The sequence below is a fragment of the Maylandia zebra genome, linkage group LG8 (genome assembly GCF_041146795.1).
Source record: "Maylandia zebra isolate NMK-2024a linkage group LG8, Mzebra_GT3a, whole genome shotgun sequence".
NCBI lineage: Eukaryota > Metazoa > Chordata > Actinopteri > Cichliformes > Cichlidae > Maylandia > Maylandia zebra.
Genome location: NC_135174.1, coordinates 20,409,431 through 20,476,589, shown reverse-complemented (window position 1 = coordinate 20,476,589; position 67,159 = coordinate 20,409,431). Strand labels below are relative to the sequence as shown.

At 39.4% G+C, this 67,159-nt stretch overlaps 2 protein-coding genes and 1 long non-coding RNA gene across 3 annotated transcripts; 2 read left to right on the top strand and 1 right to left on the bottom strand.

Annotated features, from left to right (window-relative positions):
• Positions 1 to 7,625: 7,625 nt before the first annotated feature.
• On the top strand, positions 7,626 to 36,193 carry cpxm2 (carboxypeptidase X (M14 family), member 2). The gene is made up of 14 exons (XM_004561194.4): positions 7,626 to 8,128; positions 10,690 to 10,791; positions 15,144 to 15,253; positions 17,740 to 17,879; positions 22,700 to 22,784; positions 24,316 to 24,466; positions 24,759 to 24,847; positions 27,862 to 27,985; positions 28,160 to 28,356; positions 30,027 to 30,206; positions 30,920 to 31,217; positions 31,477 to 31,616; positions 31,944 to 32,043; positions 35,342 to 36,193. Exons 1-14 carry the CDS (start codon positions 7,846 to 7,848, stop codon positions 35,596 to 35,598), a joined length of 2,256 nt encoding a protein of 751 aa, XP_004561251.1. The 5' UTR covers positions 7,626 to 7,845; the 3' UTR covers positions 35,599 to 36,193.
• Positions 36,194 to 46,027: 9,834 nt separating this feature from the next.
• LOC101470639 (G-protein coupled receptor 26-like) lies at positions 46,028 to 53,118 on the bottom strand. Its single transcript, XM_004561196.4, has 3 exons — positions 51,860 to 53,118; positions 51,121 to 51,234; positions 46,028 to 49,071 (listed from the first exon to the last, which is right to left on the bottom strand). Exons 1-3 carry the CDS (start codon positions 52,525 to 52,527, stop codon positions 48,843 to 48,845), a joined length of 1,011 nt encoding a protein of 336 aa, XP_004561253.1. The 5' UTR covers positions 52,528 to 53,118; the 3' UTR covers positions 46,028 to 48,842.
• Positions 53,119 to 66,019: 12,901 nt separating this feature from the next.
• LOC143420006 (uncharacterized) lies at positions 66,020 to 66,834 on the top strand. The gene is made up of 3 exons (XR_013100015.1): positions 66,020 to 66,148; positions 66,439 to 66,477; positions 66,745 to 66,834. It is a non-coding gene; the product is annotated as an uncharacterized LOC143420006 (long non-coding RNA).
• Positions 66,835 to 67,159: the final 325 nt, after the last annotated feature.

Sequence of the window (67,159 nt, the reverse complement as noted above, 5' to 3'; positions counted from 1 at the left end):
TTGTTCTGTCTGAACAGTTCTAAGTCCTGCACTTGAGTCCAGCCTAGTCACCATGACAGGGTGCCACTTCTGTTAGCTAAGAACAGGAAACTGAGGCTACAGTTTGCATGGGTTGACCAAAATTGGACCCCATAGAAGATTGGAAGATTGGTCTAATGAGTCTCAAGTTCTGCTGTGACATTGGGATTATGAGCAGTGTACCCATCAGGTTGAATATGAATTGACTGTACTCAAATGACCTCTACATTCACCAGATCTCAATCTAACAGAGCAACTTTTGCATAATGGATGTGTAGCCTACAAATTTGCAGAAACTTCTCATGTCAATATGGACCAAAATCTCTGAGGAATGTTTCCAGCACCTTGTTGAGTCTATGAATCCTGGTACTAGAAAGGTGTAACAAATAAAACAGATATCCTCATGTCCTGTGAGTGAATATATAGCTCTGGTATAGTAGCAGCATCAAAATACGATTTTTCAATTTTATGATGAGACCTGTTGTCAAAAAACATGTGAATGAGACAAGTTGCTACACTGTTTTTTTTATGCTTTTTGTCTTTTACTATAAACGCGTCCACTCTCTTATTTTCAGTCAGTCTGCACACATGTTAGATCCCCACTGCCACTTTGTGTTAGAAGCAAAGGTTTGTGTATAAATCAGTGGGCTGGTGTCTAAGTTTTCCAGACAGGCTAGGAAGGTTGGAAGATAATGAGAAGTTAAAACATTCTTTTATATGATTTGTTGACTAAAAGGAAAACATGAAAAAAGAGGAGTTGGGGGTGTATGCCAGCAGCATGACGATGCAGACATCGTGTTTCAGGTCACATTTATGATATTCACTACAGGACCTTAGATGTGTTTGGGAGACCTTTTCTCCCCAGGTCCATTTCTTCTCTGTCAGTTTGGATAAGCTTCGAAGCAGGGCTTTAGCAGCGAGGGCTCCCTGTTTTACACCATCGTTTTTTCGTTTCTTCTCATCAAATATCTCTTAACTCTTTTGCTGTCCTCCAAGTTGTCTGCTGTCCTTCTCAGCTCTCTTTAGTCTTCTGTCAAATTAAACTGTCCCGGATCTTCCGGGATTCTTAATGCTATAGTGGTCCTTTAAGTTAATGTTAGACCTTCAGACTTTTGACCAACTGGGTATAAAATTATATTAGGAACCTTACTGCTGCTATTCTTGCTCATAACCATCCTTCATACCCTGAAATGAGCTGAGAAAAAAAAGAAAAAGTATATTCTTTTGAATCGCAGTTCTGTGTGTCTCTATTGTCTGTAAGAGAGCGTGCCACAGAGAGTTTCTTGTGACAACAAGAAAGAAAGACTGGATAAACAAGTTTATGCAACAAACATTTGCAATCCATCATGCTAATTAAGTGCTCTGATAGCCTGCCAGTTGTATCTGAAGAGGCTGTGTGAGGCCCAGTTATGCCCACTGACGTTAGAGAGACTGAGGAACGCAATCTGTAAAATAAAACCATTGCCTCAGTTAGGTAAAATATAGCAATATTAATCAGTTAACTTTTTTAATAGTATACACAAGAATGCAAAAGTAAGCTGATAATATTAAACAGAACAGTCCTGTGAGATCTGTTCAGCTTTCTGATTTTGTTGGAAGGGCTGAAAACATCTGCTTGTGATATACAGTGCTATGCAGTTTTATCTGTTTTGGACACACATAGAAATAGAAATGGTCCTTGGCAGAGATTGTTATTACTGATTGGCCTGGTTATGTTTTTTTCTCCACATAGTCTAAACTAAGCTAAGACACGATGGCACTGTTAGAAAGCCGTTTCTCCACAAATAAGGGAAGCCACTGCTTGTTTACCTCCTTGTCCTTATATTGTTCTGTTTAGTGTTGACAAGTCTCCATATGGCATATTTGTCACTTCAGCTATTTTTAATCAGGGCAAATTCTTAAAAGTGGAGAATGTGTTAAACCAGATGTTACTTCTTTGCTTCTTCTGAGCCTCTTGTGCCCTTGAAATTGTGTCATTGTTCAACAAGGTTCACTGGATCTATGGTCGTTGCTCTGCATTAGCTTTCACATCAGACTCTAGCCAAGCATCTGAGAACAGCACAGAATTCTAATGTGGTTACATCTGTGTCTGGGCGGATCCTCGTCTTGAAGCAAAACTGACACATGTCCTTAGAGGTGCCCACTCTTGAACAGTGCTTTAGTATCAGTTCACTGGATGCAGCTGCAATATTAAACCAGTTTGTTTCAGTCATTCATTCATTCAAAAAACTCTCTCTTTATATCACTGACATTAGATGTGAACATCTGGCCTTATTTTGGTCACATCCAGCTGGAATCTGCCCCAGTCATAGCCAGGGCAGATTTAGACAAAGAATTAGAAACACAGGTGTTCAGGAAGGGAATCTTTTCTGGGAGGAAACTGAGGGCGGCTGTGCTGAAACACATCAGCACAGCAACAGGCTCCAGGCCACTGTGTTATAAAACTGACATTGTTGAAGAACAGCTTGAGGTCTGAGTATGTGATAAATAGATAAAAATGCTTTACAGGTCCCCAGTGGGGCGACATTCTGAGCTTAACAAACCAAAAACAGAAATAAATTTCACGTAATTGCAGAAATAAAATAAATGTAATAGTTTCTACAGTAACCACGCAGTGCTGTTGTATGAAAACACAGTCAATGCGAAAGTAGAAAACCAAAAGACTGGTTTGTACCCAGTGTGAAAGACAGATGTCCAAGTATATTTAGCTGGCCTGAATAAACCAGACACTACACACAGTGACAAACCACTATTCACTTCCAGTTTAAACATTTGCTTTGAGGATTTAGAAGAAGTAACTTTAACAGATTTTTTAATTGAGGTCAGTAATATTTAGCCCTGAAAGTATTGTAGTTAGTTAACCATGGTAGAAATAAGCTATAAACAATGTATAATTGCATATAATACTAATATTATATTATGAATTATGAGTATTCACTTTTCTTTGCACCAACTAACTGCTAATTTTAAGAAATGGGGTGTATTTTTACGGGTAGAATTAACTGCTGACAGCTTCTAGAAATAATCCAGATGAAAAAGCAATCAAAGCAATGTTCAAAGTTGTTGAAATGCTGTGTATAGAAACTGCAGGACGTTTCATGCTCCAGTCCAGACGGGGCAGTTCTCCTTTAGCAATATTCTCATTATAAAGATTAGGAAAAGATGCCACTATGCTGCACTAAATATAATTTGATTTAATATATAAATAAAAACAAAACTGAAAGAAATGAATCATTTGAATGTCATCACATCAGTCCATCCATCCATTTTCTTAATCACCTCATCATAAACAAACATATAATACATTGTGGAGTTATTTTTTAAAGAAAGGCAGATATGAAATGGTAAAGTGAGATCCGAGGAACCCACATATATAATTCCCTATATGCCCATATATTGGCAGTACAAACAATACCAGTAAGAAACTTTGTTTTAAATAGCTCTGTGTAGCATTATTATGAATTTGACCTTCAGATCAAACTATTGACCTTAAAAAAGGGGTCAGAGGTCAAATGTGACATGACATTTTAACTCTTTCGATTAGTTTACAATATACACTACTCTTGTAAGAAGCATAGTTTCTAAGTTATAAGGCTTTCCGTCAATTTTCAACCAGTAAATCATTAAGGTGACCTTAGTTGAGGGCCTTGGTGGATGTAAGTCAAATTTTAGTGGATTATTAACATGATCCCACTCTATACCCCAACAAAGATGTAACAGAATTCAATAAAAACCTTTGGTGCTACCTTGTTTTCAAACAGACAGTGTGACACACATGCAGACACGCATACAAATGGTACCAAAAACATAACCTCCTTGGTGGAGGTAATTAGGAAATTGCTTACCGAGGTCACAAATCAGTTGAGAAGTAGGTTCATTTTGTCACTGACTTATCTTTGCAACCACATAAGTCATCTTCTACATGCCATTAAAATATTAAGATAATTCTAAAGTATTTCTATACTGTCTTTATATCCAGAGGCTAAAGCCATCTGTTCAAATCAAATAAAAGTGAAAAATAGAGAGGAGTGTTATTTCATTTCATTCATTCATTATAGCATTACACAACAGCAAAGAAATCTCACCATCTTTTGTGATCCCACTACCTAAAGCAAGATTAAGCATTGGATCTATTGGCTATAATCAGACCAGTAAAAATTTGCTGGCATCTTGAGTGGTGAAACAAGCTGAGTTCCATGAAGGACACCATGAAAACATAAGCTGACACAGACCTCCAGTCTCAAAACAGACTGCTCTGCATGTGTGCTGGTCGAGCAAATTGACCATTGCCACATTTCTCACAGTTTCCATGGACACAGAAGAAATATTGCTAAGACCCAGCACTGGGCTGTTACCTTCTTGTCACACTATGCTGTGATGAGAGATGTTCACCACTTAATTTCGCCAATTTTAGTGATACAGACACAGTTTTTTAAACTTTTTTATGTGGCAGACATTCCTTTTTTTATGGATTGTTAAATATGATCATTCTAATATGCATTCCAAGCCTTAAGTGTGTCAAAGCTCTACTGCACTTATCGTATTCCTGCGTCATTTGGGTTAATATAGCACCGCTTTTACATTCAAACTCTGACAGCACCAGCCTCATCCTTGTGTGGAACACATTTACCTTTCAGTGATTTAGCTTTCAGCTTTAGCTTGCCGCTTGTCAGACGTAGTGCCAAGATTTGAGAGTCGTTCCTAATGAAATGTACATACTTTAAAGCAGTAAATCCCAAGGTTGCAATATGCCCTGTTTTGGATCTATAAATGTGTCATATCACATTTTGTTTTACATGTAAATAAATAAATAGGTCAAGGTGGGTTTGTCCCGCTCAGGCAGGATAAACTCTTTGGATGTGAATTTAGTAGAAATATAGGGCACAAGCCAGTGTGGCACATCCAAGGTTGTTTTTGATGGATGATCACTGAAGGTGTTTGCATGCATACATTTCAGCCTCTTTGTGTGAGACTTTAAAACATTAATGAGGTTCTCTCCTTGCATGAAAAGCAAAGCACTCTCCATTTTAAGCACTCATTACAATTACCACTGTCCACCAAACTTGGCCTTACCATGCCCTACTGTACCATTGGATTCACAGTCTCAAGTCAGTGTCCCCTTTTTCATCAGTTACATAGTGACAAAGCAGCAGCAGGGAGAAATTTGCCATTGAGTTTCTAACCTGTCACTCTAGGCACTGACGCCCAGTTAATGAGAATTCAGCCAGGGGATTTTCTCCCTGTGAGAGATTATGGAGAGAGGCAGAGGCCATCACTCCTACCTTGGGTGTTCTTCACTGAGAAAGACAGCTATTGTCACAACATTCCTGCCTCAAGCTGCTCTATACTTCACAGCCTGATAAGCAGCTGTTTGATAAGCCGGCACCAGATCAGGTATATTAAACTCTGACGTCGAGTTTAGGAAATCATTTCATGCTTTAATAAATGTTAACCAAGATTAAATAGCGTCTACGCTCTAATATATCCGTTCTGTAGGTCACATTTCTACTAACAAATGAAGTGGAAGATTACATAAGGGTTGTTGGGCCTTTTTGCTATCCGCATTTCATTTTGAAAGCTGCACAGCAACAACAGCGAAAACTAATTTTCAAAGCAAACAACAGGAGCTTGAAAATAAAACACAAAGACAAGTGGAGTAGTACCTAGATAATTCTGCAGACTCCAAACACCTTCATTTTAGTCCACATACACACACTCTCTTCTCATAATATTAAATTATTATTACTTAATCAAACCTCATCCTAAAAGCTGCCATTTCCCCCAAAATGTTTCTAATGCTTCTTATATGAAACTTTGCAAGGTGAACCTGTTGAAACTGCCAAAATGATCTGTCCACTGATGTCACAAATATTATAATGCACTGACGCCTGTGGTAAATATTTGAAGAGCGTGTTTTGTGCACCATGTTAAAATAAAAAGAAAGATGTGCCTGAGAATAAAGATAAAGAGTCAGCTGATGTGCAGAGGGCTAAAGGGGGTTGTTTAATTCTTGCGTGCCTATTTTGCGTTTAGTAAAACAAAATATAGCTTCCTTTTAGTTAGATTCAGTTACAAAAAAAATAACTGGGCAACACAACTTGTTGAGAATCAAAGCTGAAATCCTAGAGGCTGTTTCAAAGAAGCGATCTGTCATGTTACCAGCTTTTAATACAAGACATTCTTGTCTGCAGAGGCATCACAGCCACGGTGCGGTCCTGCATTTGAGAAACTCACTGACAGTTGTGGTTGCTTTAGCAGAAAGGGCTGACATTTGTCTCAAAGCCTGTTCAGTAAAGTTTTATAGTCCTTTTTGGATGCCTTCTTCTCATCCCTCCTTCCTTTCCTCCCATACGGCTCAGGATGGGTGTAGTCTAGATGAGAAGTGGGCGAGCAGTGAATGGCTGCCTAGCTGGCGAAGGATTATGCCAGCTGAACAGAGTCTTCCAGCCCTGAGCTGTCCACCCACTCCAGATCCTGTTCTTCTGTGATTAGCCTGCAGCCTCTGCCCACTTTAGCCTCCGTTCAGAGGCTGTCTCAGTCTCAGGTGTGAGTGATTTCCAGGCAACCTTTGCAGTTTTCTGTCCATCTACATGAGTTATGTGTAATGAACCAGCACATTTAAATTGGGCAGCATTCAGGCAGGCCACCAGGCTTGTTAAGGGATTATTATATCTGCCTTAGTTTGTCTTGCCTCAGCTTGATGAAATGTCAGAAGCTGTAGCTATTAGTTGTGCGAATGCTTGGTGGAATCCCCGCTCCTTATGACTACATCTTTTAAGCCCAAGGCTAGACATTTCTTTTCTTAGCATTAACACAAAAAGCACACACTCAAGAGAAAACCTTTCTCTCTATCTCTTTTTCCCCTCTAATTTTACCTAAAGAAAACTCTCTTCAGCGGACAAATTATGGTTTAATAAAGAATCTGCCAGTTTGACTCTCGCTTTAGGCTTTGTTATCATCTTGTTATGAAAGTGAGGCTCCATCAGCTGCTGCAGTCATGGCTGTATGAAAGCGAGGGAGAGAGAGGGGAAGAAAAAAAAAGAGGAAAAGCTTCATGATGTGATAAGCAGTGACACACAGGGCAGCGCTCCATCCCTGTGTTGGAACATGCCTGAATGCTCCACAGAGACTGTGTTTTGTTAATTTCCACTGCTTGTTAACGTGCAGACTACTGAAGAGTCCACACGTCTTGGCTGAAGCAAAGGATGTATAATGGTCGCTGATTAAATACACTTTTACTATCGGATGCACACACATTTGTAACCGACTCGTCAAACTAAAAAAAGGTGGATCACGGTGCCTGTTTGCTTGGTGATACATGTGTTGTGCCAATTTAGACCTCATGTGGGCACAAGAAGGATACTTAGTGCTGCTTTTCCTTTGAAGATCCAGAATTGAAAACTGTTTAAGGGTTGCTTAGGTCTCCCAGTTGCTTCCCCCGCACATGATAGAGTAAACTTTTCTCTGATCAGAGAAGGTAGGAGGAGATGAATATGACAGCTGATCCCAAATGTGTCAGTTTCTGTCTCTACCATGCCTCGTGGCATCCTAAACAGAACTGTATTGTCTGTCTTCCTGCCTCTTCCCTTTCTGCTTCCTCATCTCCTGCTCTCTGTTTCTCCCTCCCTCGCTGCATTTTTCTCAGGCAGAGGCGTCCATGGACCCTCTGGCTCCCAGCTTTCGTCAGTGACTAGGAGTGCTTTGAAAACTTTGTGAACTCTTCCTGTTGGAGTGGGAAGGGAGAGAAAGGCAAGCAGTTGATGGCAGCAGCAGCAGGCTCCTCTGGAGACAGCATCAGGACTCTCAACTGGAGGTAATCCCCAGAAAATGATAAGAAAACACCTCAGGCTCTTAACCCCCCTGGCCCTGCTGGGACTCCTTGTGGGGTTGGCAGACCTTAGCCACGGCTCTGTCGGTGAGGATGAGGATTACTACATGCAGGGGCTGCTGATAAGAGAACAATACAACCAGGTCCAGGTGTTGGAGAAGCAAAATTCCTTTATACCCGATGGTGAGGAAGACCCAAAGGAGCATTCTGCCAAGAAGACTGCCAAGGCGAAGTCAGACAGCAGTAAGAAGACAGATAAAACCCCAGCAGATGCAAAAACGGGTAAAAACACTGCTGTGACTTAGAGAGCAACTTAAGCAACTTTTAAAGAAAAACAATATCAGTGAGTTTTTATCAGTTTTTTGTGTATTGCTGTACATTTTCTTTTAGAAATCCTCTACAAAAGCATGATCATTAGCAATCAATGAGCATTAGTGATCTTTAAGATTGGATAACAGACAATTCTAACAGTATCTTGTGCTGCTGCAACCTCTTTTTCTGTTAAATCCATAGGAAAGGTAAACTTATGAGATAGTGTTGAGACAGGTTTCAGTTTTTAAAACAGTCATTCTAGCATTTTATTTTTCATAGTCAATATTATTTGGAATTAAATAACATCACAAATGTCATATTATTTGGCATTTTGCATCATTGGGTGCTTTCTGTGTGGAAAAAGGGAAACATCACTCATAATCACCTTTTCTCAGAGTCACCAGAGTCAGCCGACGCTCATGCTAATCGATGAATAGAGATGAAAAATTTGGAGGCATCATATTCAACCCTGATGTGCTCACTGACTCATAAAAATAATGATCTCATGATGTAGTCGTCCTCCTCACTACTCAGTATGCATACAGACCCATGTTTCTGTTTGGCTGCAGCACAACAGCAGGATTTAAAGCTTCATGCATGGTTGAGATTAGGATTGCACTGTGTGGTGGTGTGCAGTGCACATGTGAAACTTGTGCTATCCCAAAAAGTAACAAGCACCAGCAGTGCGGTCTTCCTGTAGTCCATGTTGAAATGGACAGCTTGAATCTCATTCTCAAAGAGTTTCTGCTCATGCAGGAGCAGGTTTGTAGGTGTGTTTGAAATGCTGCCAGGTGATTGGGAGACAGTAACAGGCTGTGAGGGTTTGTGTTGGTTGGTGGCTGATGGCGTAGTGCAGCTGTGTAGAAAGTGACCTCATGTTTCAGGCATCTGACTTCACGCGTCTCAGCAGAGATACCTGCTGCAGGTGAGACTGGAGGAGGAAGGTGTTAACAGTGATACAGAAGCTGCTTCTTCCCTACAATTACAGTTTTTATCGAATTAAATGCATCTTAATCACTTTAGTGTCTTCCAGATAAAGTTATTTACAGTATCTGTGTCGGTGAGGTGGCACTGTCACCTCAGAGCCTCAGGGCCTGGGGCCTGTCTGCGAGTGATCCTCATGTTCTCTCTGTGCCTCTTTGGGTACTTAGGCTTCCTCCTGCAGTCTGTTCACAAGCTTGCTGTTTTTTTTGCTGATTCTAAATTGAAAGTAGGTGTGAATAGATGTCTCAGCGTTAGTCGCGTGGCAGTCTGGTTGACCTGCTAAGCACGTACCCCGCCTCTTACCCAATGACAGCAGGGATAGGCTCCAGCCCAGATGCAAACCTGAATTGGATAAGCCAAAGAAAATGTTTAGATGCAAGTGTTGTATTTAAAGCTGCACTTTTAGACGGTTTTCTTTTTAAATATTAATTGTACCTAATATTAACTAGCTACATCTTTCTGCAGACAAAATAGACATCGAGCTACAGAACAAAAAAAGCTGTACGTTACCTTTTTCTAACAGGAATGCACAGAAACTAGCTGGTGAACAAAGCTAGTGTAGGACCATTAGTTAGAGGTGCGCCAGCAGAAGACTCGATTGTTTCCTTGCATGTTATATATGTTGTATTTCCAGCTTTCACGACTGCACTGAAGTGTCAAAAAAATAAAAAGAATTAGTCATGAATTGAGATTTGCTTTCAACTGAAATCCACAATGACAATCAATATTTTACTTTACCTTAAGAGTCTTAAAGAGAGAAGAAGAATGGAAGTTTCTTAACATCTTAGTGTCAGTGTAGGGAACAGTTTAAATGTGGAGAGTGAGCATTTTTTATTGATGATTGTTGCGTGGAAGAACCCATCCCTTCACTGCTTCTCGTAAGTAGGATCTCTGGAATTCATTTAGTGGAGTTTAATGTCATATTTCTACTGTACTATGATTAACTAAATGTCATGTGTAGTGCTAGTATTTCACCAGTGTCTCAACAACCATATGCTGGTGCTTTCTTAATCGGTTTTGCTGAAGCACATGTGGAGCTCAGAGCGCTGCGGAGTTGAACCTGTCCCCAGAAAGAGATGCAGATAAAGACTTACAGATGTGAGAAGAGCTGTTGTCATGTGGAGCCCATCCCAAACTTCAGTCAAATAAAAAGCATTTTCAGTACCTTTAATGTTAACTCACTGCCCCATACCCTGCTGCATGTACTGGGTGTATTTATGATGTATTTGAACCTTGATTTCCTGATTATTTAATATGAGAACTTCAAGAAACGTGCAAATTAAAATGCATTATTTATCTAACGTGAGAGGCAGACAGACATGAACTGAATGTAGGGAGCACAAGAGTTAAATGTTTTCAGATTCTGTGCCCAGAAATAATTTTTTGGTTCAGTCCCCATTCCTGAATCCATTACCATTTTCTCCTTTGTCATCACTTTTCCTATCAAATTCTGCGTTGACATCAGTGGATCAGCAATTTAAAATGTGATTCAGCCTTTTATAATTTTCTTTTCTTTTCCCTTTTTAACATTTCAATTCCTTCCTTAGTAAAATCCCCCAACAAAAAGGCAGAGAAAACCAAGAAGACTGCAGTGAAAAACCCAAACAGCGTCTCAGAAGGAGAACAACAATACAACCCGATAAAAAAGGGTGAGTAAAAAAGCCAAATGGGCAAATCAAAGTTGACACTCACTTGTTATGGGAAATTCATGATCTCATAAAAAATCATCTATACTGCACTGTGCAAGGATCATTTCTATGGTGGGAAAAAAGATACAAGCTCTCTCAGAGATGACAAATCTTTTGGGTAGAGTAAGTGTTTTCAGAAACCATATTTTCCCTGAGAGGAAAGGTTTGGCAGTATAAGATGATGCTCTCAGAACTGGAGTCTAGCCGCAGAGGCACTGATGTCTTCTTTGCCTATGAAGCATTGTGTTTGGTTTCCATGGATCACAGTATATTTGTATATAAACTAAAACCAGGATGCCCCAGTTGTGTTTTTGGCACGTCAACTTGCTCCACTCAAAGTGTGATTCAGTGCAAAGTGTGTGTGGTTTAACCTCACAATTTCCACAACTCATAATGTACTAATATTGCCATTATTTGACTTATTTACACAGGATAAGACCTTTCTTTTTTTTTTTTCTTCTATTGCAGGAAGCTCTATTTATTAATACTGGGAAATTAAGAGTGACTGGGGCCAACTGCAAATTTATGTGTTTATGTTGAAGCTATGCAAACAAGACAGGGAGAAAGGTTGCCATTTTTAATTTGGCATTCATGCAGCAGAGCAGAAAGTTGGATACTATTTCATGATGGAAAATAGGAACTCTATGCCGACATGCCTGGCATGCCTTGAACTGTCAAGATGTGGTGCAGACTTAAAAAATCAAGACTTAAACTTCAATCTGGTTTTTGAATATGTTTCAGCAGCTTCTGGTAGCAGCTAATTTATCAGAGGCAGGAATTCAGGGCTTGTACTTTCTATAGATCAAGACCTCCAATACTCAGAACTTGTTCCACCTCTGAAATGTTAATTATTTGGCTGTTGTCAAAAGTCAAGGAGAACATGAGTGTCTGCCACATGCACATACCAAAACAAATGAGAGTTTTTGGTAATCTGAGACCAAAAGGGATTTTCAAGGTTTCATTCAGCAGATGTTTCAACAGCTCATTCATTATTCACGTCGGATGTAACAGAAATCAGCTGAAACAAATATTTCAACTAGGATTTGTCACATGTACTCTGTAAAGCTGCAGATGCTGGCTTTGATAAAAACCCCATTCTTCTTTCTGCTCGGCTGATGAAAAGTGAAAAGAAAATGGATTAAGGGTTGTAGGGAGGCTTACTTCTGGCACACTGAGTTGTTAAATAATTTTTCTATTACGGCGAAACAATGTCGCTTTTGTAAGGGGAATAAATAGTAAGTATTGTGTCATTTAAAAATGAGTTACAGTCTTGGGAAATGTCGAGAAATTCAACACACTGGCGGGTGCCAAAGTTGACTTCCTAGCACTGGATGCAGTACTTACTGATGGTGAAGTGATCATATGGGCTTTGTAACTCAAGGGATGGTGATTCTATTTACTTAGTTTAAAAAACTAAATAAAGTTTACTGGAAACAGTTGAAGTTGTTGCCCAAGTGTTCAAAGTGTTTCCTCAAAGTGTATCTAATAAATAAAGGGCTGACTTCTTTTAGTTTGGAAACAGTTTCAAACTCACAGCACATAAACATCCTAATATGAATAAATCATACACAGAAAATATTTCATTATTATACCACAAAATGTAAAATGAGAGCTTGTAACTGACAGAATTAGGTTTTGGCCTCAGCGATAAGTAGGCAGTTAGCCTAAATAGCAATGCCTTCAGTATCTATTTTGTCATTTTTATTACACGTTGCTTTTGAAGGCAGATGTGTGTATGTGGGGGTCCTCTTGTGAAGGATTGGATGCAGATGGTAATGATGATTTAGGACTTTGCAGGAAAGCAGACAACCATCTATTTTTTTGTTCTGCTAACCTTGATCCTTGGGCTGCTTTGTGGGCTAGGCTTGTCCCTAATATGTTGTGATCGCTGCATTCAGAAGCCCCACGGACTTACAATGTGAATCTGAGAGCATTTTAAATATATTCACAGGGTCGCAAGTGCAGCAACACATATTTTATTACTGTATAGAGTTACTATAAATACTACGCTAGCTGGTCTTCCCAGCGGCTTTGCCTTTGGCTTGTTAATCAAATTTTACGCTTCAGTTTTACAGCAGGAATTAATTTGAGCTCGAGCTATGTTTGCTTTATGCATCAAACATAAATCAAGACATGCATGTGCAGATTCTGCATGCTGATCCTCTTTGTCTGTTGTGTCTCTCAGGGATTGTGGTTGGCAATGTTTGAAATATTTCAGTCAGGTATGCAAAGTCAGCTTCATCTTTTGGAAGAAATTTAAATCTTACTGCAGAGGTAAAAGAAGGAAAGTTCACTTGTCTTTTTTTTCAGCCTGTTACACTTCTGGTTGTTCATTTATGAAGGCCAGCCTGGCTGTGTGACAGCGACATGTGCAGCATATGCCGCATGTACAAACACTCTGGTGCCCAATCGGAAATTCTTGCGCTGAAATTCCATTGCTGTGATCCAGGGAAGTCTGCAAACAGCCTGATCTGACCTAAAGAGCTTTTGGGCAGCAGAGATTTCACACGTCAACTTTGATTTGCCCATTTGGCCCTCACTGGATGATTTCCCTTGCACTGTTAAAAGATGAGCCAATATCACCCAAGTAGTTCTGTTCAGTATACGTCACCTCAGTTTCTGCAATCACTTAAATACAGGCATCTGTCCAAATAAACTCCAAATGCTCTACAGCAGCAAACAAAAGCTCTTTTAGTGATGTGCAGCTCTCAGGGACTGAGTTTTATCTGCGTGCTTTTCGGAAATCTATCTTGAGTATGGGTGCTAGGCAACCAACCCATTGCTGGAGCATCGGTTGGTGATACTGAATAACTTCTGCACTCACAGAGATAATTATCAGTTGATTATTTGATTTGATGGCTGCTAATTGTCATCACTGAAACTATCAGTATTTTATGGGATCCAGTGGATAAGAGATTAGACATCTCTTTATTGGAGTTGCATTCATGTAGATTTCTAAATCTGTAATTTGGACATAAAACCGTAAAGCTTAGGATGTAAAAAAAATATGTTGTGTCATCTCAGTTTGTAAAGTGTGAAGCTTGTGATAATAAAAGTAACATTTTTGACACATACACTGTGAAAGTATAAAGATCTTCCAGAGAGACTCAAGTGAGGAAAAGCTAAAAGAAAAAAACAAATAAGATCTGCAGTTAATTAGCATGATCTGTGCAAGCCAAGTGTATTCTGTTTACACTTTAGCATTTCTGCTTGACTTCATACCGTATGTATGGTGGTTAAATGGGGACTTTCAGCCTGTGAAGACAATTGCATGCTCTGGGTCTGAAAGTCAGAAAGTCTGCGAAATGATGCTACATCCAATTAGTATTACTTTACCTTCAGCTTATAGAAAGAGTTCAAAAACAAAATGACACACATGGTGGTTGTGAAGTTTATCTGAAAGGGTTGGCTCAGGTTGCATTGCAGGAAATGATCCCACAATGGAAGCCACATCTTGAAAGTTTCTTTGGCCTGATCCATATAAGAGATAAAATTTCAAGATGATGTTTTATTGTGGTTATGGTTTTATCTATTTTAATTTTAATTTCCCATAATTCTAACCCTAGCTTTACGCCAAAGAACATAAAAAAACAAGTTATAGAAACATCTGTTTTCATTTTTATCTGATATTCTCATTATTTAGTGCAGGTTAATGCATGTTAAAACAATGAAAATAGACCTTTCCCCCCCCCCCCCCCCAAATCAAGCCGTGTTCTCATTTATAACATTAAAAAGTTATCAGCAGGCTAAAAGCAGTAGCTGCTGCAATTTCCCCTTTTTTTCCTTCCTTCGGGATACTGTTATCGCTTTAGTCGTTTTAGCTATTTAATCATGTATTCAGGGTGTAGATTGATGACTTTGATAGGTGTGCTTTGCTAAATTATAAAAAGCAAGCGTTCAAAGCAGAGTCATTAATCACCCGTGAAGGCTGACACATTTTGGAATTCATATCAGTTTAACAATCAAAACAAAGATCACACTGTGAGACTGCTAAAGTAAATGTAGTTCATGTGAGACCCCTATGCTAAGTTGGACTGAGGCACAAAATGATCACCAACAGCTATGATAAAGGTTGAGAATTGTTCCTTTTACTAGAATGAAAGTGGTCACATAAAACTATGTGTTGTATCATTAGATCCTCTAATTTTCTTGTGAAAAGTCTAAACTGTACCTTACTGTTTACTCAAGCTATACAGATGCATTGTGTCTGACTCAGGGCATCTGCATACTCTGCAAAAAGCAACTTTCTACCACAGCTGCACATGATACATAACATTACCATCACAAGCCAATTTGTAATTCTCATTACCTAGAATGCCCTCCCATTGGACTGGAGTCATTGAAGATTGATGATTTTCAGCTTCATGCATCATCTACCAAACGCTATGGCCTTGGTGCACACAGAGGTCGCCTTAACATTCAGGTGAGACGGAAATGTAAAGTGTTGGCGTAGCAGACTTACCAGAAATGTTGGGACTCGTATTATACCCTGGGCTATCTCGTCTTTCCTCGGAAGCTTTAACATTTTGTGAAGGCATTTTCTTTCCGGCTCCATATTATAAATACAAAAAAATAAGATTGAAAGATAGTATTATTTTTAATCCATATTTAAGCTGCACTCAACGATGTGAGCTGTGATAACTTGGCTTTTCCCTTGTAAGATTGAATGACATTATCCTCTTGTTTCAGCTCACTGAATATTTTAATAACCCAAAGCTAACTAAACAGTGAAAGTAATAAGGTTACCATCAAACTAGGGGCACATCCCCAAACCTAATAAAAAATAACTGGCATCTGGGAGAAGAGAAGTGTTTCCTGTTAGTGCAAGCTTTGCTTTGAGTGCATTAGCCTGCATGCAGTGTGCAGCTAACCTAACATTCTGCAAGCTCCACCGCCCCAAATCTATCTGCACAATTAATGACACGCACAAATACACTTAATCCACTCAAGACGACATTAAATGGCAAACGACAAAACAGAGGATTTGTTGTGTTTGTGTATGTGTGTGTGCGCGTGCGTGTGTAAGCGCAGATATGATAGAAAGACAGATGGTGTCAAGAGAATAAGGAGGACCACAAAAAGCAGATGTCTGTTGACTCAGGCCTGTGCTCAGTGTTATATGTTGTTTAGATGAAAGATACTGAAAGAGCTGGGATTCATTTAACTATACATAAAACACTACTATAAGATAACTATATATAACCCTAACCCCTAACTATAGTTTGAAAGACATGCATTAGAAGGAAAATCTATGGAGGAACAAAATTGAAAGAAAGCAAAACCAGGAAAAGTAAGCCCTATATAAATTTTGTATCTGTAATACATGTAATGTTTCAAAACGGAGTCTCCATCTGGTAGCAGAACATACTGTATGAAGTGATGTGCCATCTTTCTTTTATTCTACTAAATAGTTCATGAAAAGGTCTCACTGCCTGCACCTGGACAAGACACGTGATACGGGAGTCAATATTTTTTTCTGTAGCCAGCGCATTTCATCTTTCATTAAAATATCTCGAGACGCCCTTCTAACTGGCTGACAAACAGAACATAAAAGAGACTACAAATGTCATCTATGAACCAGGTGTTTAATTCAAATAAGCCAAATATTCTTATGGCTCGAATACTGTGCAAAACTCTTGAGTCCCTCTATATTTCATTATGTTATTCTAGTAAAATGCAGCAAAACATGCAAAGATAAATAGAAGTGAAAACAGAGCTTCATTGGTACAAACATACTATTTCATATAGGCCAAGCTGTGATATCTTTGGCACTTTTTGCTGCTTTGACGAAAGAAATTAGTGTTTAGTAACAAAGTGCCTAAAAATACAATTTAAAATTGATTCTTTCCTAAGTTGTCTGTTATGTGTAGACACAACACTGGTTCATGCCTGAGTTAGGTGTCTTTTTTATTCTTTAGTAATTTGTCAGTCAGTGTTAACTGCCTTAGCAAACAAGAACAAAAAATATTTCCTGAAAATGTCAGGGTCAAGGAAAATGTTGGCTGAAAGAAAGCCTGGAGAACTATAATGAACACAACTTAAAAACCTGCAACAAACTCTCACTCTGTGGAAGGAAAATATAAAGAAATGAGGAGTGACTCAAGACATTTTTACACACTAATATAAATTAAAGAAGCATATAAAGACATTCACATGTCTGTTGGATTTCATAAGTTAATGTATCTTCCCTTTCCTTGCCTAACCCCTTTGTAACTGGAATTAGGATCAGCTGTTGAATTTATATTATGGCCTTTAACATCCTAATCTTTCTGATTAAAGCATGTGAAAGTCATGGTAAGGAGGAAATGACTCCATGCCCTTAACATCTGTAGTGAAGTATCTCATTCTAATGTTTAAATTTAGATGATAAAAATAAACAGTCAAGCCTGTAAGCATGCAATATGAAAATGAGTGTTCGTACTCTGAGCCAGTGTGTTGACTGGTACAGCACAGGCTTTACAGAGTAGCATTTGATCCCTTATAATCAGTGCAACATTTTCAGCTATTGCACCAGATTCGTACATCATACTAAAAGAGTTACACAAAAACAGAAATGGTGGGATTTGGAAAGAGTTGCAGGAGAGGAAGGACAGTTTTCAGCACTGAGCCCTGTTTTATAGACGTGCTCATTCCTATAACTCTGCTTCACTGGCTCTGTTTTTTTCTCTTGTTCGCTCTTTTTATGTGACAGAAAAAAAGAGTAGGCTTGTACGTACATAGTAAAATTTATAGTTAATACACCTTATTTCAGAAGATATTCTTCACACTTCACTGTCTCCATTATAAAACACTTCAATAGTAAGTTTTAATTAGAATTTTATAAAAGAAAAAATGTTCCCAGTCAGTGTGTTGGACCATATTCAGACTGTAAGCGCACGTGGAATTAAATTGGCTTTTTCTGACCTGCAGGCTGGCCTTTATGAAGATGACCTCTATGACGGGGCCTGGTGTGCTGGGAGAGATGACACTCTACAGTGGTTTGAGGTGGATGCCAGGAGGCTGACAAAGTTCACTGGGGTCATCACACAAGGCAGGAGCTCCCTCTGGTCGTGAGTAGGAACCCAGCAGACATGTATGGAGAGTTGCAGATGGTTGCACAGTGAGGATCTAGATTGTTCTTGTCCATGAAACATAACAGGATAAATATGTGGGATGGATTTTATGCAGGCTATTGGAGCCTGTTTTGATATATTTGTGAAAAAAATTCTAAAGAAAATCTGCAAGGAGATTTATAACTGAATATCAAGCGCAGTGTTATGTAATGTTTATGAATGTAGGCAATCTTTGCATTAACCACTTACCTTGATTAAGTCCTTTTTATGTTTTATACAACAGGGAGATAAAATCAAGACTGAAAACATTATCATGCAACCATTTACCTGAACTTTGAATAGAGAAACTTGAATAATTTTCCATCAAGAGTAAATATTGAGAATCCTTTTGCTTTGCAGATGTTGTTTCTCTGCTCTTATGCAGTTATTGTTCAGTACAGTATGACATTATACTGTTTCAGTATGAATCTGTAAATCTCGCATGGCAGAGTCACAGATTTAGCTTTGCCACTCATGGAGCCGCGCCCTTAACGTTGCTAATACAAACTCAAGCACAGTAAATGGTCATAAAACAGTTTACATGTTGCACGAGTTTCAAAATGACTCTCCGTAATAAAACTGAACGTAGACGGACATAACCATTCCGAAATTCTTGGATTTTCCCTTGAATCCATCTGGAAAATTTAACTCCACGAACATAAACAAAACAAGCTTTTCAATCTTGTCTACATGGCACCGAACCTTCACTGGTGTTTGGCCTTTTCATGAGGCTTTTCTGATCCCCTCACAGTGGGATTAAGGATTTATGAATATGACTGATTGGAGTGCAGCCTGATTCTTTCATTACTCTTAAAAGGTCACCACATTTTTAGAAATAACACATCAGAGGAGAGAGACTATACAGCCTTATGGACTTGTTGAACACAGTCAGATGTAGAGGGAAAAAGAGATGCAACAAGTAGGCATTATTATTTAAAAATGCTTTTAGAAAGAGTGTGCAGCTATATGTAAAACAAAAACTGCAGCACCATAATGGCTCAGTGGAGTCTTATGTACTTAATTATAAATATCTCCCACCTCCCACTGCTACATCTGAACAACAAGTGTGCCAGGTCTTCTTTGAGTATCCACACATGCGTTTACTCTTAAATTTAGAAACCACCTACAAGTCACTATTGCTTCAATTACTGTGCCGCAGTGTATACTGTTTTTAAAGCCATTTTAAAATCAAATCAGGGTGTTTTCCACAGCACAGAGCAGGAAACAAACACTTCACTGTGGGTAAGTCACCCTAGGTGGAGTGAAAGTTATCTAGGTTTGTATCAACTGATTTATGAAACTGCCGCAGCTTTGTTTCAGTCATTTTGTGTGTAAGCATGTGTGTAAGAATGGTAAAAAACATTTCAAACACATTCCACAACACCTTGTCATCTTCATTTTTTGTTATACAAAACTGCAACTATACATGTTAGTACATCAAAAGAGCTTTTCTGCTACCAGAGACCCACAAATGTGAAAAAACTATATTTAAACTAGATTTGATTGCATCCCATGTAGCCAAAAAGGTAACAAAATGGGCCAACATTAGACTGAATGATACTATATGTGTTCTACTTTTTCAATCTGGTCAATTTATTACTTACAAACTGACAGCCTTTGTAAAGAAAGCACACACTCTGTCAATTCCAAGGTTTTATATATCAGGACATAACCAAAAATCGTCTGGTACTGTAGCAGCTTCTGAAGTTTTTAAAATGACATAAACATAAATAAACAAATTTCATCATGTCAATATTTTAACAAAAATGAAGCCACAAAACAGAAGCAGTGCTCTGAAAAACTACGCACATGCCATGATTTACCAGCTTCTAGGACCACTTTTAGCTGCGTATGTCGAAGTAACTGTTCAGTATCAGTCTGTCACATCATGGAGGCGTTTTAGTCCATTCTTCTTTACAACATTGCTCTATTTTATTAGGGTTTGCAGGTGGTCGTTTACACACAGCTCTCTTAAGGTCACACTGCAGCATGTCAGTCAGGTTGAGGTCTAGACTTCTCTTCTGGTTTAGTCATTCTGTTGTAGATTTGTTGCTGTGCTTGGGATCATTGTCTTTTTCATGATACAATTGTGGCCAAGCTTTAGCTATTGGACAGATAGGCTCACATTTGCCTCCAGAATACTTGGTGTACGGGGGAGTTCATGTTTGACTCAATGACTGAGAATTTCCAGGGTTCTGTGGCTGCAAAACAAACCCAAAACAAACCCAGCTCCGTGCTTCACAGCTGGTATGAGGTGTTTGTGCTGATATGCTGTGTGGTTTTCGCCAAATGTGGCACTGTGCATTATGACCAGTCTCCACTTTGGTCTGGTCTGTCCAAAGTACATTGTTCCAGAAATCTTGTGGTTTGTTCACATGCAACTTTTTAAACCTAAGTCATGCTGCTGATGTCTTTTTAGAGAGAGGAGGTGTTCTCCCACCAGTCTTTTCAAACAAGCCATACTCATTCAAACTTTTTCTAATTGTACTGTCATAATCTTTAACTTTTAACATCCTAAACAAGACTTGCAGAGTCTGCGATGTTGTTTTTAGACTTTTTGTTTTTAAAAAGATCTTTGAGCATTGCGTGGTCTGACCTTGGGGTGAATTTGTTGGGACATTCAGTCCCAAGAAGATTGGCAAATGTTTTCCACTTGTGAATAATATTTTTAACTGCAGTATGGTGGACTTCACGTTATGTGGAAATGCCCTTATAAGCCCTTCCGGACTGATGGACAGCAGTACTTATCTATTAAGCCTAAAAGCCTTAAATAAATTGTTAGAATAAGTGTTAAAGCAATTTTGACAACAAGAAAGTGGAAAACTGGAGGGAACTGAGGACCACATTTGCATTTAAGTGAGAAGGCCAGCAGATTTTCCCCTGCCATCTACCTTTCTCAACTTCCCTCAACAATGTTATTTGAACACTTCAGACCTTTGTACTTATTAAGTGGACTGGGTGGCACAGACTTTGTAGAAAACTGCTATGTAGTCAGAGAGCAAGGTGAGAGACTTTACCAAGTTGTGTTTGTAATTTCCCTTCAATGCTGGTGCAACCTAATGGCACAGAAGACACAGATGCCCGAGACAGAATTTCTCTGCAATTAGCTCTGTAGGGTATGTAACTGTCTGCAGTGCCAGCTCAGGGGCTTCCTTCTATAACAGTGCTTTAATTAACAGAGCTGGGAATTCTTACCAGGCTAGACCAGCTCAGCACTGATGTCTTTATCCAGAAGCATAGGAGGCACAAGGGAGTTACTGCCAACCTACATACTGCAGACTTTGGTTAGAGGTCTGTCTGGTGTTATGGGACATTAAGCCATCTGTGAGTTCTTTATATAGGCATATTTAAAAGGCATTGTACTGAGTGATGTCTCACCTGTCTGTGTTCAACATAAAGTACCTCTAAAGGACATGGCTGGTATATTTGCACACTTCATTACTTCTCCTCTGTTCTCATATTTATAAAATTCCTCTTTTTTATTTTTTACATTTCTTTCTGTTTAGTTTATTTTAGTTTGTATAGAAATATGTATAACTGAGTTTTTTCAGTTCACCATTTATTTTTCAGTATGTTTATGTTTAATTGCAGGAGTCTGCCTATGTAACAGTCAACATGGTGAGTTTCAAATGTGCAACGTAGCCCACCAACATCTCCCTAAAGAAAAATTGTGTAATGGCCCCGATTGTTCTATGATAATGCCGTCGAGGCCTGGTTTTAAAAGTTCGTATGGTGTAACTCTAGGAAGGATTGATGCATATTGTCCTCAGTCTTACAGATTTGATGCTCACTGTGATGGATTAAACAGCGTGAGCAAGTTACAAGAGTGCACTAATAGATTTTAGTGTCATGGTCCTGGGCCGTGTTGGCCCAGTATTCTTAGTTCTCTTGTATTTTTGTATTTAGTTCCCTGTTTAGGTTCTGTTTCCTGAGTTGCCCTGTTATGTTGTTCCCTGTGTGCTTTCCCTTTGTGACTCTCACCCCCTGTGTGCCCCTCTATGTATTCATGAGCCCTTGTCCCCTTTCGTGTTTTATTCCATGTTTTCCCCAGCCTGTTATGTCTGTGTTCTCCCCGTGCTCTCTCCTCCTGTCTGAACCTCTGTGTACTTCCTGTTTGACTCTGCCCGTCTCCCGTCAGTGTTATGTTCACCCCGCCCTGTCTCGTTATGGTTATCTGTGTCAGCTGTGTTCCCCGTGTGTTCCCACTTTCCTCGTTAACCCTCTGTGTATTTCTGTCTGCGTCTTCCTCTGTTCGGCGTCGCGTTCTCCCTCATGTTGTGTGTTATTCTCCCCGTGGTTCCTGGTACATCTCATGTTTAGTTTTTCCAGTTTAGTTCAGTACTGTTTTGTGTTTCACCTTTAAGCCAGCATTAAAACTGTGATCTTTAAGTTTATCCCCGTGTCTGTGAGTCTGCATCTTGGGTCCTTCTCCTGCCTGCCACACAACGAATCATGACATTTAGTCTTTAAGGAGATTAATAGAGCTCAAGTGATGCCTGGAAAAGCCTGGAAAATAGATTAAAATGACTAAAAGACAGAAGGTTTTCAGAGCACAGAACCCATCTAAATAAGATAACTTCTTAAGCCTGATATTATAATCGAGTGTTTCCCACTAGACCCCCAGTGAATCTGGCACACTGCTTGGTCTAGGCCTGAATGCTCCTTTTATTCAACATGATTAATACTCTACAAAAAATCTTGATTTCATAGTTGCAGTGCAGTTTTCTAATGCACTGCCTCAAATGACATTTCTCCCTTATTCTTATAATTTTTAACAGGAGTGATTGGGTCACCTCGTACAAGGTCATGTTTAGCAATGACAGCCATACCTGGATAACACTGAACAATGGCTCAGAAGACTTGGTGAGTAACAATCTAGACATTTAAAGTGCTTTATCCACCCCTCATTTCTTTATATTTTGGACAAGGAGCCAGACTTTCTTCTGAGGTTTTTCAGGCTTTTCTGAATTTCTTTTTTGCATCTGGCCTTTCAGCTGATACATCTGCTTTTTATTAGAAATGGGCTCAGTGGAAGATTTTCTGTGAATAAGTCGTTCTTAAAGAAGGGAAACGGGGATAAAAGGCTGAGGTATTTCTAATTACGCAAAAACAGGACTGAAAATCAGTGGCAACAGGACTTCTGGAGTGACAAATCCAATTTGTGGTCAGGAGAGAGCTACAACAGTGAGTGTCTACTCCATCTATAAAAGACGATGGAGACTTGTTTAGAGCTGTATCTCAGTCAGCTGTATTGGCGATCTTCAAATTTCACAGAATTATGATTCATTAGATTAGATTTCGATCCAACATGCAATACCATGTGGACAGCATCTGAATGGCAACAGCTTTGTTTTTCAGCACAACAATGATGCCAAACGCACTCCAATGCACTAAAACATACTTGCATAGAAAAACATACAATGAAATCAATCAGCCACTATCCAACCAAATATTGACTTTCAAGCTCGTTAGAATTGCAAAAACTCTTATACTGTTTTTCCACTCAAGACTTTCATACAGTATTGTGTATTTAAAGTCTTCTGACATATGTATCATACTGAAAAATACTTATACTGTTAATATTCCTATTAACCATAGCTTAATAAGGATTCTTGTTTTCCGTGTCCATGGTTGGATGGAACCATTTTTTAAAAAAGGCTACAGAGTAATTACACAGAGAGATTTAGACGCCTGGTTATTTCTTAGCTTAGCTGAAGTGCAATAGAAAAACAGTGCGGATGCTGAAGCAGATAGGAACTTCATCCTGGCTCATTGTCAGAGATGGATCTTTCTCCCCACTTAACACTTCTGCAGTTTATGTAACTGAATAGACAGAAACCAAATACAGCTGAAAGAAAGAAAGCAAGAAAGAAAAAAGGAAAGATTAATAATCTCTTCTGCACATGCAAATCGGATCAAGTTAATATTTTTGTGGAAAATCATATCCTCATTGCTCCCTCTGTGGTTCACATCCCAGTTAATTAAATTTTGGTGTAACTGTGCACTCCCTTGGCTGGTGATGTCATCAGTGTGGGAGATAATATCCCTATGGTAATTTAATGTCTGCTACAAGCCTCCCTCTCATCCACCTTTTGAGCCAAATGCCAAACTGTTCTGTTGGTCTTTCAAAATGCCAAAAGGTGCGGATTACAGCTCCAACCGTGGGTGTTAAAATTTACAATAAACTCCCAGTGGTATCAAAGTCTCATGACATTGTACAGGTGCATTTATGTGTGTTTTTATATTTTTCGTTGGTCTTTTCAGGTTCTAACTGTACAACCTCTTTTTTCTTTTAATAAGTATTTATATTTATAATATTTTGGTTGTTTTTATATATATTTTAAAAGCCTCTTTAGCATTTATTTTATGTAAGTCTATCTTTTTGTCTCAGTAGATATTCAAGGGCAACAGGGAAAAAGAGATCCCAGTCCGGAACATCTTCCCAGAACCTGTGGTCAGTCGATACATTCGAATTAACCCTCGCTCTTGGTTTACCAGGGGCAGCATCTGTATGCGAGTGGAGATCCTTGGTTGTCCTATGCCAGGTGACGGGTTTGTATGGACAAAGCAGATACAATTAGTCCTTAATTTTTCTCGCAGGGAAGATTTTGCTTTTATGCATTTACTTTTGCTTTTCCCAGTTAAAGGTTTTCTATCTGCAGAGATTATCCACAGTAATCATGACACTGTTGGTGCAAAAGACAGGACAAGACAAGAAAGAAAATGTTTTCATTTTGCACAGGCTAAACCTAAACTGAAACCAAGAGAGCAAATTTTAAATCTTTCTGAAGCTTTTTAATCTTTAAAAACCAGTAACTGTATGTCTTCTGATTCCAGATCCAAATAATTATTATCACAGACGCAATGAAGTCATAACAACAGATGACTTGGACTTCAGACATCACAGCTACAAAGAAATGAGGCAGGTGAGTTACAGTAAGCAGACCAGTAGTAAAAAAAGAGAAAAGACTCAACCTATTTCTTATTCAGACCAGAGCGTGAAGCAACAAAAATGGCGTATAACTTCGAGCCAACACTAGACAAGTTGTGTCCTTTGCAAGAACAAAGTGTACAAGTGTAACAAATGAAGCGAACAGTGCCAGCCACATAAAAATTCATAAAGCATCTCTGCTTGTGACATTACTTATTCATATAGTTGTCAAGAGCAGAAGCCTAGTTTGTACTGAGAAGGAGGACAGCTGTATTTGTCACTGCGTACACTCTGCCAGGGTGACTGTGAATTGTAATTGTCTCTAATGTAGCAGTTCTATGTGTCAAACATTCGACTACAGGTGCTCTGAACTGCTCTTTAACACACTCAGACTGCTATGTATGAGTCTTTAGAAAGCTGCTGTGAGTGCCTGAAATTATATTATAGAAATATCAAAGTTTCTGCTTTTCTTTGCTTTCTTTTCTTTTAAAGCTAACATGTCTCACACAGGAAGTTCAAGCACCAATAGGCCTCCATAAAGAAAGGCTATTTTTAAAACTCCTTTTGTAGGGCTCTTGCACCCTTGGCATTTTGCTTCTTCTTGTATGTACCATCTGTTGCTGTTTAAATACTGCTGTGCCAGAACTTTAAATTGGAAATAGCCCTTTGCGGCTTCCCGAATAAAGCACGTGTCCAATGAAGGGAATGAACAAGATATCCGTTATGATGCTCAAGGACTGTCCTTTCTGTAAACCACGGCTGATTATAATACAGCGCCCTTGGGATTACTGATATTGCCAAACACAGACAGTGAAAAGACATTATAAATGGTGAGGAAAGAGCACTTTTCACGCTCTAAATTAATATTGCCCGAGAACACGGTGGCAGAGATGCTTCTCTTTGATAACAGCTTTAGCGTAAGTAGAAAGTTTAAGCATATAGCATGCGCTGTGTTCTGTTTTATTATGTTTCCGTAAGAAAAAATTACAGAGAAGTGGGCAAAAGATTCCTTCTTCTAAGGCAGATTGTCCCCCAGTGATCATGGTAAATAACAGCCCAGGTTTATTTATCAAGGGCATGCTGTGCTTTATTGAGCTGAGACTTAGGATCCTATATTTCTATCAATAAAAAGCAGACGTTTGTTTAATGATTTACATGAGAAGTTACGTTAAACACAGACTTGATTTAAACCCCATGACCGGCTAATAACTTCTGCTGCAGCTGAAAGAGCTAGCACACACAAATGTCTGACATTACTGGGGTTTCTTTACTTAACAGCTAGTTAGTCTTTCTCCAACTGCACATTTTCTTTGTGTCACCACTCTTACAAAGAGGAGTATACAATAATTATTTCTATTTTAATCTGCCTCTGTGGGGGACATTCAATGGGCCTTTCTTGCAGGCTTCATAATTGCCTTGACTGCTGCTGCAAAGCCCCTCACACTGGCTGCAGTGTTATCAAATAAGGGCTTTAACACAGCACTGGAGAATGTGTTTCTGGAGTGTCATTTATTTTTATATTTTAAGGATATGTGCACATGTTCTTACAACTAAGCAATGCCATTATTAAGATAGATAGATAGATTGAATTAGTGCTCTTGAACAAGTTGTTAGCAATAAAACTCAAACTAATCACAATTGCTCCAAAGGGCACTAATAACACAAACAAGGTAGAGAGACCCAGTTCAGTGAATTAGCTAAGGTGACCTCTTGCAAACAGCCAAGGCATCACTTTGCTTAAACTTTGTCTAAACCAAAAATATATATTTTTAATATGTGCTAATTTGTTAATTTAATCATTAAATTTGAATATTTTAAGCAAACGTATGCAGATTAACTCACTTCTGGATGCCAGCTCTCAGTGGACATTTAAGAAACTTAGTGTAACTATTGATTTAGATTTAAGTGATGGATCTTTATAGTCTGTAACCTGGCATGCAGATGTGAAATTTCCAATGAGGTGCATGCCAGGTTACAACATGTAGGAGGCATTTGCAGTTATGATTGATTTTATTCTTATTCATTTTTTATCTTCTTACTTTATATTGTATCCCATTCTTATTTATTTCATCTTTTTACCCTGTATATATCCTATTGTGTCATATCTCCAGTGTTTCCTCAGAGGGCGCTCTCTGCACCGGGGCTGTGATCCCTCCCTCCTGCTGTGTGCCCAGCCTGGAGGCTGCGATCTGTGACCGGCTCCCGGTGCAGACGGCTCCCTGTGATAGTGTTTCCTCACTTGGCTCATGCGTACCAAGCCCAATTTTACTCTTTAAGTGTGCGTGTGTGTGTGTGTGGAGGGGGGGGGGGATGTGTGTATTCACATCGTTTATGTTAATGAGAGTGTGGGGAGTGAGTTGGAGGGCGGGGTGGGCTGCTTTTAACCATGTAAAGCACTTTGTGCTACATTTTTTGTATGAAAAGTGCTTTATAAATAAAGATTGATTGATTGATTGATTGATTGATTGATTGATTGATTGATTGATGATATACAACATAATCCATGCAACTCAAAACAAGCTTTATCTGTTTCCTCAGACAAATGTGAAGAAGCAGACAAATTTGTGACCAAACCCACTCGTCACCATTTTCTGATTAAAAAATGTGAAACTTTAAACTAGTGCATATGATGAGCCTAACAGTTTGCTCATTATCTTGAAAACAGCAGTTGTCAAAACAATCTCAACTCAAGGTCGATTTGCTCGCTTGTTGGGCAGCTTTCAGAAGATGACAGCTGTTGTCTTGTCATGAAATGACTGATGTGCCGTGATTTTCTGTCCCTCTGAGCACTTCTGTGACTTTGAAAATTTTGTATCTCAGCTGTAAATACCACAAAAATTCCACCTAGCTGTTTAAATAAATGTATTTTTTGATCTCTTGTACCTCTGAAAGTAGTTTTTCGGAGCCCCAAAGATAATGTGAGTTCTGCAGTAGATATTAGCTCTCACATTTAGGTCAGATTTTATATAGAGTATCAGTAGCTAATGCCTCATTATTTGCTTTCCACAGCTTATGAAGGTGGTTAATGAAATGTGTCCCAACATAACCCGGATCTATAACATAGGAAAAAGTCAGAGTGGCCTCAAATTGTATGCGATCGAGATCTCTGACAATCCGGGAGAACATGAAGTTGGTGAGTAGTTAAGTAAGTGGATTATGATTGCTGAATATAATGCAGAAAAAAGGAACATCAAAGACACACAGTGTTCCTAAGAGTTATTTTCTTTCTACAGTTGTAGTGATGGCTCTATAAATTTCCATCTGTTCTCTCTCTCCATCTCTCCCTTAATGTGAAACTGTTGATTAGGCGAACCAGAGTTTCGTTACACGGCAGGATTGCATGGTAATGAGGTGTTGGGACGAGAACTGCTCCTCCTGCTGATGCAGTTCATGTGCCTGGAGTACCTATCTGGCAACCAGCGGATACGTCACCTGGTGGAAGAGACTAGAATCCATCTACTGCCATCTGTCAACCCTGATGGGTACGAGAAAGCCTTTGAAGTGGTAGGTCTGCAAGACAGCCATTTGTGACCTCCTACCACGATCTGGCCTCTGGTGAAAGCAGCATCTCTCTGCTTGGTCTCCTCCTAATAAAAGTGCATGTGGTGCTGGAAAATTAGTTTGTTCGTTTTCTGTACATCATTCAATGTGAGCGCATACTGTAACACACTTTTCACAAAAGCTAACAACCAGTTTCAGGGTCATGTTTTACTTCAGTACATGCAAAGTTAAAAGAGATGAAGCTACTGAACCCTGTGACGCTTATATAAAGGCAGCAGGCAAGCCAGTTTTTTTAAAAGTTATTGTTTTCCTGACTGATTAAAGTGATTAGAGGTTTTTTTTAAGAAGAAGCTACTTTTGGTAGCTCACTTATTCACCAGGGTTGGCACAGCAGGTAGCTGTGTATGTTTGATTTGACAGATTTCTTTTACGCCAGCTGCCCTTTCTGATGCAATCCCAAAGGGATTTGTGTCTCCTCCCAGGAAAACAAGGAAACTTTAGCTTGTTAGGTGAATGACTACTACACTGTGGAGCCATGGATTAAAGCTTTTTATGGTATTTATATAAAGCCAAATTGCAACAACAGTTGCAAAAGCCCTACGATTACTTACAATTACTTACATTACAATTATTTCTTTGTTTCCTGTAAAAATTAGACTTTTTACCCCCTTATTCTAGTGTACCTACCTTTAGGTATTTGTAGATAAATATAATTACATTATAATTTCAAATAAAATATGTTGACATGGCATTTAATTATAGGGGATTATGCCCTTAGTTGTGGGCTGTATTATAAAGTTTTAGTGCTTTTTTCATACTTGACTTTTTAAAAATAGTTTCTTGGATCACAGTTTCTTTTGTTCAGTGTATAAAAGTCTTATGTAACATGAAAACTGCTGCATTCATTTAAACTAAATGCTCAGCTCTGCATCTCAACTTAGCATTTGGTCCTGTGGCTCTACATACCCTTTAAGTTTGAGTTGGCTCCTGCTAGCCCCAAGTCTCATCAAACCATAGCCAATTAGTTTCAGCAAACACTATCAGTGTCCACTCCCAAACAAGCAATGATCAAAAAGAAAGATGTAACAAATGGGTTAACCATCTCGGAACAGAGATTAAAAATTTAGGCTTTATATTGTCAAATAAAAATGAGTTGCCATGGCACTCGGCAGCCACCAGTTCTGATCAGATATTTTGGCAAACAAGACCACTAACTTTAATTTTGATGGGTTTAAAGCTGCATGGATCATCAGTCAAATAAAAGCATGGCGACTTTGCCCCAAAATGCTGTTTTGGCATGCAAGAAGGTAGGGAGGGACAGATATCTTCCATAAATTTTTATTAAGGATGCTTTAAACTGTGTTGCAGTGATAAAAAAACAAAACAAAACACTTAAAGCAGCTTTAAGCCCTTTTTGCTTGCAGGTGATGACCTTCCACTCGACAGCATGTTGTTTGTTTGGCAAACTGTGCGGATGGACCACAGGATTTTTTGATCAGTCTCTGCAACCCCTGCCCCTCCTGTGCCTGGCTTGATACCTCTGCTAAGCCTCTTAATGATAACTCCACACTTCCCACCTCCGCCGCTGACAGAATTCCATCTGTGATCATAGATTTGTGTTCCCACTGTCTTTGAATTTTCCAAATATTGTGGTTTTCTTTTGTTTTACGCAGGGCTCCGAGCTCATCGGCTGGTCTCTGGGTCGATGGAGCAACGATGGAATCGACATTCACCATAACTTTCCTGATCTTAACGCTATTCTGTGGGCAGTTGAGGCAAAGAAGTGGGCTCCTCGTAAAATGTTCAACCACCATATCGCCATCCCAGATTGGTACCAGTCCACAAATGCCTCAGTAAGTCAGTAAATCTTCCCCGTCATAGTCTGTCTTTTAAATTGTGATTGCCATTTGGTTTCCAGTGACTTTTCCCTCAGGTGACAAATTCTGACACTGTATTTTTGTCTTGGACTCCCTAGAAGCGTAACAAACAAATTTCATAGAGAAGATTATCAGTCTTTTGAAAAGGGTAAACATTTCACGGGGGCATATCAGTGCTGTCTATTTTGGGAGAAGCGGATGCATTCGCTGTGTGACGACAAAGGGGCTGTGAGCTAAAATATACCCAGCAATCTATTTAAAGCTCATCCTCACGAGTGTTTTGACGTTGGTGAGAGCCCCGAGTGAGTCATACAAAGCCTCCAGAATAGCTGCTGCAGCTGTAGAGCTGGGATCCCCATCTGTGCTCACAAAGCTGTGAAAACTATCCTTGCCTGCCTGGCTAACTGGTTCAGCCTGTGCTTGGAGATAAAAGGGGTTACGTGAGCCTGAACAGCAGGGGCAATTTTATCAATTTCCTGCCTCTTGATGAATATTTGTCCACTTTTTAAAGTGGATTTTACTAAAATTCTACTGCAGTATTTTAACATTTAAATATTGTTATTACTCCCTCTTGACAGCACATTGCAGCAAATTGTTTTCAGCATGAGTGAGTTTATTTAGTGACTGTGCCGAGACGATTGCATGAAGTACATTATCATTCCCTTTCCTGTATCCCCTCCCGCCTGTAGGTTGCCTTGGAGACACGAGCTCTGATAGCATGGATGGAGAAGATGCCCTTCGTTCTGGGTGGTAACCTCCAGGGTGGGGAGCTTGTGGTGACCTTCCCGTATGACAGAACTCGCTCCCAAGGGGTGGTCAGGGAGCAAACCTCGACACCAGATGACCACATCTTCCGCTGGCTGGCCTTCTCCTACGCGTCCACCCACCGTCTGATGACTGATGCCAACCGACGGGTCTGCCACACACAAGATTTTGCCAAGGAGGATGGCACCATCAACGGCGCATCCTGGCACACTGCAGCTGGCAGTTAGTGTCCATATCTGGAGGGTGGATTTCTCTGCTCAGCTCTGAGCCTTTGAGCTGTAGCTTTTTGTTAGCATATATCTGCATATTTGGAAAACTTCTGCTTTCAGAGCTTCTAGGTTTTAGCCAAAGCATTATGTAATAATTCACAGACAAACAAATAATAATGAAAGGCTTTTTTAAGCCCACTTTTAATTTCACAGATCTGGCCAGTAAGTGAACTAAATCCTGACCGGCTTCTGCTGTCTCTTTTTCTTGGCAGGTATGAATGATTTCAGCTATCTGCACACAAATTGCTTTGAGCTGTCGATGTATGTGGGTTGTGACAAATTTCCTCATGAGAGTGACCTGCCTGAGGAGTGGGAGAACAATCGCGAGTCTCTTCTTGTATTCATGGAGCAGGTACAGAGGCAAAGGAGCCCCTAAATTTCACACATGTACATAAAAAACTTAACAAATAACCAATAAAGGCACTTAAACATGAGTGTTTTAAATATTTTAGAGCTTTTTTATAATGTACATGGTTTTAATTTACTAATGTTATATCAATACCATAACTGTTTTATACTAAATTAATGCTGTTGTCAAATATAGGTTTAGCTAGCTGTTATTTGAATATCGGTGCTACATGAGGAGGAACTATATTATAGAATCCTTAACTGTCAACATACGGTACACTTCACATCATTAAACCACACACGATGACATGTGCCATGCTTCCACGTACAGGTGCACCGTGGGATCAAAGGTGTAGTCAAGGACCACCAAGGTCGTGGAATAGCTAATGCCATCATCTCTGTGGAGGGCATCAACCATGACATTCGTACAGGTATCATGCTGCTTTTACCTGATTCTTATTACTGTGACAGTGCGGTCTATCCTCTGTATGTGTGTAAACATGGAAAAATATTGTCCTTGTGACTGGTGCTGCAAAGTTGCCTGTGAACTGTGTGTTTATTTTTTATTTGTCTGCCACTTTATATGTGTGTGCTTGACATCTAAATGAAAGGCCATTTCTTAGTTTTAGTTTTTTGAGATCCCCATTAGCTCATGCAATAGCAGTAGCTACTAACTGTTGATCTCTGTTTGTACTCTGAGTCATTAACGGTTAATGGTTTGAGCTAGTAAACCAGTACAAAGTAAACATATTTACAGGAAACCCCCCCTTCCAATTGTCTGGACCTGAGTAGCTGTCAGCGTCTGTTTTGCAGCAGCGTTTTTGCATTCATCTGAAATTTTTTGCGAGTAAGCTCAGATTTTGCAATCAAAGCAGAAGAAGCTGCCTCGGGGCGCTCTGACTCAACTGTCTCCACAGTCCAGCTTATTCCTCAGAAATGAATCATTCTTGCAACGAGTTGGTATTTCGGTATAAGACGGGATAAAAGGCACAAACAAAAGCAGGTTATGTATTTTAGCGGAGCTCTGACTCAATTCACAGTCATAGCCTGTGCTGCCGAGGCCTCCTGCTCCGAATTTAACAATCAAGTGTGAGTCCTCAAGGCAATCTATTCTGATGCCTAAAAAATGCAGCTTTCCAAGCCAAAGTAGTTTTGTACTTAGAGCATGAAATCAAATGTTCAAAAGGACATTGGCCATTATTATTCCTGGAACTAAGTTTAAGTCAGCGCTTCCTCTTAGGATTCTCACTATTCTCAGCTGCAGAGAGGAAAGATGTGAGGGTATTTACTTTGATGACTGTACCTTTTCAGCTGCTTTGAATTTCCTTTGGAACTTTATGGACCTTTAGAAACAGGCGTTTGCAAGGCGGTTTCTCTCTTATCAAGATGAAACAGCTGTAGTCACCAAGAAGACATGACAGAAAGCTTTGGTACTGCTGATACACTGATATCCAATAGATAATGGAAATACGCTCTAGTTCCATTGCATTTTTCATGCAGTGACTTCAGAAAACAATTCAGTTCTCTTCTTCCATCTAGTAATATGAGCATGGATGCTGTTGTGTAACTATTTGGACTGACAGCAGCAGAACCAGACCTGCCTTCATATTTCATTTGTCTCAGTGGTTGTTCAGACGCGTCAGGTGGGTGTTTGGATGGCAGGAGGGACGCAACACTGTCGTTTTTGTGAGTGAGTCAAAGGCTGAAAATATTCCATAGGCGCACTGGTGTACTGAGGTCACGTAAAGGCAGTATTTGGCACAGAGAGACCAAGAAAATCCAACACGACAAAGCAGAGCTCCTTTTAAAAGAGCTTCTTTCTACTTTTATACAACACCTACCTCGTCAAAAGTAGAACACACAGAACTCGCCAACATTTATTTTAGGCATCAAATGAAGGCTTTTATGATGCTTGTTTTTCTGCCACTGCTTACTGGGCTGTTCAAATTCAGATTTCTAGGACAGAATTTGCATTTTGCAACTGTGGCAAAAATAGTGTGCTTTAATGTGTTTTCACAGTCCATAATATGTAAAACACTTAAGGGTGCATCACATATAGTAAAATTTCTTACTCGTGGCTGTGCCAAGACTATAGAAATCAATTTCACCATAATTTATGCTTCAGCTTTATATCATGGCCTGTATATTAAAGATGGACGTAGTCACTGGATTAGAAAAGTGAAGCCTAAAGATGCAAAGGGCATTACAAAACTCTGGATCTAAAAGACTAAAATTCATTAGGTGTCAGCTTCTATGATGAACTGCTGAGTCGGTGCATATTTTTCTCAAGCCATTAAGATGTTATTAGCTAATTTACTACTTCTGATCAATGTGCTCATCATGCTTTTGAAAAAGAGAAAAGAAACTGGTTGGCCAACAGTATAACTGAAGGGAATAATAATTTGGCTGTATGGCAAGTATGCACAAGCACATCAAAGTCCTGTCAACTGATAAAAAGTAGCTAATTAATTGCACTGTTTCCATTAATTAAAGGTCATAATTGCATGTTTTTCTCATAATTAAGTAATAATTAAGGTAAAATTAAGCAAAACATTGAAGAGAACAAAGTTTTCTATAGAATCTTAAAATGGACATATGTTCCTTTTTTTTTTTGACATATACAGTACTGTGCAAGTCTTGAGCCACCTGTCATTTCTTTATATTTTGTTTCCAAGGATAACTTTTAGGTGGTTTTTAATGGTAGTTTTTCAGGCTTTCAGAACATTTCAGAAGGTTTTTCTATGAACATGCTTTTTCACTCATTTTCCATACAGTCCTTATAGCCAACCATTTTCAGAGGAACCTGTTTTCTTCTTTTCTTTCTTTTTTTTTTTTTTTTTTTGTTTGTTTGTTTTGCTTTTTAAAATTCTGGCTGGACTGAGACCTTTCTGTGTGATTTCTCCATGTTCTCCCCCCAAGGTTTGCTCTAGGTACTCTGGCCTCCTCCTAGAGTCCAACAACATGCAATTTGTAAGGTTAAATTAACTGGTGATTCTAAGTTGCCCATAGGTGTGAATCGTTTCCTGTGTTAGCCCTGTGATAGACTGGCAACCTGTCCAAGGTGAACCCTGCTTCTCGCCCTGTGGCAGCTGGAATCGCCTCCAGCTTCCCGTAACACTTAATTGGATAAGTGGAAGAAAATTGATGGATGGATGGTGTTGCATTGTTTGTTAAGCCACCTAACACTGACCTGTGACTCATTCAAGTTTAAAAAGTTACCTAACTCAAGGGATGAACCAGTGTTGTGTCTGCACTTAAACAATTTAGCAAAGGGAAGAAAAGGAACTTGTATCTTTAGACACTTTGATACTCTACCAGTCTGTCAAAAAAAACTAAAAACAAAATGTGTTGCTATTTATTTTGTTGAATATGCCAAAAAATGCCAACGATAACACAGTTTTACAGACATGAAAAAAGTCTTTTGGTGCCAACAAGGTGATTTCCGAAGAGTTATTACCTAGAAACCTGTCACAGTACTGTATGCAGTGTGTCCTTAAAAAACTTGATGAAGCTGGAGAAATGAAGGATGAAAGAAGTGGGAAGCCTAAAAACAACAAATGAACACTATCTGAAAGTTATTCATTTAATCACAGATGCTAACATATTAATTTTGATAGCACTAAGTGCTTAGTATTTCTAAAATCTGCTCACCTCTTTACTCAGTGATAGCCATGACAGCTACAGCACTTTCCTACGAACAAAGTTAATTTTCAGTGTTTGTGTCTTCAGCTGCTGACGGTGATTACTGGCGCCTGCTGAACCCAGGGGAGTACAGAGTAACAGCGAGGGCTGAGGGATACAGCCTCCTGAGCAAGAAGTGTGAGGTGGGCTATGAGATGGGTGCCACCCGTTGCGACTTCACCATTGGCCGCACCAACATGTCACGAATTAAAGAAATAATGGAAAAATTCAAAAAGCAACCCATCAAATTGCCCATGAGGCAGCTTGCGGCCCGGGGGTCCAGAAGGAGACGTCTGGGAACATAATGACCGTATGAGGTAGCTGGAGGAAGAATTAAAAACAAACATCTGCTCTGATCAGACTGCGGTGAAAGCCAAGCCTGGGTTTGGATCTGTGTCAGATTCCTTCTGAGTGCTGTCAGTGGAATTAGTGTTTTGAGACTAAAAATGTGGATTAATTTAAACGGGGCACTCTATTTGATTTCTTGTTTGGTTAGAGCTTCTTTGCACTCACTGTCATCATCAACTTTTCTCTCATCTCAACGGGAAACATTTATGCTTTTCATTTGGTGGAAGGTCAAGTTTGTTAATAGGGCAAATCTTGTGGCATTAGCTATAACAGCAGATAAGAGATTGTCATCATATTAGAGCTATTTTTTCTTTAATAAATGACTATAGAAATTTAAGCCACTGTGAGGAACTACCATGAATGTCATTATGCACATACTTAATAACTTATGTAACACAGTTATATAAACAGTTACAAAAGCTTTATTACCAACAGCTGTATAATGTTGAGTCCTTAAAAAGCTTGTGGACTTAGTGACCTTTGTCATTGATTCTGTTTTATACACTTTTCTTTTAGTTATTAAAATAAAAGCTGTGTTTTGCACAAAGTGAACTCGTTCAGCTGATTATGTTGTGTGTGAATTCAACTCAGGAAGCCAAACTGTGTAACATCTTTTTAATACAGATTTTTGCTAGTCACTATGCCTGTCACCACATGTATAAAACTTTAAGCTTCTAATAATTTGCATGAGACATCCTGAAAATAGTTACATATCAGAATCTGTAAGTTTGGAGAGACATATCCAAAAAAACTAGAGACAATTTCTTACATATAGAAACAGAAATTAAGAAAATGCTGTTTTTATTCAGTTTTCATGCTGAGCAGACTCTACCACAAAAACAAAAATATCAATATAGTCTAATACAAATAGAACCTACTGGAGTACCCAGATGATTCTATAATTAGAAATAAGGGAAAGTAATTGGGCTAAACAGATGAATTCTTTCATTTACAAAAATATGCACATTGCCCTAGGTGGGGGGTGGGGGGGTTCAGGTGACGTTTAAAACATTCAAAGAGGTATTAGAAACGCAAAAATGTAATTTTTTGTACATATATATCTAAGTATTTGTTATAAGAAATTAAAATTTCACAGCAATCATTATAAACCATAAAATCATCACGACTGATTACTGCCATCTTGCCAGAAGTGGTCATATAGCTTGGAAAGGGCATGGGTGATCCATGATCTCTACATGCTTATTACTACTAAAATCTTCTATAATACACAAAATCTGTGTCTGTCTGTGTGGTGAACTCTCTCTAGAGATCAGGAGCCGAGCAACCAAACTTGACACACAGGTTCATCTTAAGCACCTGAAGGTTCTTATCTATATCTGATATTATAATGTCATCATGCTGCCTAGCAACAACTTAGCAGTGGGCTAAAATTAACCACGTTTAGCATGTATGCACATAATGATATGTGGATAAATCAGACATAATATATCCACTATAATAGCTTATGAAAACAGTGTATCACTTTAGTTTCTAAAGTAGTTCAGCTTGATAAATTCTCAACTATCAGGATATATTATTACAGTATGAAGTTGCTAAAACAGGCCAAACAATACTGTAGCATGGATATGTGCCAGTAAAAAAAACTGCTTGTCAGATAATTTAATTAAAAAACTTAAAAATACATTAAAAAGTCTTCAGATGTGAGCAGCATCACAAGAACGGTCAGAAGGCCCAGTTCAGTGACTCAAATAACTTTGATGCTTGAAGACAGGTGACAGCTTGATGACAGCTACCTGTCACCCAAAGCGATCATGCCATAAAACATGCATAAGTTAAAACCTTATCATTATGAAGTCATATAAAAGTTCAACCCTATACAGAAATCATGAAAGGAAAAATTAGATGAAAGACAAAACCCTTTTGGATGTACCAGGCATTTTATTTCTGCTGCAACTACTGTACTATGTCATTGCTTCTTTGAGATTATTGACAACATATACCAGTGATTCTATAAATATATGTAAGTAAGTAAAGACACCTCTGTTAAATTCCCTTTTTAGACACTGATTCCTGCCAAGGCAATATGAGTTGGATTTTGTCTCCACTGGGCAATAGAAGATAATCCTTCCAGCAGAGTGCTAACACATACTGACAGGCAAACACCTACCCCCGAATCCATCAGCAGTGGCGAGCATTCAGCCCATCGAACATGCAATTTAGGGGGAGTGCAGATCAATACTAAAATACTACTAAAAAAACAAGCAAGATTATCAACTGATTGAGCCACAAGGGATTCACTATGATGTTGCAGGTTATGTGTATGATTAATTTTCAAACTGAGAAACATTTTACTTCCACCTTTTGACTGAAACTCCCTGATGGAACTCCATTTCAGTCCCATAACATACTGTAGTAGTAACGACTGTGGTTAATTTTAAGCACCATCTAATTTGATTTCTGGAGTGGCGAGTGGTGCATCGTAGGAGTGTCAGGGTAGGAAGACTCTAATTATCAGAACTCTGTTGGGGCTTTTACACATCACTGGATTATTCTGACAACAACACCAGCCTTCTTTCTGTTCGACCAACATGCAATTAGAGGAGGACCTCAGCCTCTTAACTCGTTCTTCAATGATTATTGAACGGAGGTTCGCAAACCTGTCACTGGAGAATAGAAGAACAGAGCTTGTTAATTTGATGTATTTTCTGTGGATTTATATGATGGCAAATGAAACAGAGATGTATATGATGTGCAGATGGGGAGATGGAGAGTTTAAAACCACTAAAACAAACCACAGGGCTTCTAAACAGTATATGTATATTTGTACTGTACAGCACTCAGAGTGGTTTTACTTCTGCTACAGATATTGAGTAATAAAAATAGAAGAAGAAGGTTGATTTTAGCCTGCCAATAGTACAATACTCAATGCCATTTTTGGGGGGGGATATAGACTCACAGGTCACTTCATAGGTACAATTTGCAAGTACTGGTTTGAATTTTCACTGGTATATCGTTGATGTAAATCTAAGGTTCCATCCTATGAGCAAAGGCTTTGGCGACAGTGGGAAGGAAAACCCTCCTTTTGACAGGAGGAAACCTGCAGCAGAACCAGGCTCAGGGAGGGGTGGCCATCTGAGCCAGAGATTAATAATAACTATAAAAATTACCCATCCCATTGGCTGGAAAGTGCAGAGAGGTGTATAAACACATAGTGAGTGAAAAAGGTGTCTGAAGAAGAAACACAGGAAACTCAGGAGAGTTTTCTCCAAGCACGACATTCCAGTGTACTTCAGACCCAGCAACACACTCAGACAGAAACTGGTTCACCCAAAAGACAAACTCCAAAACACAAACTTAACAATGTGGTGTATGCTGTACAGTGCAGTGAGGAATGCCCAGACCTCTACATTAGAGAGACCAAACAACCACTTCACAAGCGCATGGCACAACATAGAAGAGCCACCTCCACGGAACAAGACTCAGCATTTCATCTGCATCTAAAGGACAAAGGTCACTCTTTTGAGGATGCCAGCGATCACATTTTGGACAGAGAGGACAGATGGTTTGAAAGAGGAGTGAAAGAAGCCATTTACGTTCACAGTGAGTGACCATCTTTGAACAGAGGTGGTGGTTTACGACACCAACTCTCTGCCATCTATAATCCAGTTTTGAGATCCCTTCCCAGACGCCTTAACGCCCACTCACATCCTGGGCCATCTGACCTCAGGAAATCACATGATAGGGTGGGGCCAGGTTTCACAATGAGCTCACCTGAAACCCTGGCTGATTGTGACCCACACCCACTTTCACCCCTTGGCTCATGTGATTAGGTAGAGGATCATCAGGGGTCCTTTGTCCCTCTTTGGGGGGTTACTCCCACTGGGTTTAAATGTGGGATTCTCCACCATTTGACCCTTAGAACTGAAGAAGCTTCTCGGATGGGAGGTGAAACATCTTCAAGCAACTCAAAGAAGTCCAGACGCTTTTCTTTCCAAGCTCCTTAGACTACGATGACCTGGATGACTGAGAACCTTCACAGACACATCTCATCATCCCAACAACCCAAGATCACCATATTTATGAGTTAGTCTTACATAGTTACTTGTACTTTTTTTTTTATAGACATTGAACAGTTACACTTCTTTGTACCTCTATTTAAAGTTTTTAATTACTTGAAGTCTCCAGCTCAGCTTTTGTTTCTGCTTCTGTAAAAAATCAGAACCAGGGTTCAGCCTTTGATTTAAGTGGAGACCCTTTTCTCTACTGTAAGAGAAGAAATGTGGTTATTTCGGTTCACCACACCTTCGAATATAGAGTTGTTTTTTAAAAAAATGCTGACTATGTACTTAATTTACATTCCTATGCTTACCTTTGAATGTCTTGCATGTTACTGTATTTGTAAATGTTAAATCAAACAGCTGCTGAATCCACCTAAAGAAGCAAGTCACTTGTTAAAAATGGGACATTGGACATTGATTATAAAATACTGGTGATGTTCATGAATAACTTGCAAGACAAACTAATGATACTTGCTCCATATGGATAGCAGACAATCCCTGTGAGATAAAATCTGTGTAAATCGTGACAGGGTATGAGGGTCGGGGAGTTGTACTGTAAGTAGGGTGTGTGCAGTGTAGCTGCTGTGGCCAGCAGCTGTGATACCATGCAGATGTGTGGGAAAATACAGGCACCAGCTGACCTTGCCAGAAGCTAAAAGGCCAGTGCTTCTTCAGAAGTCAGTCCAGCCTTTGAAGTGTTAGAGCGTCATTCTGGATATAACAGGAGTGAGACGTCACAAAGCTTTGGTAAACCAGCTCTTAACCTGTCTCCCCTCTGCTTCTCTGGAGCCTCCGAGACAGATTACACACTCTGGTTTTGATCTAATAGCGACAAGTGGAGATATCATCTGAATATCAGGAGCAGGACCACTCCTCCTTCACGCCCCTTCTGGCCTCAGCCTATAAAAGCCCCCCTTGTCCAATACCCGCTGTTCTCATTTTCATGCCCCCCCCCCCCCCCCTGCCCCCCCCTTTTTCTCTCTTCTCTTCTCCTGTCCTCTCCTCTCTTCCTTTCCTCCCTTTACTTCTCGTTAGTACAGGGGGTTCTGCCCGGCCCGAGAGCCGTCGCCAGTCCCCTTCAAGGCCTTCCCCAAACCGCAGCACTAATCACACTTCCTCATCCCTCATCGCCCATCGTTACCAAGGGAGTGGTCCCTGCTAGTTAAGCACATCCATGAAGAAATGGTGGTTGAGAAGTTTTGTAAACTCTGGATTCATTTTACTGGACACATTATTCCTCGTTTACATTTCCTTAATGAGCATAAAACAAATATTTCAAAAAGTCTCATTTAGTTGGCTTTAGTCTTCATGCCTGGTCATATGCTATAATAGCCTGTTTAAGAAAGTAAATGCCAATTTGAAAAAATAATACAAAGTCTGATGAAGCAAGAAACATGAGCAGTCAGACAACTAAAAGGTTTTAAACAAAGCTGAAATGGCCACATTATTCTGGAAGAAGGCATCAAAATCTGCAGAGAGACTTTGATTTTAGATTTGGCCTCTTACTGAGCAGACTAGTGGTGAAGTATCGTGTGGGAGGTTGCAAACAAACAAAGAAAAATACTGCAAGAAGAGGTTACCACCCTGTGAGATACACTTTTTAAACTGTAGCAGCTCCAGCACAGATGTCGCAGGTTATGAGCAAACCAAATGCAACCACTACCACAATGCACGGAGTGATCACACACAGATGGTATTCTGAAAGATCTGTAGTCAGTAAAATCTTATATGTCTATACTTGGGAGGTTTTGTAGACTACTGTACTTAATGTTACTTCAATGATGATAGTCAGGTGAGCTTAAGGAAAAATGTATAAATGCCTTTTAATGCTTTTTGCTGGATCTGTGTCAATGGTCAATTATTTTTATTGAATGCCCAAATCGAGAATGGAAAGTATTCTTTTGTCTGCATTCACTTACATATGACATACCATTCTTATTCCATAGGGTTTAATATGATGTTGGATCATCCTTTGGAGCTTCAACTTTTATGGGAAGGCTTCCCACAATGTTAAAGAGTGCATTTATAGGAATTTTTGACCATTCTTCCAGACGTGCGTTTGTCAGGTCAAATACTGATATTAGAAGAGAAGGCTTGGCTCATTCTAATTCATCCCAAGGGTGTTCTGTCGTATTGAATTCAGGACTCTGTGGCGGCCAGTCAAGTTCTTCCACACCAACCTTGCTCATTTATGTCTCTATGGACCTTGCTTTGTGCACTGGTGTGCAGTCATGTTGGAACAGGAGGGGCCATCGTTAAACTGTTCCCACAAAGTTGGGAGCATGAAATTGTCCAAAATGTGTTGGTCCAGTTTCACTGGAACTAAGAGGCAAGTCATGAAAAACAATTCCACACCATAATCCCTCTCCTAATAAACTTTACACTTGGTACAGTGGAGTCAGACGAGTACTTCTGGCCACCAACAAACCCAGGCTGACAGGTGCAGATGTGTGACTCAGAGAAGACGTCTCCACTGCTCTAGAGTCCAGTGCATCCGAAACTTTGCATTGCGCTTGGTGACGTCAGGCTTGGATGCAACTGCTCAACCATGGAAACCCATCCCATGAAGCTCTACGCGCTGTTCTTGACCTAATCAGAAGGCTATATAATCTTTGGAGGTCTGTAGTGATTGATTCTGCAGAAAGTTGCCGACCTCTGCCCACTCACTGCCTCAGCGTGCGATGACCCCGCTCTATAGCCTGCCACTTTGTGGCTGAGTTGCTGTCATTCCCAACTGCTTTCACTTTGTTATAATACAACTAACAGTTGATTGTGGAATATTTAGTAGCAAGGAGATTTTATGAGTGGACCTGCTGCACAGGACTTCACTCGTGACAGCGAGCCTAGGTACTTGACCATGGAAGGGACAGGAAAACCTGAATTCAGTGATATGGATCAGTGAGTGAATACTTTTGGCAATACAGTATATTCAAGATGGGAACAAAAACCACTTTGGTCATTATAGCTAATTACCAACTTTGTGAAAACTATAAGGTAACAGATTTTTTGTTTAAATAACAATTTAATTTAAAGTCTCTACACTGTGCATGATCTATAGTAGGTCAGCTTTGATTGGTAGGTTGGCTGCTAGCTGACTGCTAGCTGTTTGGTACCTTTAGGAACATTTTCAGTGCAGCAATCTGAGAAATAATTGCTGCATGGTTCATTATAATCTAAAAAAGTTTACAAGTGTTAGTGAAATTCTTTTACTATATTGGTACGTTATTGATGCTCATTAGCAGATTTGTATATTTGTTCAAATCAAATCAAATCAAATCACTTTTATTGTCACATCACATGTGCAGGCACACTGGCACAGCACATGCGAGTGAAATTCTTGTGTGCGAGCCCCACAAGCAACAGAGATGTGCAAACACAACAACACAAACGAGCAAAATACAAGAATGGCCAACCTGAAACTAATAAATATATGTACAATATATAATAGTGTATGCATTTCTGGATGTGTATACTAAATATTTTCCTACGTGTGTGTGTGTGTGTGTATGTGTGTGTGTGTATACACATTTTTACAAATTAAATAGTAAAAAAATAAATAAATAAATAAATAATAATAATAATAATAATAATAAAATATATAAAATATACAGAGTTGAATATGTGCAAAGCAAGTGGCATTTATATACAGTGTGGAGTGCATAATGTTAAAGTTCCAGTAGTGAAGCTGAGGTGTCTATGACGTGTTCAGCAGTCTGATGGCCTGGTGGAAGAAGCTGTCTCTCAGTCTGCTGGTACGGGACCGGATGCTGCAGAACCTCCTTCCTGATGGAAGCAGTCTGAACAGTTTATGGCTGGGGTGACTGGAGTCCTTGATGATCCTCCCCGCTTTCCTCAGGCACCGCTTCCTGTAGATGTCTTGGAGGGAGGGAAGCTCACCTCCAATTATCCGTTCAGAGCACCGCACTACTCGCTGGAGAGCTTTGCAGTTGTAGGCGGTGCTGTTGCCATACCAGGTGGTGATGCATCCAGTGAGGATGCTCTCAATGGCACAGTGATAGAAGGTCCTGAGGATGCGGGGGCTCATGCCGAATCTTTTCAGTCTCCTGAGAAAGAAGAGGCGCTGCTGCGCCTTCTTCACTGTTTTGTTTGTGTGTACTGACCACGTAAGATCCTCAGCCAGATGTACTCCAAGGAACCGGAAGCTGCTCACTCTCTCCACAGCAGCGCCGTTGATGGTGATGGGGGTGTGTACTTCTCTGCACCTCCGGAAGTCCACTATCAACTCCTTTGTCTTTGCGACGTTGAGGGTGAGATGGTTGTCTTGACACCAGTGGGTCAGGGCGCTGACCTCCTCCCTGTAAGCCGTCTCATCACCGTTGGTGATAAGACCCACCACTGTAGTGTCGTCCGCAAACTTCACAATGATGTTGGAGCTGTTAGTGGCTGTGCAGTCGTAGGTGTAGAGTGAGTACAGGAGAGGGCTCAGTACACACCCCTGTGGAGCACCAGTGTTCAGTGTTTGATACACCTCTGGGCACACCTTGCTAATAAAGCACTTCATGTTTTTGTCCAATGGGCTGCTTTAAAAAAGTGTAATCAGACAAATAAGTGAAAGCATGTGTAAGGATGTAATAAAAAAAGGAAAAACAAAGGAACAAAAAAAAAAGGCCAAGTACATTTATCATTTTAGTGAAAGTATATTCTTGCAGCAGCCACACATAGCAGCATAGTGAGAATATGTCACACATTTTTTTATATATATAAAAAAAATATAGTCAAACAAAAAGCATGTGGTAGCATATGGGAGAGAAAGAAAAGGACAACTGCAGGAATAAGCCCCACATGTTTGGGGTTTTTCACACAGGAAGATAATAATCATCCTGAGTTACATTTAAAAATTAAACTCTTATAATAATTGAGTTTCACAAATCGTACCTATGTTACCTATGTCTGAACCTAACCTAACCAGTCCTAAACAAAAGTATCATATGGAGGAAAAAAGATCCCAACATATTCTTTTGATTTGTGTTTTGCTTTTTGTGTGAGGTGTCTACTTTTCACTTTGAGTTGTGGCATATTTCTCACTGAAACTCCCCCCCCCCCAAAAAGCCCGAGTGGGCTGAAGCTAACCACCATTAAACCGTATTAGATGGTCAGTGCCACCCACCTGTAGATAATCACTGGCTCCTGGGGTGGTAATCAGTGTACAGGATATCAGTGTTTTACAGCCAGGCCCTTCTCTGTCAGCTGGTGCTGTTTCATTACCACCTGCATTGTGGTGTGAACAGAAAAAATGGCATCCCTGTGACTCAGACTGATTGCTCGTGGTAACAGTCTGAATTGCCGCAGATACATGAGAGTCATCTCGTCAAACCCTTGCTTTTTTCCCCCTTCTGTCCAACACAGATGCATTCTCAAAATCTAAAAAAACCAAATAGTTATTGCTTGTTATTGCTAAAGCAGGAAGTTAAAGAAAAAATAGGGGAAAAAAAGGAAAAGAAATATGGCTCCTGATAAGATACGGACACCAACTTCAGCAACTCAAAGACTTTGGACTGAGCAACAGTCCAGTTCTTTTTCTCCTCAGCCTGGGTAAGACCCTTCTGACATCTCTGGTTCAGGTGTGGCTTGATATTAGGAATGCATCAGTTGTAGCTCCTTTCAAGAGCTCTGTGTGTCTAGCTCTTCATGCACTGACACAATCCTCAGCCCACTCCTTGTAAAGCTTCCCCAAGTTCTTGAATCAACCTTGCACGTCAGTCCTCTTAAGGCTGCAGTCATCCCTGTTGATTGTGCACCTTTTTCCTTCTGCGCTTTTCGATTCCGGTCAACTTTCCATTAATATGCTTTGATACAGCATTCTGTGAACAGCCAGCCTTTTTAGCAGTGACCTTCTGCGGTGCTTTGTGGAGAGTGTTAACGACCTTCATCTGAACAACTGCAAAGTCTGCAGTCTTTCCTGTGATTGTGGTTGCATGTAGCGAATAAGACACTGTCTGAAAAGCAATATACTCAAAACACTAAATGAAATGTTCTAGTAATTTCAGATACAGGGTTTCTGATTGTCGTGAGTTATAAACCATAAAAAGCTACATTAAAACAAAAAGGCGTGAATTATTTCACTGTGTGAATTTTACCTTTTTGAATTAAATCACAGAAAATTTTGACTTTTTCACAATATTCAATTGTTTAAGATGCACTAGTGTTTATGTCTGTGAACAAAGGCACAAAGACTCCATTACGAGAGGCTGAGAAGCTTCATGAAGACCTCTTATGGATTCATCTTATCCATTATGTCAAATAGAACTAAAGTTATATGTGCAAGTGTGAGCTGTGTTACGATGGTGTGAGTGTGAGAGTAAGTGTTTCTTTGTTGTCGCATCAATAACAGTTGTCATCAGTTTAATCATCATGGTTAAAATCTAAAACAGTCATCTTTGTCATTTTTACCAACATAACAATTACAATCTCCATTAAAAAAAAATATTATGGAAAAAGCATTCATCCCATCACCGCCAACATCGTGGGTTTGTCATCTTAGCCATCTTTAGCAGCAGCAGCAGCATCGAGCCATGGTTTTATAAATCAGGAGGTACATAACAAAACACTTTAGGCAGTCAGGTCAGTCACTGATAAACAAAATGAGGTATATTACACTCCACTCATTGCCACCGATTCACAACAGGATAAACTTAATTTGCATTTGCAGCAGCACATTCTGTAAAACTCAGACATACAATAAATTATCCCAATAAATTACATTTACATATATCAAAAGACTCAAAAATACTTTTCACATTGCCTTTCATCTAAATATGTCGACATGTTTTAGGTTTAGGTTTCGTTTTAGTCATCATTTATGAGAAACATTTAATGTGGGCAAGTGAGAACTTCAGGAAATCAGAATTAGAGGATAACAAAAAGGAAGCAGATTTCGAGTAACGTTGATGAACAGAAGTGAATAAGGCAATTATTGATTCCAGTAATATAGTTCTAGATATCTATATGTCTGAAAAACTTAAAACTAACATATTATAGAATTTAAGGCATCAGCTGTCTTGGAGCGTCGTACAATGCATGATATAGTCAAGACAACTGTTTCTCCTTTGTAAAATTATGAATCCTTACACCCTACATAAATAGCCTTCACTTCTTTTGTTTTCTTTTCTGCTTTTAGAAAATTAATTACATCTGCTTATATTTAGCTCACTGGGCATCATCAGTAATTTTGGCACTGCATTTTCACTCCCCATCTCACTGTCAGATGTACTGTTTAATGCATTTTGTTTCCACATGACAAAAAAAAATTAAAATGTACTGTAAACGAGTAAATATAACTGGTTTTCTATTGTCTTCTATCAAAGTCTTCTATAAAATCAAATACAGTATCTTTGGATGTTTTTGTTTCGATTTAATGGACCAAACCAACAAAATAATTCTAAATTGCTTAAAACAATTTTTTTTTTTATCTCTTTACCAAGAAAAAAAATGAAATAACTTAGGGTTAGTGGGACAGGTGGGTTAAAGTTAGGGTCCAACTGGTAGCCTGGTGTTGTTAGAGACTTGTTTGTTGCACGTCTCCTTTAAATAAAGTTTATACGGTCATAATTATTTCTACTTGGTGCCTTCCACCATCATTTGCCAAAGCTTTACAAATATAAGTGGCACTGGATGATTTTCATCTGCCTTCTACTGCTTTCAGGTGATTATTTAAAAGAAAAACCTTTTTATCAGCAAAGACAACAATATGTTATATTTATAAATACAATTGAGTCCTTCTATTAGTCCTTGCATTAGTATCAATATCTAATATCTGTGTTAGTAGCTTAGCTGCCCACTTATCTATTATCACTACTAGCTCTTTCCTGTCGCTGACTTCCTGGCAAAGTAGTTGGAAAACCTGCTGCTGAGAAAAAAAAAAGACTAATAGGAATCACAGACTAGGATCATTTAGTTTTGCGGTCCAAGTTATTAATCCTATCTTAGTTTAGCTAGGATTATCATCCCTTGTTTTGAGCATATTCAGTAATTCAGACTGATTTTAATAATATTATGTGGTAAAGGTGCTCTCAACTATTACCATTGCACATTTAGTTGGCCTTAGCTGTTCAGAGATATTTCTTTTTTTACTTCACCCATTCAAACTGATTATTTCTGCATCCAGAGGTGCTTTGCTCTACTATTTTCTCGTGTCCGTGGCTGTCATCTCTATTAAATCATCTCATCTTTTTGCCAAAAGACATGTCCCGTGCATTTTCCTTCCTGTATGTGTGAAAAAGCATCGAGCAGTCTCTACGGGTCACTTGTGACTGTGAGTACAAACCCAGGCAAATACAGTTGATCATGCTTCACTTGACTTAACAACCTGAGGGCCACATGTCAGTCATGACAGCAAAGGCAGTCGGTTTGAAGGTTTTTTTCTTTCTGCTAAAACTCTGCTTGGACAGATCAGTAAGTCCTTAAAATGGGTGCTAAAGCATGAACGATGCCAGTACACATAAAACAAAATATATTTACATCCGGTGCTAATACAGCCAGATAATGTATTGAAAAATAAAAAATACCCAAAGAATTTGCTTAATTCGGACTGGGCTATACCTGAGCCATCCTGTGCAGTGTGCACAGTCTGCTGTATGTTTTCCTCTACAATACAATTTGGGAACTTGTTCTTCTACTTTGTCAAGTTTTGGTTAGACTAGTCTTCAGTGCTACATACAGAATTAATGTATAAATTACTGCAAACACTTTGCACAGACTAAAACAGACATACAGCCCACCCTCCCCCCTTTTTTGTAAGATAAAATGAATATTACAGTTATGTCAAAACAAACAGACACACTGCAAAATCTGTATATAATAAACTGTATCTCATATCTGACTGTAAGCTACCCTAAAATAATAAAACTTTTAGGTGGCCATTCATCCTGGGTAAGCACATCTGTCTCTCCAGGTGGACATGGAATCTGCTGCTCTTTGTTGTCCTCACAGCAAGTTCACTGCACTGATTTGCTGTTCTGGGCACTCGGTATGAAAGCGCAGTGGTATTCCTGTACAGGGAGTTGACCTTGTCTGTTCTGTTTTCTTTCCTTTTTTTGTAGACCAAATTCAAGCAGACATGGACAGGAACTACCAAAATTTATTCCACTTCTTCATCGACACTAAACTAGGTTCTTTTTTCCCTGACAGTTGTCGGGTTAACCTTCCCATCGGGGCAATGCCGGTCACTCCACGGTGGGTATGCTGTTCACCTGGCTCTCGTGCTGGTGTCCGGACGCGTTCAAGGAGCTGCGCTTCAGCAGCTTGTTGATGATGTCAGTGCATGTCTTCTTGTACTGGTGTCGGAGGAGGGAGTACACAAATGGGTCGCAAGCTGCCTTGCTGTAAGCTAAGCACTTGGAGACAATTCCCCAGTGAGGGTTGATAGGCACCGCTGGAAATAACTCCACGATCCTGCAGGGAAGCATAAACAGAGGGTGGTGAGAGAGAGCGTGGTAGAAAGGCAAGTCAACATGCTGGAAAAGACATGCATGCCTTAAGCTTATTGAGCAGAAACTGAAATACATTTGCAACACAGTGTTCTATTTTTCCCCCATAGTAAGCAGGGAGTTACTTACGAAAATGTTCTGCTTCTTTATAAATACAGGAATCCCATTAAACACATATTTGTATAAAGTTATTTTTCTCATCTACCCACAAGAAAAAAAGTAGGTAGCTGTCAAAGGACAGTACAAGATTTCCCCGCCTTTCTGTCGTGAATGTGGATTTACAGTGTGGGGCTATATTAGATTTCATTTCTAATTTGCAGTCAGCAATATTTAAAGCCAGAAAAGACAAAAGAAGAGTAAAACAGATAAGCAGTAATGAGTGTCTGTGAACAAAGTTTGATTGTAACTGACAACCACATTAGACTGAAGACTGAGCAGAAAATGTCAGACAGTGAATTCTTCCAGTCTGGTAAAAAACAAAAAAACACCATCTCATTAGTGTATAATATAATATAAATATTTAATTTAAAGCAGCTCTTAATAAGCTTTACAGTCTTGTGAGGTCTGCATCTCAAAGCAGTTCGTGGCACTCCCAACTTGTTTTTGCTTTTAGACACATTTGTGTGAAGTGTAAGTTATTAAACCATCATAAAGCTGTATAAAACCGCTGATTGTCTACACTTGCACTCTGTATGATTAGGCCATCCAAAATAGAGCTCTGTCAGCGTATTACCACAGGCCTTACATGGGCTACTAGCCATCCCTGTCATTTGTTCACACACACTCCACAGAACGAGTGAATGTTGGTCACAGCGCCACACAAATGCAAAGGTGTTTTCTCACACGAGTTAACACAGAAGAAGCTAGAACTCCACAAAGCAGAGGATCAGGGGAAATCGGAAAATTTAACATGAAATGAATACCCCAAACCGAACCTCTTGGAAACTGGTTGAAGATGCAGCTAGTAGGTTTCATCCCATTATGTAGAAGTAAAGACGTTAGGGAAATGGTAGGCAGTGGTCCAAAGCAATTTTAAGCAGAGTCCATTTTTCAAAATCTCTGTTTATCGTACACAGATACACAGTTAGCACAAGAGCTTTCAGCACATATTATCTCATAATGTAACATTACATAGGCTACTGTAATTATATTTACAGTTAAATTGTTAGGAGGGCAAAACTGCTTTTCCAGGAGAAAGGAAATTCTCCAGAACTTATGGCTTAGGTGATATGACAAAGTAATTTGAGGTCATACCTACTTTTGCAGCTAAGCTTTGTTATCCACTGAAAACACAATAAATTGGGAGCACTTGTTGTCCACATAGAAGAACAGGTTACTGCCAAAGCCTACTGTATTTAACTCAGATCACGTCTACTTCAATTTTTTTCTACTGTGAGTTTTATTTACAGTAAGTTACTGGCATCCAGCTGCCATGTAGTTGCTGTAGATTTTACAGCAACCCCTTTACAGTGCAGCAGGTCTATGCATAAAGATTCTTTTGTCAAATCTCTTAATCTAAAGCTGAAATTCTGCACTTCAATCACAACAATCTTGATTGTTTGATTTAAATTCTGTTGTGGTGGTGGGTTCTCATTGTCCAAATGCTTGTGGGTCTGACTGTATTAAAGTAAATGTCTCACATGACAGCAACCCGATGACTTATGTGTCTCACTCACTACAGGCCTTATTTGGTATCCTGTCTTTGTTTAGTGATTGATGTGAGTGGATTCTACCTGACAAACTGATATGCACCCCGCGAACTCGAAGAGAAAAAGTGCTAATGCAGCAGCAGCAACAGCAGAGCAGAGGCATATTACTTATCACAAGGTCAGCCAATCTCATCTTCCAGCTCTGGCCAGTGTGAGGAGGAAGCGGAGGGGAGAGAGAAAGGAAGCAGGAGGGGAGGGATATGGGTATCTGTGACTGGAGTGCAAGGAGGTATCCAAGGGTTGCATACTCTGCATGGTGGTCCAGCATGGATTCCCTCTGGTCACCCAGTCTCTCTACTACTCACCTCGTGATCACATAGGGAGCGAAGCAGAGCATGAAGGTGCCGATAAAGGTGCTGATCTTCCTTGTCGCTCTCTGTCGTCGCCTCTTCTGCTCCTCCAGACAACGCTGACGGACACTACAAGCACAAACACATAAAGAGGGATGCCCACAAAGTGGGTTAATATGAGACAACAGGGAGTGGGTGTCATGTAGGGGTAAAGCATGGGGAGATCCAGTATAGGGTGAGTTCAGGTAAATCAACTGGGTCAAATTAAAGGCTCAAAGTGGGGATCTCCCTTTTAAGAATTCCAATTTAATCATTTTCTCTGTGCCTGTATGGTTTTGTGTGATACCTGAGTGCACCACAGCTGTGATGCCATGGTGACACATTGCTTTGGAGATTTTTTTTTTTTATGAAATAGAGGTCATCTGTGTGAGTAATAACAGGATTTATAATCTGCAGTAGGCTATTCAACCACATACACACACACTCAGAGATTGTATAGTATTTCCATGGGAGCTATTCTGCACAGAGACAGAATAAAGCAATCACCCCAGATGACATTTCAGTTATATTAGATTTTGAGCGAGGACTCAATTCACATGTAAGATTCGCTGTTTTAGATAGGAGAATAAAAGAGGCTAAACCCTTCCTTTTAACTAATTTTTAAATACTTTTCAAGCTCTACAAATATAAAGGTACCAGATTGCTATACCATATAACGTTATAGTTGCAGGATTGATAACTTAAAGTAGCTCACCTGGGGTGTATATCCACTAGAAGCACCAAAGTTTGCATTGTAATAACGTCGATCCTCTTACAGTGAAACCTTGCTACTTTAAGTACTTTGAGGTATGTGACACATAATACTATGAAAGATAGAAGAAAGGTGAAAGAGTGGAAAAAGATGGTGAAGACGACAAACTGTGTCCGATTGCTCGCTCTGGGGTTGGACAGGGTGCAGGATGCGTAAAGCCGGTGGTATCCAACCCAGGAGAGACAGGCGGCCACCGTGGAGAAGGACATGGAGTGCGCCCACGTGTACGCGAGCACAAAAGCCGCGTCTTTGTGGCGCATTTTGGAGTGGTACCTCAGGGGGAACACCACCGCGATCCACCTGTCGATGCTCAGAGCTGCCATGCTCAGCATCGAGTTCGTGGACAGGAAAGTCTCCAAGAAGCCCACGATCTGGCAGAAGCCATCTCCCCCCGGTTGAGCTTTACTGACAAGTCCTACCAAAGTGAGCGGCATGTTGGAGACGGTGAGCAACAAGTTGCAGAAGGTGAGGTTGAGGTTGAACAGACCGGGGACTTGCTTGCGGATCTCCGGGTTATACAAAAAGCAAATCAGCACCAGGACGTTGGACAGCAGCGACACTATAATAATCACAACCACCAGCACCGAGAGAATTACCTCCGCAGTGTCCATCCTGTGGACACCCGAAACTCACTTCTCTCCAGTTTTTCTGCGCATATCCAGTCTTTATTTTGCAGCTGCAAAATTACACTAATCACCCGTAACCGTGTCCATGCATCCCCGGATCTCTTCACCGGTGGAGATTCCCTTTTCTTTCAACTACATTGTTTCTTCTTCGGCAAAGATATTCAGGAGGATTCCGACATGATAGAAAACCTATGTTTGTTAGTTTTTTAACGGACTAACTTCCTTCTTTCTCCCCACTCTAATCTACAGAAAACAAGCTCTCTTGCCAAAGCTGCTCTCTTCTGGCACTGCGTCTTGCAGTGGGGTTTTGTGTCCTGTGATGCGCTCCCGAGGCATCACCCCTCCGCACACATTGCACAGTGTGTGGGCTACTTGATCTCTCTCCTCTCTCCTCTTCTGGGTAAAAGTAAGAGGAAAAAAAGAGCATTAGTTACAGCTAAAATGAGAAATTATTAAGCTCATTTAACGGAAAATGGCAGATATGGTCAAAATAAGCGTGCTTGTTTTGTTTGTTTGTTTTTTTCAAAATTAAAAAAATATTATTATTTTGGACTATTGTAAATGTTAAACTCGCAAAACGGCTTTTTTCCATTTTAAACTCTCCTTCAGGACTTTTGTAAAAAGGGAGTTGGAATTATCTTGACAATAAATACAAGATAGACAGCATAATCAAGGTGAAAGAAGAATATAAATACTACACTAAAGAGCATATAAGGTACACAATTAAGAGGCACGAATCTGACTTTTCACCAAATCACCTAAAATCCTTAAACCTGTCAAACTCATTAATAAAACAGAGATTAACATGAGTTCTCGTGCCTGATTCTGATCTCATTCTTCCAAATCACGATTGCCAGCAGTACTGCTTCTTCATCTTTACTAATTAAGTCTGCATCATCACATTGATAAAGAGCAAAATCCTCTATTTCCCTGAAAGCTGGATAACACCCCCACACTCTGCTGCCCCTCTGGACTTCAGTGTGGGGAGAATTTTTCCTCTGAAGCGTGGGATTCAGCGGAGTGTGCTGTGGCACGTGAGCCACTGAAGGCGCTGGAGCAGTGTGTGTGAGGTGGTGGTTGTGGTTTTCAGAAGGGGAGGGGGACGGGAGGGGGTAGTGTGTGGGTGGAAGGAGTTATTGTTACCGTGCACACACACATACGTGATATTTGAGTGTGAGGATGTAATAAATGCAGTCTACCGTGTCCTCTTTCTTTGGCTAAACGTGAACAGAAACAGGAGGAAAAGAGGAGGATTTGTGTTGAAAGTGAGCCTCATTAAAGTCGTATACTATGAGGTAGTGGAGTATAGGGGTGGTGTTTGTTCTTGATGCAAAGAGAAGGTGGCTGCAGGGATGGACAACCCTGGCAGCTGCTGTGTATGATTAGGCAGAAATGGAGCTCCATCTTGGACCCCATGAGGCTTTGGCTGTGATGGATGCATTATCAGCATGTTGTACATGTGATGGGACAATCAGCTTTTGCAGGAGCGGACACTTGCATACTGTCACGCAACTGCTTCTGCGGCTTTTATCTCGTCACTTAAAGGGACTTATCAGCACAGAGCCACCAGTTGATCTCAGGCACAAGTGCAGCTTTTTGTATGCATCATTTTAATTATTCTTTTCATAATTAAATGTCAGGTCCAGAGACAATAATGTCTCTAAGGAAAGTGCTCTAAAAATATGGCTTAGAAGGGACAGAGGGACATGGATGAATAATATCCACAGACAAGGGGATACTATTCTTTAAAATGCAGATTTTTTTTATTAGGATTTACTATTTAGAACATTCACATTTCTCCACAGCACTACACCACATTAGACAAATATGCCAAGGAAAACCTTTTAATTTTAATACCACCTTACAGAAGGCTTGTTTTCAGAGAGCACTGTGTCTTTACAGATCCAAATATGGCCTGGTTCAAGGAAACATGGGTTCTGATACCTCCTGGCATCCCGTGAGATTACCCAGAATAAAAACACTGTACACAGCTCCTGTTGTGTCAATTAAATAATGCCTAGTTCCCACAAATCTTATCGACTGTGGTTTATTAAGAATTACACAAACTAACATTATGGAGGTCATTTACTGACTCATCAAACAATGCTAAAGAATGACACATAATTCAATATGTTGTCTCAAGTTTGTGTCTACCCACAACCAACATTATATTTGTGTAATGCAACAAAAAGTACTGATCATTCAAAATGGTCCAGTCCCATGTGCAAAAACACCAAATCTACACATCTTTACACAAACATTGATGGGTCTTGATTTCTGGGCTTAATTGGACTTATTTCCTTTGGGATAAGTTCTCATTTTTGTTGACTAATACCCTAACTTGATTAATAATAAAATTTAGGTTTAGGGCTTCAAGATGTACACATTGACTGGTCACTTCATTGGGTACACCTTCTTCAACTCCTTGTTAATGCAAATATTTAATCAGCCAGTCACATGGCAGCAACTTAATGTATTCAGGCATGTAGATACGGTCAAGATGACCTGCTGTCCAAGTTCAAGTCAAGCATTAGAATGAGGAAGAAAGGTGTTTTAAGACTCTTTCAGTGTGGCATGGTTGTTAGTATTGGTGGAGTATTTGAGAAACTGTTCATCTACTGGGATCTTAATGCAAAACCATCTCACATAAAATGAACACATTGAACCTTGAACCAGATTGGCTAGAGCAACAGAAGAATATAGCATGTGCCAATTCTGTCAGCTAAGAACAGGCTACAACTCACACTCACCAAAACTGAACAACAGATGATTTCAAAATCATGACCCGATGAGGTGTTTTGATTTATGCAGTGACATTTTATTCAGGTAAAGGCTGGTTGTGGTGTAATGGTGTGGGAGATATTTTCTTGGCACCTAACTGTTGAATCAAAGCCACAAACAATTGAAGCAGTTCTGAAGGCAAAAGTAGGCTCAAAACAGTTTTAGCACGGTATCCCTAATAAAGTGCTAACTGAGTGTATAAACGCTCTTTGTCAACATACCCCACTCATTCTTCGGGACATTGATAGGGACCATAAGTTCCAAAATAAAATACGTGCTTTACTAAGTAAAACTTGAAATTAGCAATTAAGGCTTCATCAGGAAACTTTTTACTGAAGGCATGGATCAGGCGTCAATAAGAGGCTTCTATCCAGCTGCATCTAGGAGAATTTACCCCCTGCTGAGTATTGCAAAGAGTGCAGCTCTAAGACATTTCCAAACAGACTTCACTTTTAAGACCTGGAAGGTTTCTGATACAGTCTAAGATCATTTGAACAAAAACAACAATCAAGAATAAACACTATCATGATCTCTACAGATAATTAAACAATCAAATTCATCTATAACATTTCTTTCTACATACCTAAATGCACTAATTTGCTACTAATTTGAGCAAGTGAGCAGGTGTACCTAACAAATTGGCCAGCCAGTGTATTTCTCCCAGTAAGTGAGTCTTTGCTTGGTGGCACAAGACCTGGACCAAACCAACCAACTATATTATTTATTTCTATTACCGACTGGAACAAGAACAAATAGGATTCATCTTCAGGTCATTCATCCTTTTTTCTGTTAAATGAATTTCACGAACATTTTGTCAGGAGATGGAGAGAGTGTATATCCATCACTTTACAGAAAGGCACAAAAAGGAACAATTACACTTAATAGACAGTGATAAGGCACCTAGAGTCAGCTGAAATGTCAGGAGGAGGTTTGGGGACACACACTGCATTATATGAATTATTATTATTATTGAGAATATTGATATGTTCTTAATTTTTTTTAATATTACAGCTTTTGTAATTACTAATCTATCACAGTGCCCCATAGTGTGTAACTTAGGGGTTTTATTACTTAAAATCTCTGTTTTGTAAGGGAATCCTTCGGGTTTACTGTGGCTGAGAAAAAATCTCAAGTCTGCAGATCTTCACTTTGAAGATAATACCTCTTGTCAAAAGATTTAACAAGTGCAGGACTTGACTGTGAGAGACAGTAGGTTGAGAGAGAGCCTGCGGCACTCCTCCTTTATGCTGTGACAGTGTGAATTTGAATTTGCTGCCAGTTCCAATTCCACCCTTGACTTCCCTCTGATTGGCAGGCTGGTATATATTTAAAACCCACAGTTGATATAGGCTGTGCTTTAGCTTCTTGGTTTTCCTGACTCATGTGAATATAGACATGTCACTTATATTTCCAACCTTCCCAAGAAAAATAATGCAGGATTTCTGAGCCGAGAAGAAGTTGTGCTGCAAATATGACAACTGGAAAACTTGTAAAAGTAAGACTTGAGTTATGTAACTCAGAAGAGTACATGCAAGCTGTAGAACAGCAGCCTTATGGCTCATAAAGGTCTCACGGTGAAGACGGTAGGGATGCTCACTCATACAAGAAGCTTTATATAAACATCGTGAAGTGCCACTTTGCAAGTAAGGAGAAAAGGAAGGTGTTTACACAGCTAGCTATAACGCTGAGAGAGGCCAGTTTCCTGTCACTTCTGACTTAGTCATCACCAATGCAACCACTCTGATATCTAATAAAGCTTGTACATATGTTAAAACACAAAGCAGTTACCTGAAGCAGCAGAGAATTACTGAGTGAAGCTGGTAGAGTTTCTGAAACCTATTACTGGCATTACTACCTTGAAGCAGATATTACTGGTTCTCAAAGTGGAGTCCCAAAACCCCCAGAGATGTGCAACACATACTGTAGGCGAGAGCTCCACATAATAATTTGTTGCAAATGACTAAATTCTGGCGTATAAAAAAGTAAAAAGTGCATTTACACAGGTAAAGGACATTTACACCAATAAAAGGTAAATTTGTTTTCATAACTTGGCCCCATTGTACTTCATGATGATGTATGGAGAGTCAGGTGAGTACCAAAGTCAGTGTGAGTCGTTGTCTAGTAACCATAAAGTGAGTACTGATTAGAAATAGAAATATACAAGTATGGCATTGATTATCCAATGTACTGGAAACACTCCTCAGAGACTTTGGTCCATATTGACATAGCATCACACAGTTGCTGCAGATTTGCTGCCCATCCATCCCAAAGGTGCTTTACTGGATTGAAATTGGTGAGTGTGGAAACTATTTAATGAGTCATGTTCAAGAAAATTTCTTGAAATGATCTGAGCTTTAGGACATTCTTTGTGTTATTATCGAGTTTTTCTAAGGAGCCAAACTGTGCTAGGAAAGTTTTCCCACAAGCCTGAACAACTGAGACTCGATGCTTTCATGTTGTTTGTGACAAATCAAACACTCATAAGCCCAGGCAATGTTTTTCCAAACTTCAGTTTCTTGCTCTTAGCTGATAAAAGTTGCACCTGGTGTGGTCTTCTGCTGCTGTAGTCCATCTGCTTCAAAGTTCAACATATTCAGCATTCAAAGATGCTCTTCTGCATAATGAGCTTGAAGAAGTCTGGCCTTTCTCCTCTGACCTTTGACATCAGTAAGACATTTTTGCCTGGAGAACTGCTGCTCAATGTATATTTTCTCTCTTTGAGACCATTCTCTGTATCACAATATGGCCCACAGTACAGTAAAAGTTCTAAATAGGCTCTTGATCTTATTTAAATGTATTGAGGTAGTTTTTCACTTATATACTGGACACCTTACATTTTTTTAAAACATGAACCAATCAGCAGCTGCATTTCTACTACATAATTACATAAATTTTGGACAATCTTTCAGTTCTTTTCCTGTCATCAGTTTCCTGAAAATGTTGTACTCCACTGAACTGCATTCAAAGACTTTTAAAAGATATCGAATTCTAATTTTATTATTGATGCACCAACATCCAGAAGTACTTGAAATGAATTCCAACTCGATCAGCTACATTAAATGCGACTGATGCTTGTGGGCACAATAATAGAATAATGTAATCACAGAAAATACTGAGTGCTGCATATGAATTTAAAAAAGCCTCCCTCATAAGAAGCTTTTGTTCATGTCCTCCATCTGTATGCCCTGCTGAGCTGCTCACCATACCGATCCTCCTGTAGTATCTGAGACTTGTCTTTCCACATATGGCAAGGCAGAGAAAACCCAGCACCCATTCTGATCTCACCACCAGAAATGTATAATCAGTGCACAGTTAATACAGACGCTAGTACAAGCTTGTTTTCATTATGGATCCTGGAAGGCGCTGGCTGTGTGTGTTCAAGGCTGGCCAACTCCTACAGACACAAGCACAAAGCATTCCAGCTTGACAGTGTTTTATTATAGGTGCCGACAAATTGCTTTCAGCCTCCTGCTTGATATTTGTACTCTAAAACAATGGAGTGCAATAATTATCTTTAGCGGGACAGTTTTATGCAAACATTTGCTGCCCAGATTTTGTAGGATGGTGTCAGTTTTATAGCATAATTATCTAAAACTGTTGAACCTTACAGGACGGAGCTGGAATGAGCTGTATTTTTTCCAGTGTTGACAAAGGAGAAAGAAAAAAAAATCCAAGGGAGCTTTAAATCAGCTGGATAGGCTTAAGAATAAATAAGAATAAAAGACACTTTCACTCTTGTAAATTTAGATCATTTATCAAGTCAAATACATCCGTCTTTCATCTCTTGATTTCACAGACGAGTTCACAGCGACACTGTCAGCCGTTCCTCGAAGCCTGTGGTACATCAAAGAGAGAAAGCAAACACAATTTGCGGTGTATTGATCTCGTTATTAGCAATTCTCTGGCAGAACACGAAGTGTCAGGATGTGATGCCAAGATGCAGAGTTTGTTTTTTTTTTATCTGGAAGTATCTAGATGAGCACTGATGGGAGAAATATGTTTTGTCTAGTGTTTCTGGAGCATGAGAGCTTTTATTGTGGTGCACTTTAGCGGCCTGTATTTTTTCATAATGCAGTTCACTTGGACTTGATTAGATTCCTCCCCCATGTTGGACTGTGATCTGAACCCTTTCCCCTTGACAGCATTTAAATCAGTTTTTCATTCAGATACATAAAATAGAAAGCAATCCTCTTTTTCCTGTGGACCCAGATAGTCTATTACTACCAACAATTTGATAAGAGTCAGTCACCTTAATGCAGGGCTTAAGAATTACAGAGCATGTCTGACAGGTAATCAGTTCTCCCTATGAGCCATCGAGACAGAGGCTGAACCTTGTGACCCAAATAAAACCTGAATCTAATACCTCTGCTGTATATTTATCTTCCTTTGATATCAAATCATGAAATTTATGCTGTTAATAGCAACAGTTAACGCAGTGTGCCAGATTTGTTATTTTAAGTGCGGGTGTTATCCCACCATCAAACTGTAGGTGAAACCTGCTTCACTGACAGTAAAGGCAGCCATAAAAAGTACAAATAATCTACTCCTGTGATGACAATGATCCAGGAGCCATTTGGTTCTGTTAATTACTGAAGTCGAAAAACAAAATGTTGAAAAACTCTGAGATGTAACAAAAATAACAATGATAACCAAGACAGGAAAAATGAAAGAAAAAGATAAAGAAGATCATTTAGAGATAATTTATTGATACTATTTGTGATAACACAGCAAATAATGATTACGCAGCCTTTCCCTCAACCTTTCTATGCTCCCTGAAAAAGTTGAATTTGACAGATCATGTTAAAACACCAGATGACACTTAAAGGAAAAGTTGAATATTTTTTTGTAAATGTGTTGTAAGAAAGTCTGTCTGTACGAAACTGGACCTTGAAGGCTGTCAGTCCATCTTAGCATAAAGACTGAAGAAACTGAGAAACAGTTGTGTTCAAAGGTAGCAAAATCTGTCCTTGAATTCAGAGATTTCCAGTCACTTTGTTATTTACATCTTTTTAGAATTTGGCTGAATTTTTTACTTCAGAACTGCTCTTATTCAACATGCTGCTGGAAAGTTAAGTTGCGCCTGGTGTGGTCTTCTGCTGCTGGACCTCATCTGCTTCAGTTTTATTTATATAGCCCCAAATCACAACGAAAGTCACCTCAAGACATTTTTTATTGTTCGGTAAAACCCTACAACAGCGAGACAAGCCCCTATGAGCAAACGCTTGGCAACCTTTGGCAGAGCCAGGCTCAAGAAAGGGGCAGTCATCTGTCACAACCAGTTGGAGGTAATGGGGGGAAGACAGGACAGGTCTTTAAGATAAGACTGGGCTTAGTGGGCCTTGTATGCAAGGAGAAGAGTTGAATTCAGGATTTAACATCTGCTTGAAGGTTCAACAACATTGTTCTGCATACCTTGGTGTAACGAGCGGTTATTTGAGTCACCTTTTGTCTACTCCAAGCAGCCTGGCATTTTCTTCTGTGCTTTACCATCAACAAGGCATTTTCCCCAGAGAACTACTCTTCACTGGATATTTTCTCTTTTTTCACTCTCCTCTTAAACCCTAGAGATGGCTGTTCAGGAGACTCCTAATTGGTCAGCAGCTTCTGAAATACTCTGACCAACCCATCTGGCACCAACATCCATGCAATGTTCAACATTTTCTAAATCACTTTTCTTCTTCATTCTTCAGATGGAACATCAAGTTGTCTTGACTATATCTATGTGCAGAATGAGTTGCTGACTTGAGTTTCTGCCATGTGATTGGTTGATTAGATATGTGAGTTAACAAGCAATTAAAAAGGTGCATTTAACAAAGTAGCTGGTGAGTGTATATTAAGTATATACATCCTCATATTTAACATACTAAAACAACAGTTCTATAAGTCAAAAATAATATATTACCTGGATGAGGTTTACTCTGAGGTCACTGTGAAAATACCAGCAAAGTGATGGTATGCAAGAGCATGTCTAGAGTCAATGTCACATATGCACTTATGTGTGAGAGAATAAATCGAAGTGCTCTGGAGTAGCCCCAGATTAAAAGACGAATCAGTTTCTCGTTCCCCTGGATTTGTTGTGGATTCTCTGCTCCCACCTAAATGTAAATAAGGTACTTGCGTGGTCAGTGAAATAAGAGCTGTTGCCATGCCTCCTCGATAGTAATCTGAACTCGGCTGCTTGCAGTCCTTCTTGTGCTTTATACCAATCCCACCTTCTCATCCCTGCTTTGTGTTGAAAAGTCAATTTTCTCATTCACTGATCTAATTCATTGCAAGGATTAATTTGCCTTTCTAATTTGATTTCACAGTAATTTAATAAGTCCCCCCAAAATTTCATCAGTGGTCCATTCACCGTTGAGAGAAGCCCTAATTAGAAACGCTAATGCATAATTATTCTTTTATTTCCAGCTTAAGCTAGCCAGCACATGAATACATGAGAACAAGGGGATGACAGCAGATATCAGCTAAAAAAACAATCTCATATAAGCATGTTTACATGAATGTGTGTCTATACCCACCACCCTCCGTTTGCATTGAGGCACCTTATCAAGCTTGACGAGACTTCAATTAACTTCTGGTGTCTCCTTTAAAGCATGCAGCTACAGTGATATAACCATTAATGTCTCATTAACTTACCAGCCTTTCTTTAACACATATGCTGCTGTGCAGATGGAAACCTGATCAGATTTCTGAAGGACAAGCTTAATTAAGTTTATGAAGGAATGTGATGTAGCCTGGTAGCTTGGATTTAGCACCGGACCATTTAATTATCATTTAATTAAAATGCTACAGAGAAACCTTCTTCATAGCTCAGTGATCACTGCTGTTAAACTACAAAGCAAAAGGTGTGCCTGTCCTGTTTGTTCAGGTGGTTTGCTTCTGAAAGAGATTGCCTTGGAAGTTAATTGCCAGGATCTCGCTCGTTAGCTCATGTATTCCTGCCATCTAGTGAAACTCTGCAGTATTACAAGCAGTCTCCAAGGGTTTTTTGAACTGTTGGAATGAATGAGACTGCAGCAAAATTTAATCAGTGGGTCCTCCTTGTGGCAAAGCAAGGTCAGTGCTGTTTTTACCCACTTTGTCATATTCCTTCTGCTAAAGTACCTGACTCCTTGAACATAATCTCTAAATTGCTTGCCCAGCTTGTCATGGTTACATGAATTATTTGACATCTCTGAAGCTAAACAGGATGCGTCCCATAAAAATGGCTTCCAGCCAAAGCATATTTTTTGAGGCAGTCCAAAATGCCAAGATGCTTGTGCTAAAACTGGATTTCAGGCATAGCAATATTCTTGATTTTATTCACAAAGTAATGTTAAGCAAATGTAAATTGCGGCTATGGTGATGTCAGAGGTCAGAGTAAAGGACCCAAGACTAACTCCATTTAATCTCAGCACTGGTTTGTCCTGCTTCTGCAGCTGCTGTAACGCCACTTCAGTCCTTGTTGAGATTAATAGCAGGCGCACACAGGAGCCATTAATGCTGAGGAGCCATTGTCCCACCTCTTCCCCAGTGCTACCCAGGGAGCCACAACCTCCATAATGGCTCCATTCTCTATATTAATGATGCTCCCTGGTCACATGAAAAAAGAAAAAAAGAAGAAAAAGATTTTTAGCTGTAAGCCTCGGTGAAACAAAAAGGAAAATGTGAAAAGGGGGAAGCAGGGAGACCTTCTGTCACCAAAAGAAGGAGGTGTTTTACTACAGGGGACTCAAGATGGCTCGTTATTAAAATTTAATGTGTATCGCGAGACTTTCAAACATAAACAATGTGGATATTTCCACAGACTCAAGTTCTTGAAAAAATGATATTCAGGGTAATATTTTAATCTTATTTTTACATTTGATCTATTTCTATTGTTTTAGGGAATTTTAAGTTTCCTTCTTTTGTTGAAGGAAAGAATCTGCCATGCTGAATCTGTGTGCTTTTACTACCAACTGGTAATTTAATTAAGGTTTATTATATTCATATTTTGTAGAGTACAAATCCCTGGGTGGTGTTGTTGGTCTTCTTTCTCTAGTTAGTGTTCCCCGCCACTGATGAAGTTCAATTTTTACAAGCCAAATTCAACTCGGATATGGGCAAAAATAGCCCTTTTGCCACAGTTTATGGGCAAAAGTATTTGTCATATACATTATTAGGCTTTGACTTTAAAACATAAATGTTAAAATGGCATTTATCATCCCATTTATCTTATTATTATTTTAATTACAAGTATAGAAATTATACAGCAGGAAGAAGTGTTTCACTGAAAAAACTCAGGCTAGACTGACAGGCTGCTGCTTCAGGCCCCGCCTTAGCTCAGGATGCTGATCATCCAGTTCTGTAACAGTATCCAACTGGAGACAGACTGGTAGAATCTATCTCCACTTGGACCTCCGTGGTCTACTGTCATCAACCAGCAGAGGACTTCCTAAACTTTGTAGCAGTAGACATAAGATCCCAGCACACCAGTAACTATACCATAAGTCAGGTTTCACAAAGCAAAGTCAATATGAGAGTAGTGGTTGGAGTTTGTGGTATTTAGACTGTGATGTTACGAAGCAGTTTATATACTCTATATATAACCAGCTAGACAAACAGTGTCTTATACAACAGCCAACAAGTGTACACACGTCTGTATACGTTGGGCAATTTTAGTGCCTACTGAGTCCTGCAGAGGGCGAAGGAGACAGCCAGTCCACTGAACATCCCATCCACCTGAAACCCAAGAAGGACCTCTTAAAGAGAGTCACTTGCAATCAGAAAGCCCCCATTTAATTACAACACACAGGAAATTACTGAGTGAATGGGTCAGGCGCTGATAAGAGGCTGAGCTCTGGGGATGATAGCTCCTGAAACCTGAGGAGCCCCAATCTCAAAGCCAAATTATCACAAAGGCCAAGTCTGGAAGCCTGACAATCTGATTGTACTGTCATCCAGATTCATAATTAATACATTTATCAAATTAATCGCTGAAAAGAGCCCCGGCCTTGTGAACAGTAAGCAGATTCATTGGCCACTGGCTCAGCTTACCACTAATAACAGTGTTGTCAGTGGAAATAGGCCCAGAGTGGGCCGATGACCCGGACTTCATGACAGACAAATTGCGCATCAGTGTAGAGATGATATGGGGAATTTAGGGAGTAAAAGAAAGAAAAAAATGTCATTGTTTGGTGACAACCACAATTGTACCCTTGTTTCAGATTGTGAATGCCATGTTGGAGGAACATGAAAGGGATATTTACTGTTTGGATAGAGCTGAAAATATCTGCTGTTGTACCTGGTCTAACAAATCACTCATTAAAGGGACTTTCAATGTTACTACCACAGGCTGTAGTAGTGAAAAAGAATGATCTTTATTTTTAGAAATACAACTACCATAGAATTCGTACATGTTTAACAAGTGATTCGTGTGTTAAATAAGTAATTAAATAAGTGCACAAAATCACTTCAGAAAATGAAAAAGGTAAAACAGATTTATTATTTTTAAAAACAACTTTTTTTTAGGCTTTACAACAAAAGAAACTATAAGTAAAAAAACTAGTATTTTGTACTTATAAAACTAACTAAAACAAAATAAAATGTACAGAAATTGCCTTAATTTTTGGTTTTTGCCAACATGATTGTCAATATTTTAAACATTAGAATTTATAATGGCATTCAGATATGCATGTTGTATAAATTGCTATGTTTCTTCTAGTCTAATTTAAAAAAATTCCCTGACACATTCCAAAGTATTGTAAGAATTCATAATAATAATAATAATAATAATAATAATAATAATAATGATCCTAAAAGATAATAACAAATTGATTACATTTACTTTTCCCCCCTTATATAGTAATTTTCTACTCTGTGTACATAACACAGTTTATACAACTTGCCTCATTCATACAATCACTTAAAAAAAATACAAAAAAACCCCACAAGTGCTTTCTGTCTAACATTCTTGCCCATCTTCCCCAAGAATATTTGGCACACAGACTGCAGCGGACAGGTATCGAACCACCAACCTTCTGATTAGGAGGTTCCCTGGTCCTTCTGCAGATCCAGAGTGGGGTTGCTGTGGCTCTGTGGGTAATATTAAAAAATATTAAATTATAACTCCTGTAAACAGGCAATAAACACATACAACAGTGTTTCTTCAGAACAAAAACTAATGTTGTATCAGACATTAATAGAGTCTGATGCAATAATGAGTAAAAAGCATTTTCCAAACAAAGAACAAATTTATGTCTTCCCTGTGGTCGTTGTTTTGGTAAAAAAAAATTTGCTTTAGCTTTCCTTTTTTTTTTTTACTCACCTTGTTAGTTAACAGATGAAAGCATCCAACTACCTTCCTAAATGGTAGTGACAGCCTGACAGAAAACTAAATGTATTCCCCCCTTAGCAGAGTTCCAGTGATAATGCAAAGTGATTATTTGCATTGGCAAATGTGGACAGAAAAATAGTTCCTAATTTTTCTGAGTCACAGGGTCAAGTATGAAACCAAACACGCGTCATTTAGTTTATGTATACGTTAGAGAGGGCAAACATTTCTGCTGCTGACATCCTTATAGAAAAATAGCTTTACTGTGTTAACATTTTGGACGTTAGTGGTTCCCTGACTACAAATAGGATTAGTCACAACCCCAAAAACTGATCACAGACATCTTGTGTTGTCACCTTTAATAGAGTAGACCTTTTCTCTGCCGTGTCATCCCTGGTGCTATAGGGACTAATCACACATTGGTAACACATGGTAATTTAAAGCACTAATGAGAATACTGAAAAGCTGCTGGGTGAGCTCCTGGATTTCCATCTGGGCCCCTGAAAAGACCATAATCACTGGTCAACAACCCAGGTCATTTGAAACTGACGATATTGCTGTAATTACATGATAAATGTCTTTGTTAACGATACCTAAAAACACACAGATTTAGTATTTTTGTTGTTTTCTTCAGACTGTATACTATGGATACTGTGGATTTCTTAAATAGGGATTGCCTCCTAATTTACTTAGTCTTTTTTAGTTTTTATGAAATGTTTTCTTATAGAACATAATGAATCTGACAATAAGGGCATTGAGGAAAAATTTGTTTGAAATAGAATAATAATGCATTTGTACATTTTCTTATATTGCTGTTTCTCCAGAGAAATCGAGAAAACAACTGGAAAGTACTTCATCAGCAGGTGAGTTGCGCTCAACAACAAACGCATTCAGAAGTTTCAGTGTTTCAGTGCCGTGTTTCACAGGTTGAAACGTGACGTTGAGGACGAGGCAGTTTATTTCAGCTCATACTGATTTCGCCCTCTTTTCAAAACGAAAAGGAACAAGCGTTTCTTTTATGAAAAGACTGAAAGCTCAATTTGTCCTCTCTTGTTTACTCTGCGATAATGTTGTTTTGACATGTAGTCCTCAGCAGTGCTTATATAGTTGGTATTTATGCTGTCTATCAGGAGCTGGTTGAGGTCCTTTTCTGCACTGAGAGCCTGTCTGGTTCAGCTCTGGAGCCTGAATGGACCCACTCTTCACTGCCAACAACTGCAGCAGGCAGGTAGCAAAGGCTTTTCAGCAGGGCCAGCATGCATCACTCAACTTAGGTAGAGGGCTCTCTTCGTAATTGCCAACTATTACAATACGTGGCATGAGGGGTTCAACACTATTTTCAAACCTGATGAAATGGCATCAAGGCATCCTCTCACATCCAGTGATAATTGAACAATTAAACTTTAGCAGACAAATTACCTCTTCATAAAGCACAACTAATTATAACAGCAGGCCAGTCACAAAGAAGCTTATCCAGGGTCAGTCCTGGGGCTGATGTTCAGATTTTCATTATTAGATCAGGCTTAACTGTATTTATTGTATCAA

Coding starts and splice junctions, on each gene's coding strand:
- cpxm2 (XM_004561194.4), top strand. CDS start 7,846: ATGATAAGAAAACACCTCAGGCTCTTAACCCCCCTGGCCCTGCTGGGA. Junction 10,792..15,143: donor ATACAACCCGATAAAAAAGG/GTGAGTAAAAAA, acceptor CTCATTACCTAG/AATGCCCTCCCATTGGACTG. Junction 15,254..17,739: donor GAGGTCGCCTTAACATTCAG/GTGAGACGGAAA, acceptor TCTGACCTGCAG/GCTGGCCTTTATGAAGATGA.
- LOC101470639 (XM_004561196.4), bottom strand. CDS start 52,527: ATGGACACTGCGGAGGTAATTCTCTCGGTGCTGGTGGTTGTGATTATT. Junction 51,235..51,859: donor CTAGTGGATATACACCCCAG/GTGAGCTACTTT, acceptor TTGTGCTTGTAG/TGTCCGTCAGCGTTGTCTGG. Junction 49,072..51,120: donor GCTCCCTATGTGATCACGAG/GTGAGTAGTAGA, acceptor GCTTCCCTGCAG/GATCGTGGAGTTATTTCCAG.